Source organism: Schistocerca gregaria, chromosome 1 (genome assembly GCF_023897955.1).
Source record: "Schistocerca gregaria isolate iqSchGreg1 chromosome 1, iqSchGreg1.2, whole genome shotgun sequence".
NCBI lineage: Eukaryota > Metazoa > Arthropoda > Insecta > Orthoptera > Acrididae > Schistocerca > Schistocerca gregaria.
Genome location: NC_064920.1, coordinates 441,979,850 through 442,041,270, shown reverse-complemented (window position 1 = coordinate 442,041,270; position 61,421 = coordinate 441,979,850). Strand labels below are relative to the sequence as shown.

The 61,421-nt window shown below is 40.0% G+C and overlaps 1 protein-coding gene across 2 annotated transcripts; it reads left to right on the top strand.

Annotated features, from left to right (window-relative positions):
- Nucleotides 1-1,942: 1,942 nt before the first annotated feature.
- On the top strand, nt 1,943-46,133 carry LOC126351588 (uncharacterized). Of its 2 annotated transcripts, none has more exons than XM_050002618.1 (4): nt 1,943-2,047; nt 18,456-18,583; nt 22,895-23,159; nt 45,879-46,133. In XM_050002618.1, exons 2-4 carry the CDS (start codon nt 18,457-18,459, stop codon nt 45,964-45,966), a joined length of 480 nt encoding a protein of 159 aa, XP_049858575.1. In that variant the 5' UTR covers nt 1,943-2,047; nt 18,456; the 3' UTR covers nt 45,967-46,133. The 2 variants fall into 2 exon arrangements, with proteins under 2 accessions (XP_049858575.1, XP_049858574.1); XM_050002617.1 differs by having other exon boundaries at nt 22,874-23,159.
- The last annotated feature ends 15,288 nt before the right edge of the window (nt 46,134-61,421 follow it).

The following is a 61,421-nucleotide window of genomic DNA, read 5'->3' as shown; positions in this document are numbered from 1 at the left end:
GTCCCTTTCCTAATCCATCGCATAGGGAAATATTTCTATACGTCTTTCTTGTTTTCACAACGGCAGATTTGCACATAGCTGCCAAAATTGGAACTATTTTTTTCAGCGTGAATCGGCTCCGTAGTAACACATTAGAACATCTACTTACTGTCGCTGCCATACGATAATTACAGCCCACACTCGACATCTTGAGTAGCTGCACTTTAATTATAACCACCCGAATAAGAAATTAGACAGAACTGAAATCAACACTGTATGTTGCATTGTCCCGTTGAGAATATGTTTACAAGTCACTGAGCGTCGGGATAAAGCCAGACAGCCTTTACTTAAATGATGTCGGATACTAGAGAGAGGTATATTAAACGAACAAATCGGTAACACTTGAGTCTATTTATTTTTGTAGTTACTAAGTAGAGTTGTGTAGTGTGTTGACTCGCACTGAGTAGTGCGCTACAACTGTAATTTCATCATGCCTAGACCGATATCATCAAAAATTGGTCTCTTCCGGCAGTGGATTGGGGAAGATTCCAATTTCACAACTGATTTTTTACCGAGCCTGTCAAAAACAAATAAGTTAATAAGTTTTTTATTATTAATTTTATCTACAGGTTTCCTTTCCCCTGTCAGGGTTGCCCTACATATACTATGGCCACGAGAAGGCAGGGATGTAAAATTTTTCATGTTGACGACAGACTATACTGCCTGTGTGTTAAAAGCGGGATCAATACTGAAAGAATTCTATCCCAATATGATCCATTGTACATGTCTTGTCCGTGGCCTACAGCGTCTTACAGAGGATGTCAAGAATAATTTTAGTGGGGTTAACAGCATCATTTCATCTCTTAAGAAAGTATTACTCGGAGCTGCAGCCCGCGTTCAGTCCATTTATGAAATAGCTCCAAACATTCCCTTCCCACCTGAGCCCAAACCTATACGTTCGTGCATCTAGGTCTGGGCAGCTATGGATTATGCCGAACACTACCAGAAGTCAGGAAATGTAGACAATGGAATTATGCTCTAACAAAAACTCGGAATGGAGGCTACAGTATGAGAATGAACGTTAACGTTCTAAACTAGTCATCACCAAGATACTGCACGTAGCTATGACAGAAATTCGAATAAATAATACGGTAAAATAGTTTGTGCATACCTAAAAAGGGCCGAAATCCGTCAAAAAACTCAATATCCTAGCCTTAGTCATGACTTACACTTTCCTGGGAGTGAAGTGGGTGAAGATCAAGCTCGACGAGAATAGTGATAATGAAAGCAAGTGTCAGACTCCGATTTCTTTGTCGACTACTTGCAGATATTTTGAATACAGCTCCTTGGATCGTTTGAAATATCTCTTCATTTGTAAGATACTTTACTTATTAAATTTTCTCTTACGATGCCAGCATCCGAAGCGACATTATAAGATGAGGAAATACAATAAAGCGACCTAAATGACCTTATTCACAAAACATCCACAAGGGCTGCAGAATTATTCAGAAAGTCTGTATCCTTTATTAATAAGAGCACTTGGAGACAGCAGTTCACCTGAGACAGAGGAGGCTTAGGAGACCTGTGGGTTACGTACTGTGACAACGCTCAAATGTGTGAGATCGTTGTAAGATCGGAGTTATCGAGTTAGAATATTTTGCGGGAAAAGTCTACAATATTTCTTCAATAGTTTCCCTTGGATACCTGTCGGCCCCGAGACAGCTTTCAATGCGTTCACATTTCTGTACTTTATGTTCTTGCACAGAACATCTCACAAGCTCTTAAATTCCGAGGGTAGGACAATTGAGAAGAGGTCTGAGTGTAGAAACAGACACTGTCATCATGAATAGTTTCCCGCGGTTTGCTTGGAATCACCACTTCAAAAATGTAAGAGGAAGAGCACGGGAAGCGAGAAGAGGGTAGGCAGTAGTCGCATCCAGCAGCCCATTGGCTGGACCTTTAAGGGGCGGCGCGCGGGGGTGTCGCTTTAAAAGCACAGGGGATTCGGCGCATCCTGTACGTCTCTGGGGAGCTTTGCTGCTGGCGCCGTGTCCTGCTGAACCAAAAGGTATGCAGTCTTCTTGACGGGTAATTTTGTCGTGGATTTCCATCGCTCATGTAGATTCTCTGGACATCGTACTGTATTTTCTAACCTTCACCGCTTTTTTTTCTCCCTTCACTCTCAGCTGGCCAATAGTGAACCAACTCATAGTCACTCATAATTTGTTCTTTCAGTTACCATTCTGTTACCTTTCTTCTCGTCATTTTGTCACCTTTCTGTTTTCCTTATTCCAAGGCGAATATTTTTTTCCATTCCATAAAAACTCTGGAAGTGCTTAATTTTAGTTCTGAGTTTCTTCTGGTTTTTAGCTCCGTTGGTTATTTTCTTGTCTTGCTTTCGCTATCGAAATACCAGAGAATTTGTTTCATTTACCTGTGTTCTCTCATTCTTTTGAGGCGGCGGGCCGGAGTGGCCGTGCGGTTCTAGGCGCTACAGTCTGGAACCGAGCGACCGCTACGGTCGCAGGTTCGAATCCTTCCTCTGGCATGGATGTGTGTGATGTCCTTAGGTTAGTTAGGTTTAATTATTTCTAAGTTCTAGGCGACTGATGACCACAGAAGTTAAGTCGCATAGTGCTCAGAGCCATTTTCTTTTTAGGCGTTCAACTGAGCACACCCTTAGCACTGCTCGACATCCGAAGTTTATAGGTTTGTTACCACATACCACGATACCGTGTACCAAGTTCATTGGTGACTTTCTGGTGACGGGCCTAACTCTAAGCGCGCCAATCAAGTTTTTATAATAAATGGATTCTTCTTATTTAGCGACTTAAAGCGTTGTTAAGGATGTGCTCAGCATCGTAAAATGCTCGCAGACCACCACGCCCTTGCATCGCAAACTAAACTATCGAAGTGAGAAGAGAACATAGCACACCTCTCCTGGATTGAGTCTGAGATTTTCAAGACACACTTACAGAGCTCCATGTTGTTTATTAGTATGTAACTGCCTTTTCTCTATGTTCCTGTACAAATTTTCCGAAGAATATTTTTTTTTCTCCATTAGATTTTAATTCTTTTTTATTATTTGTTTTAGTACAAATTTCTAAGTAAAGCTTACCTTAGGTCAAAGAAGCATTTATAAGATGCTCAGCAAGCTCTTGAGGTGTAACAGGTTTATTTACGAGTAGCTTTAAAATACTTTCAATGTGTGTAGGTTTCTCTGTTTTTTTAAAAATTTTTTCAGGTTGGCATAAGTGAATCGTGATAACACAACGCCTAGCATTTTAAGCAGAAATTTTATTACTTTGCTATTTAGTGTAAGGTGTTATATTATGGTAGGACAAAGTAATAATAGGAATCTCCTTTACGTGACAACAAAACTGCTCAAAGGCGATATGTTATTAGCGAAATCGGCATCTGGTAGTTAATCTACATTTATGCTCCGCTAATCACTGAAAAGTGCATACCAAAGGTTATATTTAATTGTGACATTGTAACGTATCTGTATTACAATTTGTTCCCATTCAATCCGAGCATGAAGATTGTGAATAATAACTGTCAATGTACCTTAGTGAGTGCCATAATTGATCTAATGTATTTTGTAATTTTTCTGAGGCAACAATACGTAGGAAGCTTAAGATTGTTCACGGTTCCCGCTGTGAAAACGATTTGTTGGAATTTTCAAAGCAAATATACGTGGGATATTTCAATATATATCTTCAAGTACCTAACACTTAAGTTCGTTCAGTGTTTCTGTTCACTCTCTCGCGCGCATGTCTTACATAGCGAAACCAAAGCTACTCAACATCCTTCCAACAGGTTTTAGACGGAACTGAGTCTACGTGAATGCTCCACTTTTATACATGAACACACTGTTAATTACAGGTATCTGTATGAAATTACTGCCTCCGTTATGACTAGTTAATAACGTAGTCGCCGGTCGCTGTGACCGAGCGATTCAAGGCGCTTCAGTCCGGAACCGCGCTGCTGCTACGGTCGCAGATTCGAATCCTGCCTCAGGCATGGATGTGTGCAATAACATTATGTTAGTTAGGTTTAAGTAGTTCTAAGTTCTAGGGGACTGATGACCTCAGAAGTTAAGTCCCATAGTGCTCAGAGCCATTTGAACCATTTTTTGATCCAATAACAATTAACTTGATCTCGGCTGATTAAGATGCCTATGGCCGATATTGCTGTCGAAACGTTTTGAGAACAGGGTCTGTTGTAGGCCCAATCTACAAAAGCCGCCGCCTGGGGCGCCATGCTGGAGAAGGGTGGCAGAGGGGGCACACCTGTAAGATTTCTATACAGGACGTACCCCAGCCAGCAGCGGCCACTTGCGGGGCCCCTGGTGGCAAACGAAAGATCTGTATACCGTGCATTCCGCAATTAATAACGTAAATCGACGCGAGTGATAATGTACGCAGGAAAAGGGGCACAGGCGCGTTGGAAAGGGGGAGGGGGGCGAACGCCAAATGATAAGTCGCTTCTGTGGAAAAACGTTCTCGAACCGGCCCTCATTGAGAATGTAATTACGTTTTATCATCTTCAGTCAGACATTCACAGCCGACAGTACCCTCTTTTAACTGAGGGCCTAATTGATCAAGCTTGGAGATCACAAACAACAAAAAAAGAAACCTCCTACGCCTGTAAAATAAACATGTAACCACATACACGCTGTCCTTTCTAACTTAGACGCTACAAGTCTCGTGATAGGTCGATCTGACATTGTTCTCATACACAAGTATTTTGTAAGCAACCACTTTTGTCAGCTTACAGCAGTTTCCTAACGTACTGAGAGTGAATCGGTTTCCTACTGTTGGGTCTATGGAACCGTTCTAGTTCCTGTCTACACATATTGCTATTTCCAGCTATTTGTAAGAGTTAACTGCTTCATATTGCGTTAATCGAGAGATAACCGACTCAAGCTGCGTTAATCGTGTAGTTGAAGACTACCACATTTTTACGTTTTGTGAAGTTCACAACTCATATTTCCGTACATCAACTGCTAGTTACTGCCTCGAACTAATATCTTGACAATATTGGACTCGATATTACAATTATTACCTGCTTGGGAGACTATGTCGGTTTATAATAAAGTCACTGACAAGCTCGGCATTGCCATGGTCTTCATTTTGTAATTTTCTATTAGAAACGCACACAAAAACTGAACTGTGTTTGTGTTGGAATATCGAGAAAAAACTTCATTTCCATGTATTCGTGATAAGGCCTTTGAAATTATGAAACAGTCGTACAAAGAAATATGCATAATATACAAATGTATAAGTACGGTATCCAAAGTAAGAAACATGATGCCGGACAGCTTCTGTACGCTGGGCTGCTTCGCGTTTCTACAAAGCGATTTTGTAACCGCCTCAATGGCAACGCTTTTTCATACCTCTAAAGACGGCTATAGTTTTCGCCTACAGCCGTTTGCGCTGCACAGTTGAAAGCTGTCAAAAGCGCTGCCAGGTGCCGGAATTCCCGTAAGGTGACTGGATTGCAGGGATATCTTACCATAAAAAAAAAGTATTAAAACGTCTTTCATGATGCGGCACTTTTTCACGATCTCAGTGTGTATGATGTTATATCTCTTGAAATTAGTTTGTACAATGGCATAGTTATTAGATACATTCAGCGCATTTTTGTCAGCGAAATATGTTGCGAATTGTGTTAGAAGCAAACAAGTAATAAATCCGAGCGCAATGCATGATGCAGCCGTTTTTTACGCTTGTCAGTTTTTATGGCGTCATATCTCCTGATCCATGTGTCATACATTGATCTGATTTTGTAAGTATTTTCAGGGGCATATACGGATACTGTTTACAAAATGTGTTGCATATAGAGTAAGTAGAAAAGAAGTAATAAATTTAAATGTAATGCACAACGCGGCAGTATTTCACGCTTCACATTGTTTATGACGTCACATCTTCTGAGCTATGTGTCATACCATGATGTACTTTTGTAGGTTCATTTAGCAGCAAATGCGGGTTCTGCCTGCGAAATTTATTGCGAATACAGGTAGTTGCACATAAGTAATACATTTAAACGTCATGCATGATGCGGCAATTTTTCACGCATGTCACTGCTCTTGACCTCATATCTCCAGACCTACGATAGGTAGGCAGTTTTTACCCCCACAGCGATTATTGCCTGACAGTAAGTATGGAATATGTATACCAAAGTTGGTTAAAATCGGTCCGGTGGTTTAGGAGGAGACGTGGGAGACACACACACACACACACACACACACACGCACACACACACACACACACACACACACACCATACACACATTTTTATAATATGTATGGATTTATTATCGTAACACTGGCCTCTCTATGCGTTGTGTGTTGAGCTATGACCGAAATTGCCTTTTCTTGCGACGCGACGCTGTGTGTATACACGTTCAGAAGAATATTTTTGAAGGAGAGGATATTATGGAATTCTAAATATTTACAAATGAAACCGGGTAGGATTTAACGTATTGTTGAAACTGAGGTAAATACAGTACTGTCTTCAACAAGAAAGGAATTATCCTAGCATTCCTCTTAAGCGGATGATGGGTAGCCTGTGTCAGTACGACTGGACAGGGTTTTGAATCTCGTTCCTCTCCAAAATAAGCCCAGTGTCATAACCAATGCGTCATGTATAGTTAGGTAACAGTGCCTTCATGGCAGAGAATTCCATATTTCAGGTTATTTAGTATCCAGATTAAAAATGGGCAGAAATGATATTTCAAGGGAATCGAGAACTCCTTCCTCGAAAACCAAAAGAAATCGAACAAATATCCAAGAACTCAAAACTTTGATACGTACAACAGCAATTTCTTAAAGCAATTCATTCTTCTATTTGCGCTCATTTACGTAGTTAAAGGAAGAATGTATTCGTTAGAGATGCAGTATTTGCACTGCGCATTGCGATTACACAGTCAACATTTTTAAGTGCGCTGTCAGTTATGTGTGGTAAACCGCAGCTAATTTTTGCTATCACTCTTAATCGACGAACTGAAGATATTACCTGAGGTAGTCCTACTCAAGTTGAAGATAATATCCGAGGAATTTGGATGGAAATTGTTACCACTTGTTTCTTGAACAAGAAAGCAATAATCCCAGCATTTCTCTTAAAGTGGATCGGGTAAATCATGGGTAGCCTGTATCAGTATGACTGGACAGGTTTTAGAATCTCGTTCCTCTCCAAATTAAGCACAGTGTCCTAACACACTGTGTTTGTACGTGTACTGGGAAGATGATGTTTCAGGACATAACGGAGGAAAATGTCTTCGATTTCATTTCTTAATAGAACTTTCTAGAGTTCTGTTCGTTTATACATATTTTCATAATGTTCTATTCGACTAAACTAAGACATGTTATCAATCGGCCTAGAGACCATGAAGATTGAGGATTTGATACTAATATCGTTAGTTTTCGCTACATGTAAACGCTTTCATACTGCCCCCCCTTCCCCTAAATAGGTGTTCTACGACAATGTTATCCTCATAGTACTTTTGTTCAGTTAGTAAATAAGCAGTCAGTTTAATATTGGTCCAGACGCACGTAGAAATATACATCCAAACATTCAATTTTATCATCTCATCACTACTGAATTACGCATCACATGCTCTTATTTGTGTTAAGGGAGAACGATAGGGTGACGCACGAAAACATTGCTCAAATTCAAGATATTTTTCTCCATGCTGGAATGTAGTAGACAGTGGTGTCTACTGCAATGAATAAAGCCTACATTGAAGCTTTTATTGGTATTTTTCATTGAAAAATATTAATAAGTTCCCTGTGTAACTGGGATTTTCCGGAGGCATCTCTGAACATATCATCTTACAGATATAACTTAAGTACATAGGTAGCATTTAAAAAAATAATAAAAAAAGGCGAAATTACAGGTATTTGAAAAAATGGCCATTTTCAGAAACCTCTTTTTTGCCCGGAAAAATTGGTAAATATCAACATAAAAAACATCGGCTGGGATGCACTGACGAGAATTTAGTTGGCTTCAAGGGAAACTCAATAATCATTTAAATCGGATGAAAATTGTATCGTGGGCGATGACAACCATGCCGAAAAACATTGACAAACATTTATTATATAAAAAAGGGACAAAGCTTGAAACTTATGGGATATAATCGGTACCCGATCGATAGTAACTATCGCCCCTACTAGTGGATGGCCGCTTTCTGCTACTTTGACCTGATAAGCCCTCACTTCCGTCCTCAGAGCCCTTCTCGTCGTTGAACGCATCGGCGCTGGCACCTCAATCTTCGGAGAATTGGCGCATTTCATCGCCGGTTTTGATTTGAAGGGCATTTACCACATGCATTAAATGTAAAAAAAAAAAAAAAAAAAAAAAAAAACAATAAAAACACTCGTCTTTGAATGACGCCGACTGACGCTAACTCAACCATGGAACAGGGGGGCGCTACATGAAAAAAGTGAACGTCTATTATGTGTTCGAGACATTGGTAAACATTTGCACCATTAGAGTCAGCCATAACCATCTCATGGACGCTCAACGAAGGGAGCGTGAACGCTGAACCTGTTCTCTAATGCCAAGGCGTGCCGTGGATGCTCGGCTTCAAACGCTCACATAATCGTTCTTATTGGAGTTCGCGCGTAATATTTTGGGGAATAATTCTTCAATGTATATAAATTCGTATCATGTAATAAAAAGTTTTCGATTTTTTTCGACCGTGATCCTGTTGTTCCCCCCTTACAGCGTAAGGGGTGGAACCCAGAGAGCATTTGCAGACATTTTGCCATTGTTCACTGTTCACTACCATCGCTTGTACCTGTGAACAAGCGTGTACACTAGAGGGGACAGTAGACAACACAAGGTACCGAGCAAGACGTGCCAACCCTACGTCAACATTCTGGAAACCATTGTGAAGTGCATGGCAGAGGGTAGGTACCATTTTACCAGTTATTAGGTGTTTTTTCCTGATCCGTTCACGTATGTAGCGCGGGAAGAATGATTTTCCGCTTGTGTAGTAGAAAAATGGAGGGGGGCGGGGGCGCCCAATGATATGTTGCTTGTGTGTAAAAATGTTCTCGAACCGGCCCTGTGAATAAAAAAAGGTTTCAACAAACTTGCCTGGGGCATCCCTAATTCTACATCTGTCGATGACTCTGTGTCCAAGACAACTTGTTGCGTGGGTCCCTGCCAAAAAAAATCCTCAGTCCAGTCACGAATTTCGCTTCATAACGCATTCGATTGCATTTTTCATAATAAGGGTAGATGTGGTATGGTACTGAGTCAAATGCTTGTAGAAAAACGACGAACAATGCATCTACCGGACTTTCCTGAACAGTGGGTTTCTGAACGCTGTGTTGATTTTTGACGCTAATAATTAATCAACACGTAGGCTTCATTAGCCAAGAAGCAAAACTGTCGTCTTCAGGAAGGAGCAGTTTTCAGAGAAGGGCGTTGATTTTGCAGAAGCAAGGAAAATGTCGTACGAAAAGAAGAATGTAAAGCATAGATGTCTGAATTTGTACACCAATGTGACGCGCCGCGCTTGGAAGGGGGGGGGGGGATAATGCACAGTAAAATAACACTGAATTGCAGCTGAAGTCAGCCTTAGCATTATTTCAAAACTTTTCTTATATCCTGGTTGACGATTTTTGGCTTGTTCCGCATTACTACTGAGGAGGAAATTTAAAAACACGACGCGAATAACTCAAGAGCAACAGAAGTTAAAGAAAGGCTAACGTTTACACTCTAGTTATTAACAACTGGAGACATTTACGTGAAAGTTGCTTCACATTTGAATAGTTGTTGTATCTCAATTACTTTCTTGTGGCTCGAGTGACATTTGCTAAGCACTTTTAGGATTTTATTAAAGTGCATATAAGGTAGTTAATTTCAGTAAAGTACAATAATGAAATGTGGATATACATACAACAAGTCATATAAATTACTTGTGAAAATCTGCTATAAACTTTGTTACAAGGCAGACAACATAACCGTGGGGAAAGGTTTTTATTTGTTAGGTTATTACCAATACATCAAAAGTTTCTAAATTAACAGTGATACATCAGCCATGTGACTATAGTCACAATAAACAAGTTAAAAGAGCATGATCAGTTCTTCGTATATTTTTAATTTTAATCACCATGTCGATTCAATTAAAATAATAGATACATAATTACATATTCGTACTTCTTTACTTTCAAGGGATTTAATTGTGCTGTTATTTTCAATAAAAATAAACACAAAACTTGCGCTTATTCACTCTGTTCCTCCATGGTTAAAGCATCTATTTAATTTATCGTTTTTCTCACGTCCCCACTTGAACCTTTGAAGTTTCAGAGCTTCGGCAATTTTCTACCGATCATATTTCTTTTTGTTCGGCATTTGCGCTATGGATGTCTTGGATCTCACAGACACCTATGACTTCTGTATTCTGCTATAAGAAATTCTATATTCTTTTCGTACCGTCCCCCCGATCACGCAACTCATGCAATAACGAAGGTTCACTCGCAAAACAGCACACGAATACTCTTCGTACTGATAGCGTTGTAGCGCAGCAGACGCGAGCTTTCTCTGACGACTCGCCGAAAGAGAACCAATTGAACACGAGCGGGCATCCGTGAATGGAAATCGAACACGACAAAACGGTGTACTCTGTCGTTCGGTTAGGTACCGTTTACGCTAGAGAGAATATTCCCGTCTGCTTATAGTCACTCCTGTGTAAACCAGGCTTTAGAAGTGATTTCTCACGTACTAAAGCCATAAAAAATTGAAATCTGGCAACTGATCCATAAAATGATGTGTTCAGCAATCTCATTGTGTTCGATTATTGAGGTCCGACCTGTCACAAAATGGAAACCACATTGAAACTCAAATGAAACATTGCACAGCTGTGCTGGACAGTGTTTAGTATGCCCGTCGATCGCATTACGTCGTTCCTTTCGGTTCTGAACGTACAGTGAGCATGTTTGATTACCACCATATAGCCTGGACTTGTCTCACTGTAAGTTCCGTCTCTGATCACATGAACCACTGGCTATGAAAACTACATTTTGGTACAGACGAGCTGCAGCCCAGCGTAGGGAATTGTCGGAAAGCACAGGCGGTTCCCTTGTAATATGAGGGTACTGGAAAGTTGGTACAAAGTTGCGACGTATGTCCAAGTTGGAGCAGCGACTATGTAGCAATAGCTGGAAGGTGAAGCTAACTGTTGATAATAAAACATTTTTGTTCTTCACTGAGGTTTCGATTTCGCGACCGACTGGACCCCAAAAAACGAACAGCGCTCTCAAATAGGCCTACCCTTATGAGACTGGAAACGCGATCCCCGCTGCAGTCATTAACGCTACCTGTAGACGACAGGTGCCTGGCCAGGGGTCGACTTACAACACCTGGACACATAACTATCCTAATTCTGTGTCGCTTCCCAGTAGGCTTTTATTCGGAGTTTGTTGCCGCTTCCCATAAACAAATACCTTCATTATTTTCGGTAACATTTGTTTGAGAAATATATTACCCATTTCTATTTGCCTAACCTCTTTTGAAAGTTTATGGAAAGTATCGTTACATAGTTCTATGTATTTATCGTTGCAGATATATTAGTTGTTTTAATATGTTTTTCAATTCAACCTTGTAACTTGTTTAGCAAACGAAATCAATGACGTTGCTCAAATTCCGGCAGTAAAAAGCAACAGGCATAAACTGAAAACGCATACAGATCTGAAAACCGAAAACTATGATCACTTATTCGTCAATGGAAAAGAATGCACAGCCGAAACTGAAAAGCAAGAAGTAACAAGTGAGAACTAAGAAATGAGAACTGAAAACCGAGAACTTGGAAGTGGCAAGTAAGAAATGACATCTGAGAAACGACATAGAAGTGAGAACTGAGACCCAAACATGGAGAACTAAAAACTGAGAACCAAGGTCAGTTCTTGAGATGAAGCAGAATTCTTTGGAAGCAAGAACTTTGCAATTCTCACTTCTCAATTTTGCGGTCACTAATCCAGACTGATAACAAGTAAGACAAGTCAAAAACTCAGTTCAGCTTATTTTGAGCTCTACAGTCTCCTGTATCTTGTGCACTGTTTTAAGTGCTACAACTTCCACTCATTGCTGTTTTCAACACACCAAAAGTAAACTGTAATCCAACTTCATTGGTAATTTGCATCATTCCATTAGCAATTTTTTAAATGCCTGTGGTGTCCTTTGTGTCTGTGTCCTTGTTTTCTTTTTTCATGCAGTGATTCAAGTTACACTACTTTTATGTCACACATTATTCAGATTGTTTTATATAGTAACAACATGGTGATGGTATCTGTTTTGTTGTTGATAAGCTGTAGTGTTTTACTTGTTAATGAACAAGTGTTATCTTGATGTCTTCTTAAAATTTCAGTCACAGTTTTATACGTGTTATACCCTGTTAAGTGCTATCGGGCTTGGCAGCGTCTGCCGAGCAATGTTGGCTAGTGGGATGCACTGAGCTCCTGTGAGACAAGTTGACAAGCTACTTGAATGAGAAGTAGTGACACTGGTCTTGTAAACTGACAGTTGTCAGGAGAGTAGTGTGCTGACCACATGCCTTCCATATCTACATCCAGTGATGTGTATAGTTGAGGATGACACAGTGGTCGGCCAGTACCATTGGACCTTCTGGGGCCTCTTTGGGTGGAGTTTTTAGTTTTTTACTAAAATAGGCAATAAAAAATATATTAAGACTTTGACCCTGACATTTTTTCACTCAAATTTTAATGCTGCTTCTTCATGGTGTTAGTGATTGACTAACAAAAGTTTATTCAGGTGAAATTGATCCATACTCAAAAATAGAGAAAGGTCAAGGTCAGTAGACAGGGTGCAAAGTTTAGACTAGATTAGAACAGAGCAGGATATTTGCCTAAAGTGGTTTAGGAAATCCACAAAATTCTAAATCTGCATTTTCAGAAATTCAAATCATCCTCATTCATTCCAATCAAATACATTGGCATCTCACTGTATCAACCAACATATGGGAAAATAATTTTGAAATTGGTTTTCTTTCTTTTACTGAGCTTATTGTCATGTTCTGTTCTGCAGCATTATGTCTCCTGATGTACATATAAAATTCATAGTAAAACTAGTATCGAATTTTGTGGTTTTAGAGATATTCATGTGGTTACATAAAGTTTGAACATGCAATAGGAGATAAACAGTAAATTAATATTGTAATTGGAGGAGTCTGTTCATTTTAAGGCAGTGACTTTTCAGTGTGTTTGTTCACCGTAGTATTATTGATAGTTGTGCAATGTAAAGAAGCAAATTGTGTCTTCTTATAAGTACTATATTGCTTGACTCATACAGTGCAACTGAAAATTCTTAGTCAAGCTGGACTCTATAGAATACTGTATGCATATTCCTTTAAAATAAGTGTTAGAATTAAGTGTCCTTGGCGAATAATAGTCAAGGAGGAAGCCACATTTTTATGGACGGTCAGCATGAATGGACTCTGATTACCACCGAAAAGTACATCAGGAAAGCTGGAGATGGATTTGAACCTCACTTATACGGGATGCATCCAGTATCCAGTGTCCTGACCATTAAACTTAAGAGTAGACAATACACTCATCTGCTAGCAAGAAATGCTGATTCACATCTTTGATCCTGATGCAGACATCCGCTAATTTTGACTCAAATGATGGTATACTTCTTCCTCAACATCCAAGTCTACATCCATACTCTGAAAACCTCTATGAGGAACACAACTAAGGGTACTTTCTATTATAACACAGATCATGGTTTCTTTCCACTGCAGTCAAATCTTGTCCTAATGACCACTATGGATGCAATACAAGAGATTACACAGAATAGTTGACACCTATCTTCATGCATCTGCTAGTTTACTTTTTTCAGAACTTTTGTGAATCTCTCCCATGAGAAAAACAAGTCTTTGTCTTTTTGGGCTTCCCTTTCCATATTCATTTGCCTCTGACATTGAAAATCAAGGCAACCTAAGATAAAAAGAGTTTTAAGTAGGCTGAAGTACCTTAACTTTTAATATTTTTCATGAAGAAGAGCAAAAAAATGACCAATTTTTCTTGGTAGTTCTGTAGTCCCAGTGCATCAACTACATGAAATATGATATTATGTGAGCAGAAGTGCCTACTGCCTTCCTTTATGGAATCAGGAGCTGACACTGCTGGTGACACTAGATTTTTTACTTGTTGTTGTTGTTGTGGTCTTCAGGCTGAAGATTGGTTTCATGTACTCTACACACTAATCTATACAGTGCAAGCCACTTCATCTCCAAATGACTGCTACAACCTACATCCAATCCAATCTGGTTACAGTGATCATCTCTTGGTCTCCATCTCGTGCAATTTTTACTGCCGAAATTTTCATCCCGTACCAAGGTGACAGCTCCTTGACACCTCAGAATGTGTTCTATCAATAAAGCCCTGCTTTTAGTCAAGTTGTGCCATAAATTTCCTCTCTCCCCAATTCAATTCAGTACCTCTTCATTAGTTACATAGTCTACCCAATCTATCTTCGCCATTCTTCTACAGTGCCACATTTCAAAACTCACTGCTCTTTTCTTGTCTGAACTGCTTATTGTCCATGTTTCACTTCCCGCAAGGCTATATTTCAGACAGATACCTTCTCCAAAGGCTTCTTAATACCTACATTCATGGTCAGTGTTAAGAAATCCTCTTTTTCAGAAATTCCTCCCTTGCTAAAACCAGTCTGCATTTTATATCCTCTTTACTTTGGCCATCATCAGTTATTATACTGCCCAAATAGCAAAACTCATCTACTACTTTCAGTGTTTCATTTCCTGATGTAATTCTCTGAGAATTACCTAATTTAATTCTATTACAGTGCATTACCTGATGTACCACTCCCATTTAACTGCTTTCCAAGTCCTTTGATGTCTCTGACAGAATTAAAATGTTACTGGCAAATCTGAAATTTTTTATTTATTTTCCCTGAACTTTAATTCATTGCCAAGTTTTCTTTAGTTTCCTTTACTACTTGTTCAAAGTACAGATTGAATAACATCAGGGACAAGCTACAACCCAGTCTCACTTTCTTCCTCAACTACTGGATCCCCTTCATGTCCTCTGCTTCTTATTACTGCAATTTGGTCACTGTGCAAGCTGTACGTAGAATTTCACTCCCTATATTTTATGCCTGCTATCTTCAGATTTTGAAAGTTCGTATTTCAGTCAACATTGTCAAAAGCGTTCTCAAAGTCTGTCAATGCAATAAACATAGATTTGCTTTCCTTCTAAGATAGGTTTTACAGTCAACATTGTCCCACATGTTAATCTATTTCTCTGGAACCCAAACTGATCTTCCCCATGGATGTCTTCTACCAATTTTTCCATCTTTTGAACATAATTTTATGTCAGTATTTAGCAACCATGACTTATTAATATTTACACTGGTTAGTACCAAGTTTCTTTGAAAGTGGAGGTATTACATTCTTCTTGAAGTCTGCGGGTATTTCATCTGTCTCATATAACTTGAACACCAGGTGGAAGAGTTTAATCATCACTACCTCTCCCAAGGATCTCAATAAGCTGAGGGAATTTTCAGTTATGTGAAGTTGAATACTGAATTAATCTCCCTGAGTTGTACGAATTTGGCTCTGAAAAATAAAACAGCATCACAGAATCGCATTAGAAGTTTATGGCAACTATCCAGTCACTCATTCATCAGGCTGCATAGATCCTAACTTAAATGACAGCTTGGAAGTATGTGGAACAAGTTAAGGTATAAAACAGAAGGAGTTGTTATAAACTGCATTAATAATTAACCAAATTATATGAGCCTATGTTAATTTTGACACAGAAAATTTAACAGTAAATCTGCTCTTTTGAGAAAAGCTGCTACTTTCTCAGTGATATTAAATAGCTGCTTTGTGTTTCCTACTACTCAATATCTATCAGTTAATAGCCAAATTAAATCAGGTGATGCTGAGGGAATTAGATTCGGAAATGAGACACTTAAAGTAGTAGATGAGTTTTGCTATTTGGGGAGCAACATAACTGATAATGGTCAAAGTAGAGAGGGTGTAAAATTGTTTTGAAGAAGAGAAAATTTTTAAAAATGAGTGTAGATTTCACTGTCAGGAAGTCTTTTCTGAAAGTATTTGTATGGAGTGTAGGCAGCGAAACATGGATGATAAATAGTTTGGATAAGAAGAGAATAGAAGCTTTTGAAATGTGGTGCTACAGAAGAATGCTGCAGATTAGATGGGTAGATCATGTAATTAATGAGGAGGTACTGAATAGACTTGGGGAGAAGATGAATTTGTGGCACAACTTGACTAGAAGAATGGACCTGTTGGTAGGACATGTTCTGAGGCATAAAGGGATCGCCAATTTAGTATTGGAAGGAAGCATGGAGTGTAAAAATCGTAGAGGGAGACCAAGAGATGAATACACTAAGCAGATTCAGAAGAATGTAGGTTGCAGTAGTTACTTGGAGATGAAGAGGATTCATTGACAAGAGTTCTTTGTACTGGGTAAAGGTTTTAAACATGCTCCCAACAAATTATCACAAATGCAAAAGGAAATTAAAAAAAAAACATACCTTATTAGCCTCTCTTACAATTTATCTGAGTATCTAAATTTATGAATGGAAGATTCAGGTTAGCTTCACAAGTCATGTGGGTAGCTGTTGTTGTATGATTAACATTAATCTTGTCATTTAGATATTGTTGGCGTTGTGGTCTTCAGTCCTGAGACTGGTTTGCTGCAGCTCTCCTTGCTACTCTATCCTGTGCAAGCTTCTTCATCTCCCAGTAACTAGTGCAACCTACATCCTTCTGAATCTGCTTAGTGTATTCATCTCTTGGTCTCCCTCTACGATTTTTACCCTCCATGCTGCCCTCCAATACTAAATTGGTGATCCCTTGATGCCTCAGAACATGTCCTACCAACCGATACCTTCTTCTAGTCAAGTTGTGCCACAAACTTCTCTACTCTCCAATGCTATTCAATACTTACTCATTAGTTATGTGATCGACCCATCTAATCTTCAGCATTCTTCTGTAACACCACATTTCGAAAGCTTCTATTCTCTTCTTGTCCAAACTATTTATCGTCCACGTTTCACTTCCATACATGGCTACACTCCATACAAATACTTTCACAAATGACTTCTTGACACTTAAATCTATACTCGATGTTAACAAATTTCTCTTCTTCAGAAACGCTTTCCTTGCCATTGCCAGTCTACATTTTATATCCTCTCTACTTCAACCATCATCAGTTATTTTGCTCCCCAAATGGCAAAACTCCTTTACTACTTTAAGTGTCTCATTTCCTAATCTAATTCCCTCAGCATCACCCGACTTAATCCGACTATATTCCATTATCCTCGTTTTCCTTTTGTTGATGTTCATCTGATATCCTCCTTTCAAGACACTGTCCATTCCGTTCAACTGCTCTTCCAAGTCCTTTGCTGTCTCTGCCAGAATTACAATGTCATCGGCGAACCTCAAAGTTTTTATTTCTTCTCCATGGATTTTAATACCTACTCTGAATTTTTCTTTTGTTTCCCTTACTGCTTGCTCAATATAGAGATTGGTATATATGAACAAAAATAATCAATTTTTGAAAACGAAATGTAACTGAATAGATAAAAAAACTATTCACCAGAGGCATCAGGAGAACAAACATATGAAGGTATTGAAATTTGCAAGCTTTCAGAGCAAGTTCCTTCTTCCAGCAAAAAGGTTGAAGGAGAAGGAAGAGGGGTGAATCAAAAGGACTGGTGAGGTGTAGGAAATGGTGAGAGCTTGGAAAAGTCACTCAGAAGCCTGGGTCAGGGAAGACTTGCTGGATTTCTCGTGCCATCTGGTAAGTCACCCATAACCTGGGGTTCTGGGTGACTTTTCCCTCGTCATTGCTTATACTTCACCAGTCCTTTTCCTTCACCTCTCTTCCTTCCCGTCAACCCTCTCGTCAGAAGAAGGAGGCACTGGTTCAAATAACTTGCAAATTTGAAGACATTTACCTATGTATTCTCCTGCTGCCACTTGGTGAGTAGACTTTTCTTATCTGACCAATTATATGACATGACTATTTGTGCTTTGTAAACATATCAGTACCCCTTTTGTGTTAATTTTCTCATGCAGTATTTAAGGTATTTTAGTATTTGTTCTACTGTATTCTTGATAGTTTACAGAATTTTTTAGTAGAGTCATTTAATAAAAGTTTTCCACTTGCAGAGACACAATATGTTGTAAAATATTCTCCATTAAATGGTTAATGTTTCAGTCGTGGTAGTAGTGGCCTTCCTCTTCATCTACTGATAGACATTTAATGACAGTTATTGTACATGTCGCAATTCTATCCTCTAAAAACTTTTATGTCAACTAGATTTCTTTGCACTAGACAAAATGTTTCAGCTTCCATAGATGTATTTGTCTTCCCAGTAATTTTACTGACGTTACTGTTTATTTATTTACTAGAAAGTTTTAATGTCCAATTTTTTCTTTTTTTGTTACAGAATGGCTTTCCACATCTTTTACATCATTCTTCTGCTGTGCATGAGTGCTTCTTCATATGCAGATGACACAGCAGCAGATGATTCAGAACCACTTGACAGACACTCTCTTCCTGTGATGAATCTTCCTGGTATGTTATTGCGTTGAATTTGCAAGTGTCCTTTTAATGTTTTTTGTCTTAGTCATATTGGCTCAAAATTTATTTCTGCACTTTTGATTTTGCATAATACACAAGATTCATACACCTTACATTATCTGAAAATCAGATGTTTTCATTTAACAATATACAGATGTAGCTGAGTGCAATTTTCTGTTCTTATTGTACATACATCATGGTTAGTAATTTTTATTTGGACTGGGAAGGAGGGAGGTTGGAGTGCAGGGCCCTCATATTTAAACAGCAGTTGTGAACTGTTAAGGTAATGTATGTGACATAATTAGAACAGTGTGGATTTAAAACTGTAAAAAAATATTACCAGTGTGTTAATAACAATGAAACACACTTTGAAATCAACACTGACAATCAAGCAACAGGCATATATCGGTTACGTCACAAAAATGTATTATTCCTTATCATTAAGAGATAGCACATTTGAAGTGTTGCATTGAAATGTTATAGTAGTCATGGACAGTAAAATTTTTTATGTATACAGTAAAACATTACTTGGTAATTATGCAAATACCCAGTCTGTGACATCAGAAAACTGTTTCAGGTTTGTACTCACACTGCTATTATTTCTGGCTGCCTTGAATTGTTGGCAGGATTGAAAAAAATATCTAGTCCATGCAAATAATACTATAGAGATAGGTGGTAGTTATTTGGGGGAATAAAGTTTATCATTGGCTTGAAACTGCAGGATAATACAGTAATTGATGTTAAATGGGATGCCTTATCGTTTGAATCATTCTGTCTCACACTGTCAGGATTTAGGAGATGTTTTAGCAACATTACATGTTATATTCTTATCAATAAATATGACAGACTCTCAGCAGAAAAGATAACAATGTCATTAGTTCTCTATGGAAAAAGGACAGTTAGGATTTAATTTGCCTTCAGCATTATGGTCATTAGAAATAAAGCATTAGCTCAGACAGTGTAATGTTGGGGAAGGAAATTGGCTATGCCCTTTTTGAAAGAACTCTCCAGACATTGACCTTAATTGACCCAGAGAAACCACAATACATCTAAAACATGACTGTTAGATGGGGATCTGAATCCTGCTCATAGTGAGTCAACTGTGGCAACCATTGTCCACCTCGCTTGGTACGTTAGGTATACAAAGTTCCCACAATGGCAGATACTTGTTGGTTGTATGCTCACAGGTACAGTCATTTTCATGAAATTCTGCAAATATAGTGGCCTTCATATATGTCATGTATAGCAAGAGTTAACATACAATTGTAAGATTTAACATACAAAAATTTAACATACTCTTTTCAAATACAGCACAGTATGATGAGCCTGTTGGAGGACAGGATCTCACATTCCTGAAATTTTTAGTCACAACTGTCACACACTCCTTATTATGTTCTGGACCAGTTGCCTCATGTCCTGATACTTAAATATTCTAATTGCTGTATGAAATTTCCCCTGCACAGTGCATTACTGGGACTATATTTGACTCAGTGGTGGAATATATTACAACCTATCTCACTGGATCAACAAATTCTTATCTCCCAATGACTCTGGATAATATTTTAACACAAAAATCAGGGTTAACTATGAAAATGTTCTGGCGCTACCATCTTGAAGTTAGCTAGCCTTAAGGAACGTCAGAGTGTTTTTACTGAGCCTCAAAATTTAGCCTGGATAACTCTCAAATATGTTATATGAAAGGAGATTACTAGTTTGTAATTATTACAAATAATTTAGTCCTTAGGCATAAAATTGTGGCAGAAGTTCACTCTTAGCCTTTGAGTAATCAGTGAACATATATATGCTTTTTGATTAGATATCACTTGACCATAATTCATGTGAGAGTTTCAAACCACCTGCCATAATGTTGTAGATCTGGAATAGTGTCGTAATCTTGTAAATCTGGAGTAAGACTTGCTACACTGCAAAAATTCTCTTCTGCTCCATCCAGCTGAAGCTGGTGAACTCTTTGGCCACCTAGAACTGAACTTGTCTCTTCAAAGTAGCATGACAAACATAACAGAAATTGCTTTAGTGCAATATGATTTGCTCTCCAGAATAATGATCACCAGTTCCAATTGAGAGTACTGTACATGAATTTGGACAAAACAAAACACAATTGCACTTAAAGAGAATTCCTAAGCTGACAGAATCGGATTGGGTGCAGGCATGTACCAGCGATCACTTTTCTTGGTGTCTAGATGTCTATATGTGCTAAGCAACCAACTCTTAAATGTCTACCCTTTGAACAATATTTCTCTTTATTTGACCAACTAGTACTGTTTTGTAGCATTCATACATATGAGAGTTTCTGACTTTTTTTTGGAGGAGGGGGAGGATGGGGCTAGATCTGGGGGTATGGAGTATTTTTAATGTTTGGAAGATGAATGGCAACTTGTAATTAGCCAAAAAAAGTTCCATTTATGAACCTGTCTGCATAATGCAGACTTGCAAATCATTTTCTTGAAATAAAAACATTTGACTACACTATATTTTTGCTTTCCTGAGAGCTAGGGTATGGGTATGCGTGTCCTGGATTCATAGCAATTCTCTACATTAAATAATGCTGTAGAGTTGAACTACACATTCAGCTGCAAAGAAAATCGGTCATGGGACCCAATTAACCAAGAAAATTGTCTGAATGAGGTAAGCATAAATCACAGCTTTTCTCTTCCTCTCCAAAAAACCTACCAGTTCAAATTAAAGTTAACTCTTCTTTTCTACACACAGAGTCAAGGAAACACTCAGTGTGCCTTGAGTCTAGGTATGACTCGCAGTTGCTATGAACTTGCTATTAAATAAACTGCTTCTATCACTGTTGATGTATACTTGGCACAACATCATTTTACAAATGTATTTATGTATGTATTTATTTACACGTCAAGTTCCGTAGGACCAAATTGTGGAGCAAATCTCCATGGTCATGGAACATGTCAATACATGAAATTGCAGCATGAAAGTAATAAGAGATAAAAATAAAATGTTTATGAACCCAAAAAAAGTAAAGTCATAAGTTTACGTAAATGAAATCAACAGTACAACAAGAATCAGCTTAATTTTTCGAGGAACTTCTCGACAGAATAGAAGGAGTGACCCATTAGGAAACTCTTTAGTTTCGTTTTGATAGTGGATGGATTATGTAGCCTCTGTGAAGATATATTGTGTTTTCTTTTAGATTTTACAATACAAACTTAAGCAAAAACATGGAATGGTTTTATTTAAGAATCAAATCATAAATATTCACAATGGTATGATAAAGGAGAACCACTTTCTATAAGGAAGTATTAAGGAGTGCACAGGAGCATAAAATAGACACAGAGTAGTATATCTGACCTGATGTTATTTCAGTTAAAAATTGTGGGCTGAGAGGCTATGTTGATGTATAAAACAGCTTTCTGATGTTTCATCTCCAACTGCAGGAGACATCTTTCAAGGTTTAATGGCTACTGCCACTATGGCTTCAGGGGATATCACTTTTATAGAGTGCATAGAGGGAATCACCATACAGCATGTGATGGTGACTGTGATTATCTCTGGAAGGCACCATCATTCTCAGTCAAAAATAATTGATTGTAATTCTGTTGGCACAAAGTCAATGTTCGTATTTTATCTGACTTCAAACCTTCTTCTTTTATATTAAACTTATCACAGTGTTAATGGTTCTCTATTATTTCTCTATACATGTCTGATGACAATGCAATGTCATTGATAAAATACTCGTCTCACTGAATTTTGTGTTGTGGTTTCCATCTCACATTATCATGCATTCATATATAAATAACAGGTAGAGATTCATGAACACCATAACAATATTAATAGAAAAGAAGAAGTTTTGAAGTTGGATAAAATATGGATGTCGACGATGCGCCAACAGAATGACAATCGTTTATTTTTAATCAAGAATGATGATGCCATCCAGAGATAGTCACACAGTCTGCATTATGTGATGTATGATTGTGTTCCCTTTGCACTCTGTAAGTATGAGAGCCCCTCAAGCATTAATGGCAGTAGTCATTTTACCTCAGAAGGTGTCTCCCACAGTTGGAGATGAAATGTCAGGAAAGAGTCTTGTACATTGACACTGGCCTCTGAGCCTGGAAGTAAGTCTGAGAACTAAGCTGCCTTGTTCAACTCTTTTGTTTAAGTGTCTGGCAACGACTCAACATCTTCTCTGTACAGTAAGTGGTTTTCTTTTCTCATATACTCAGCTAGACTGTTATCATATAAACATTAAATGTAGTTAGAAATAGCCAGAGTCTAGTGTAACGGTGTGCATGTCATCAGTGGGCCTGAGGACTGTTACAGAAGACCTGCCAGCCAATGTGATGTACTTCCTGGCTTCTGCTGGTGCTATCATTCTGGCAGTACTGGTGGTAGCTGCTATACTCTCCCTCATCTTACCACTCTTTGGCATCAAGCTGTGCTACCTGTTGGGCACCTGTGAACATGTCACCTACTTCAGTCAGCCTCTTGGTGCTGTGGGAACTCAATATGATGCTTATGCCAATGGTGCCACTTTTAACAATCCAGTTCCTTCAACTGCTTATTCATCATCAGCATACCAAAAGCGGTAAGATATAACAAGCATATTTATCTAACTGAGCTAAAAAATCTAATGTTGTAATAATTACATTTTAAAATCTTAAAGTCTGGTTGATTCCTGCTCTGATGTTACAAATAATGCCAGGACAGGAGCTTCTGGTCTGTTGATCATGACACATAGAATTCTGAATCAAGCACAGTTACCAAGAACACTTCACACTGAAAGCACATTTATTTAGCACAGATGGTGATGAACTGTCTGCCCAGTAGAAGTGCATCTACTTATAAGTAAATATAATGTTGTAATAAATTCCAATATTTGTTACCTGGATATTTAAGCAATGTCAGCTTGCTCTAAATGCAGAAAAATATAAGATAATACAATTGAGGAAGAAAAACAATCTTGTAAAATTTGAATATAGTATCAGCAGTGTGCTGCTTAACAGTCACATTGATTAAATAGTCAGGCTTAATCTTGCAAAGTGATATGAAATGGAACAAGCTCATGTGGATGATAGTAGGGAAGGTGAATGATTGACTTTACTTTATTGGAAGTTTTAACAAACTGTAGCTCTTCTATAAGGGAGACTATATATAGAGAACTTGTATGACATATTCGTGAGAGGTGTTTCAATGTTTGGGATCCTCATCAGGTCAGACTAAAGCAAGACATCAAATCAATGGAGAGGCATGCTGCTAGACTTGTTATTAGTAGGTTTAATCCACATGTGTCAAGCAGATGCTTCTGAACTTAAATGAGAATTCCTGGAGGAAAGATGATGTTCTTTTAGTGAAATATTGCTGAGAAAATTTAGAGAACAGGCATTTGCAGCCGATTGCAGAACAATTCTATTGTCTCCAATGTATATAGGCATATAGACAGTTGTTTTTCTGTTATTCCATGTGACAAACTGGTTTCAGGAGCTCTCTGTGGCTGATAGACATCCTGAACAAGATGCAGTCACTTGTCCTATTTCAGAGGATGCCTCCCAGCCTGTAAGATCCAGACATTTATAGAGAGTCAGATTATTGGTAGTTGGGAGCACCAATGTTAGGTACATAACGGGGCCATTTAGGGATACGGCTGCCAAGGAGGGGAACAAGTCCAGCGTGCACTCTGTGTGCATATCACAGGGGAGTTATCCCAGATGTAATACACGTTGTTTCAGATGCAATGAAGAAAACAGGGTACAGCCAACTGCAGCTGGTGTCTCACAGTGATACTAATGATGTGTGTCAGTTTTGATTGGAAGATATTCCCTCTGGTTTCTGGCAACTATCTGAATTGGTAAAGGCTATCAGTGTTGCTTGCTATATGAAGGCAGAGCTCCTGTATCCTTGGTAAAGAGCCAAATGGAAGATCCGAATCAGAGGCTCATTGGTTCTTCAACCAAGTAGGCTGTAAATTCCTTGACTTGCATCATAGGGTGGTGTGCTATTGGGTTCTGCTTAATAATCTGGGTTTCATTCCAAACAGGTAGCAGCTACAGTGGTAACAGGGACTGTGCGGAGTGGACTGGATGGTGTTTAAGGTTAGAGAGTCTCAGGAAAGAACATAAATGGCTTCAGTTTCAAGGAGTGTAGCTCAAACACAAGATGAGGCTTGACCAAGGAACTTTAGTGAACTGTTATAGCTGTATTGGGAAAGAACCAGAGCTGCATAGCCCCAAGCACAATATAAAGTACTGAAGCTTAAATCATTATAGGTACTGAATGCTGGCTAAGGCCAGAGATAAGTTCATTTGAATTACTTACAAACAACCTAACGGCATTCAGAAAGGATGGACTAGAAACAGTTGGTGACAGTGCATTTGTTGCTGTTATAATTAGTTTATCTTATGGTGAAATTTTAGATAGTTCTTTTGAGTTCTTATTTATAAGTCCCTGTAGAGCCTTGGCCTCTTTTGCCACCTGCCACTATTCTTCCCTGTCCTTGGGTTACCTTCTCAAATTTCTGATTTATACTGCTTTGAGGTCCTCATCCATACCTTCAAACCACCTTTTCATGGGTCTTCCTCATTTCCTTCTCCCTGCAGCTTTCCTATAAACATTTTCTTAACACTTTGAGTTTATGGCCTTCTCTGTACATGTTCTTCCCATTGTATTCTTCCTTGCTTGATTTTCATGACAATATTCATCTGTCACAAAAGTGTCAGTAGTTCTTTGTTCATCCTTATCCTCCAGTTTCCTTCCTCTCTCTCTGCCTCAAACATCTTTCTCACAACCTTCCTTTCCCATTTCAGTAACCAGCCTTCCTCCTTCATGGGCAGCCTTCTGATCCATAAATTACTATAGGTCTTAAAATAATCAAAAATGTATTTGGATTTTTGGACTCTTTCTAACACTTCTTGATCTGAATGTATTCTGCAAAGAATAATAACATCAGTTCCTAATTGCTATCATTTCATGATTTTCTCCTGTTGTCCTGTTACCTTCTGTTGTTATTGAGTCTAGGTATTTAAAACTTTACCACTCTTTGGTACTATTCCCCATTTATTATTATTGAAATTTTTATCTTCACCATGATATCCCATTATCAGACACTTTGTATTACCTACATTCATTGCCAGTTCTAACATCTGCACTGCTCCTTTCAATGCAGCATAATCATTCTTTAAAGCTCTGATATTCCTTGCAGTTAATGTTACATCATCAATGTATGCTACTAACTGGACCTGATCATAAAATTTTGCTCCGCCTGAGTTGGTTGACATTTGCCATATTACCTTATCTACTGATAATTTTAGGAGTGGACCAGAGCTCACAGTCCACTATGCACATGGAACTCTTCTGACAACTCTTCCTCTACTCTGACCTTGAAAACTGTTGCTTTTTCACCATTCTCATTAATTGTAGTGGGATTCTTAAGCCTTTCATACCAAGGAGAATCTTATTCTTGTCTAGGCTGTGTCATATGCTTATTTACAATCAATCTACAGCTCTTCGCATTGCTTGTCATATTCATCAACTTTCTCTAGCACTTCTCTCTCTCTTAAGTGTCCTCAGGTTCCAGGTGGTTATCATGATATCCATTTTCCTTCTTGTTAACTTTATTCCTTGCTGTGTCAGCTTCCTGTAATCCATATCCTTCTAGGCTGATGTGCAGTATCTGCAACAACTCCATTTAATGAGCTGAGGTTGTTAGCTGAATGCCCAGCCCCCAACTTTGAGGACCAGGGTGGCTTTCCTTCACCTAAGAGTGCCCCCTGCTCTATGTGAGACATGATTCATCCTGTGTTAAAGCCTGTCTGGCTTGGGTGATCCTGCCAGCAGCTATGCTACTGCCAGCATTGCACTTGACTTCACTACAACATGCAAACCCTCTCACCCAGCACTGAAGGCGCCTTCAATAATGCTGTCTCATGGGAGTGTGACTCATAGTATGGGTAGAGCTTACACTTGACAATTGGAATAAATTAATAATTTGTTACTTTTACTGACCCCCTGACTCTGATGATACAGTTGCTGAAATATCAAAGATTACTTGCATATATACTCAAATAGATACTCCACTCATGGAGCTATAATTGGTGATGGCTTCAGTCTCCCCTCGATGTGTTGGCAAAAATACATGTTCAAAGTTGGTGGTAGGCATAAAGCTCCATCCAAAATTTTACTAAGTGCTTCCTCTGAAAATTATTTTGACTTATAGTTTAGGAGACCAATCAAAATGTAAATGGTTCCAAAAATATACTTGTCCTCCTAGCAACAAATAATCATGAGCAAATAAGGAGCATCGTGATGGGTACAGCGGCTATTAACCACAAGGTAGTTATAGTGACACTGATTATCATAAAATCCAAACCTGCCAGAAATAAAATCTAAAGTATATCAATTTAAAAGAGTAGATCAAAATTCGCTTGACACCTTCCCAAGAGAAGGTCTCTATTCCTTCTGAAATAATGACGTAAGCATAGAACAGATTGTGCTTGAATTCAAGAAAGTAGTATCAACAGCAATTGAAAGATTTATACGAAATAAATCAATAAGGGATGGAACTGATTTCCCACAGTACACAAAACACATTAGAACACAGTTGCATAAGGAATGGAAATAGCATGCTAAATTTAAAACAACACAAAACTGCCAAGATTGGCAAAGTTTTGCAGAAGCTCAAAATTTAGCAAGGACTCCCCAATGAAACTGTCTCGAAATTTGGCATATGTAAAGTACACCAGTAACAAGACACGATCAATACTTTTATATACACATCTAAATCTATAGTCTAAAAACCACCATTAGGTTCATGGCAGGGGGAACATCCCGTTGTACCAATTATTAGGGCTTCTTCCCATTCCATTCATGTACAAAGCATGGAAAGAATGATAGTCTGAATGCCTCTGCACATGAAGTAATTATTCAAATCTTATCCTCATGATCCCTGTGTGAGTGATAACACTGGGGATTGTAGTATATTCCTAGAGTCATCATTTACAGCTGGTTCTTGAAACTTTATTAATAGACTTTCTCAGGCTAGTCCTCCAGTTCAGATCTTTCAGTATCTCTGTGACACTTTCCCATGGATCAAACAAACTTATGATCATTCATGCTACCCTTCTCTATATATGTTCAATACCATCTGCTAGTTGAATTTGTTATGGCTCCCATTCGTTTTGGCAATATTTTGGAACAGATCACATGAGTGATCTGTAAGCAATCTCCTTTGTAGACTGATTGCACTTCCCCAGCATTCTGCCAATAAACCAAACTCTAACATCCACTTTACCCACAACTGAGCCTATAAGATCATTCCATTTCATGTTCCTACAAACTGTTACACCCACGTACTTGTATGAGTTGGCCGATTCTAACAGTGACTCATTGAAACTATAATCGTAGGATACTACGTTTTTTTCATTTTGTGAAGAGAACAGTTTTACATTTCTGAGCATTTAAAGCAAGTTTCTAATCTTTGCACCTCTTTGAAATCTTATTAAGATCTGACCGAATATTTATGCAGCTTCTTTCAGATAGCACTTCATTATACATAACTGCACCATCTGCAAAAAGTCTGAGGTTGCTATTAATATTGACTGCAAGGTTGTTAATACACAGCATGAACAGCAAGGATCCCAACACACTTCCCTGGGACACACCTGAAGTTACTTCTACATCTGACAATGACTCTCCATCCAACAGAACATGCTGTGTCCTCCCTCCCAAAAAAGTTCACAATCCAGTCACAAATTTCACTAGATACCCCATATGATTGTAATTTTGACAATAAGCGTAGGTGTGTACTGAGTCAAATGCTTCTCAGAAATCAAGAAATACTGCATCTGTCTAACTGCCTTGATCCAAATCTTTCAGTATGTTATGTTTCACATGATTGTATTGCCAATAGTGTTGGTAATGTTTCTGATGTCTACTACAAGAGTAGTGTTAATACAGTTTTCCAAAATTCTTCCACAAAAAAATATGAAGTAAATATTCCAGAACTTGAATCAAAAACAGCTGACAGCTGCCTACTTATCTTAGAAGTAGACATCCTCAGTGTAGTGAAGCAACTCAAATCACTCTATAAACGCAAGCACTTTATTCTCATGAAGTTTTGAGTGCTATTGACAGGGGATCTTACATTGATTCCATATTTCTAGATTTCCTGATTTCCTTTTGACACCATTCCTTGAAATTGGCTTCAAATCAGATTGCATGCCTATTGATTATCATCTCAGTTGTGCAACTGGATTTGTTTTTTCTGTCAGAAAGGCTGCAGTTAGTAGAAATTGACACTAAGTCATCATGTGAAACAAGTAATTTATGATTTCACCCAAGAAAGTGTTATAGGCCTTCCGCTGTTCGTAATCTACATTTGATTTAAGAAACAATCTGAGCAGCCCTCTTAGATTATTAGCTGATGATCCTGTCATTTGTGGTGCAAAAAGTGGCAATTGGCCCTAAATAATGAAAAATGGAGGTCATACACCTGAGTACTAAAAGAAATCCATTAAATTTCTGTTACATAATGAAGAACACAAATCTAAAGGCTGCCAGTATGACTAAATACCAAACAGTTATTACAATTACAAACATGAACAACTTAAACTGGAATGATCACACAGATAATGTTGTGAATAACGTGAACCAAAGACTGTGATTTCTTGGAAGAACACTCAGATGATACAATGACTCCATGACCTACACCACATTGTCTGTCCTCTGCTAGAGTATTGCTGTGCCGTGTGAAATCCATACTAGATGGGACTGATAAAGTTCAAAGAAGGACAGCAGGTTTTGTACTACTGTGAAATAGGGAGGGAGTAACACGGATGCAATATAAAAGCTGTGGGGCAATCATTAAAACAAAGGCATTTTTCACTGCTGTGAGATATTTTCACGAAATTTGAATCACCAACTTTCTCCTCCAAAGGCAAAACTATTCTGCTGAGGTATACCTTCATAGGAAGAAATGATCATAGTAATAAAAGATGAGGAATCAGAATCCACATGGAAAGATGTTCTCTTTCTGTGTGCTCTTCAGGAGTGGAACAGTAGAGAAATCTGTGGAAGTGCTTTGATGAGCCCTCTGCCAAGCACATGAGTGTGAACTGCAGAGTAGTCGTGCAAGTGTAAATGTAGATGGCTGGATGATTCTCTGTCATTGACAGACATGGGCTACACAAGCAAAGACTAGGATTAAGATTATACCCAAGAATGAAATTTCTGTCACCGGAACCCTGTGCCGTTTTTCACTGCAATTTTATTGGAGATGTTGGAACATCTGTTCTACACTAATATGACAATTCTGTGTGACTATAAGCTCATCGAGAGAACTGAGTATGGCGGTGACTATGATATTATTCAGGCATGTCATATTCCTGGCTGGCAGATTTCTAAAGTATTATCAGGTAAATACAGTTAAGGATAGATTAGGTTCTGCAGCACAGCCACTATTACATCATACTTCATTCTGTTCGGTAATATCCCACTGTTATGTAGTTCTAAGTATATTGTTCCCTTGAACATCTGTGCTTGCAGCAAGTGGTGATAAATACAACCGAATCATACAAGGAGTATATATGCCCATGAGGGCTTGCCTTCTGAAAACATGATAGTGTTGTGAGATTGTCATATGAACATTCTCCCGCACCTCTCCCCCTTAAAAACATTCTATCTTGCACATCTCTGTGACAGTTTGGGCCACCATGGAAGAACAAACCATAATATGTTCCCTCTAGAATTGCTGCAGTTCATCTGCTGTCACCAATGTATGCCTCTTCTTATCTGGTGTAACCAAGACAATCACCTTTGTCCTAACACATGAAAATTTCACTCATCTTACGGGATACAGGTAAATTGCATATCACTCATACTTTGTGTTGGTACCCACTACTGACAAGCGTACTAGCTCATGGGAATGAGCATAACTGGCACTGACCTCCGTTGTTGCAAGATGGTAATGCAGTGACTAGCACTTTCCTTTGGAGGTACAATAAGGTCCAACATAGTCCAACAGCTTAGTCCGTGCCTGGCATAGATCTGCCCGAAGTTGATCCGGTGGTAGCAGGATATAAATTAACTGTTCACACACTGTATAGGGTGTGGGTTACCATAAGACTGCTATTTCTACGGGAGTGTGCATGAGCTTTTGCCATTCTAACCATGCATCCAACAGGTCTAGTCAGGCATGCAATATACTTAAATCTTGATTCATTGTATTGCTCATCAGTTTTATGTATCTAGTCAGTTCCACTGTTAACTCCGACAACTTATTAAAGCTGTTTAACACCCCATGTCCATGTTTGTCAATTGGGCAGCATGTCTCTTTGCCAGAACTTTAATGCCTTCCCCTTCTGCTTGCACATGAATCAAGATATCATTAACCTGCCTTATACAGTTGTCACCTGTTCTAAACACAGTTTTTAACAACCTATCTCATGTATCTATCCATCCCCACTGATGCCTCCTCCGAGTGCATGGAACCAAATCCATGGCCTGCTGTTATTGGTCACAAAGATGAGCATAGGAGACTCGCAGCACCTGGCATTCCTCCTCTCCAGTTTTCTGGTGATGCTCCTTGAAAATTTCATCCAGCTTCTCAACCTCACTCTTCAAATCCCAAGCACTGTATGTCAGTCTGAATGTCCATCAATGATCCATCATGATGACATATTTTTGCCAGGTGAAAAGTACCCCACCCTTTATTAGTTTTACCTGCACAATGCTGATCCCTCTGCAGCTTGAAAAGAGCAGCAGCATCAATAACATGATGCCCTTCATGGCTATCTCCGCTGGTGGCAGTCCCTGAAGCATCAACCACTCTCAAGTCTCCTTTATATCTATCACAGTATGTTTTAATGTATAAGACAATGTGCACATAGATTGTGCAAAGGTGGTCTTCTCCACTTGCTGCTACCCTCATATTTGGTTCTGCTGCTGGTAGCATATGCAAAATGTGGGCAACTGTTGAATGCCCACTGTCCTACGCAGTATTCAGAAAACTTAGCAGTCTGTTGCTGCACCTGTTCCTGATATTCCAGGGATTTTATATTTACTTTTTGTACTTGATTAATTTCTCGGGAAATTTTGTATCAGTTTCCCATTTTTCCCATCTTTGGTGATGGCATTTTCCAGCCACATATTACCTCATACAGTGACAGACCCATACTCTATGAACTTTAGAATTCTATACTGCCACAATGTAGGATAATAGGTATCTCAGTCATTATCATGACTGTTGATATAATGGCTTAACATTTTCCCTATTGCAGATGAATTCACCCTGTTCTCCCATTTGCTTCTGGGTATAAAGAACTTTTTTCTACTTTATAAATATCTAACAAATGAGGAAACTGTTTCATTAACACTAACATACTATTAATGCTCTAGTAAATATCCACATTTTTGGATTACCTAACTTCATGAATGAATTGTTCACCATGATCTGAGCCACCACGTCGGATTGCTGATATAGGATAGCCACCATTCCCATAGCATGTAAAGTGATCTGTTTTTGTTAGCACATAGTGATTCCCTGCCAGCATTTGCCCAGAAGAACCTAACATATTCAAACCAATCACTTAAAATGGTTTACTGGCTTCTGGTAAACTTTGGAGAGGAATGTGCAGATGGCTCAATTCAGCTCACTATACACATGGTATGCAGGTTTTGACATACTGCTCCATGGCCTGCTTATGTGTTCACCACCAATACTATTCAGCTGCATGTCATTCTGTGGTTCTTCAAACCCATGGCCTGCTAACACATGATCTTGTGCCTATCTCAGTACTTCTTTGCACCACAACACAAAGTCTGCGTTTTGTTTGCTTACATAACACTCTGTCATGCACAATGAATTGTGGCTGCATTAGAAATAGCTTATGGTGTTTGCCCTGAGCTCAAAATTTTTTGCCATTCTCCAACAGTGTGACCCACTCCTTGTAAGATACAAATCTTCCACCTGAAGCCAAATGCACTCCCATGTGTTTTTCCTAGTTGTTGGATTACCTCAAAATCAAGCTCTCTGAGTTTCAGTGCATAATATATTAAACTGCTTGATGGATTTTTCAAATCTAATAGCATTTTTAAAGCTTCATCATCAGTTTCCATTTTAAATTTCCTAACATGCAAATAACATCAAAAGTATGTAATACCATGTATGAGACTCAGCATTTGTTTCACTGTTTTATAGTAATTTCTGTCCAGTTTATTCAACTGATATGAGGCAAAGACAGCTGGATATTTTGCTCCATGGAAGCATGATTATTTGTTTCACATGACAATATACATTCCTACTCTTAATTTGTAAAAACTAACAACGGACCAGTTGTCAGCATTTATTTCCATTTACTGAATGCATCTTGACATTCTGATGACCAATGAAACTTCACTCCTTTTTTCAGTAGGTGAGTATGAGGTCATCTTATCTACAAAAATTTTGGCACAAACTGCCTGTAATATTTTGGTAGGCACAAACAAGATTTTAGTTCTTTCTAATCCTGCACTGGTTTTACTTACGTATTGTCTCTCATGACTAATCAGATGTCCTAAGTATTGTAATTCCTGTAGTGTTCAATGACTTTTCTCTACATTGAGTGTCAGATGTGCTGCATACAATCACTTAAATACTTGAAATTTCCCTTGCAACAACAATTATGTCATCCAAAAATACTGTACGTGGCCTTGGTTTTAACGCTCAAAAAACCCCACCTGACAACACTGAAGCGTGACTGGCACATTCTTTCATTCAAACAGCATCCAACGATGTTGGTAGTGTCTGTAAGGAACCATAAATGCTGTTTTCAGTTGTTTCTCTGATACTGCTTCCAGACGATGATAGCCATTCAACAGATACATGGTGGAGAAATACTTGCACTGCCCAGATTATCCAAAGTTCCAATATATTTGGGATTGGATAAGTGTCTGTAATCATGCAACTATTTAGATATCTGTAATCACAACAAAACTGCTGTGGCTTTTGTGCCATCTGTACTATTTTTTGGAATGGTCATCAGTGGTGCCCCCAAAGACTATTACTTTTTGCTGTAATATTGTCCTGACCTTCCAGCTGTGATTTGATGCTGTGTCTCTAGGGTCACTAGCAAAACGTAATGAGGATAAAACAGATCTTCAAACTCTAATAACAAATGTGTCAGTGCTAACTTTACTAATCCTTTCAAGTGTTTTATATTTTTCTGTAATGTAGTTAAACAGGAAAAGGGTCTGAATTCATTCTGTCCAGATCATCTTCCTCCAAAATCTCCAAATTGGCAAGGACCAATACTTACGACAAGTCCATGTCATTGGTTCCACAGTAATGTATTCTGACAGACAGCACATCCTCACCATTTAGACGTACCACTCTCGTGCATATGCAATGCCATGCCTTATCTAATTCCGCATTCTCTTTTAGTGCCTCAACCACACACAATATGTTTACTGTATGAAACTTTCACTCTGCAGCAGAGTTTGCACTGATTTGAAACTTCCTGGTAGATTAAAACTGTGTGCTGGACCAAGACTCGAACTCGGGACCTTTGCCTTTCACAGGCAAGTAGTCTACCATCTGAGTTACCCAAGCATCACTCACAACCCATACCCACAGCTTCAACTCTGCCAGTACCTCATCTCCTACATTCCAAACTTCACAGAAGCTCTTCTGCAAACCTCGTATAACTAGCACTACTGGAATAAAGGATACTGCAGAGAGATGGCTTAGCCACAGCATGGGGGATGTTTCCAGAATGAAATTTTCACTCTGCAGTAGAGCGTGCATTGATATGAAACTTCCTGGCAGATTAAAACTGTGTGCTGGACCAAGACTTGCCTTTCACGGGCAAGTGCTCTAGCATCTGAGCTACCCAAGCACGACTCACGAACCGTCCCCACAACTTCAGTTCTGCCAGTACCTCATCTCTTACCTTTCAAACTTCACAGAAGCTCTTCTGTGAACCTTGCAGAACTAGCATTCCTGGAAGAAAGCATGGTTTTAATCTGCCAGGAAGTTTCATATCAGTGCACACTCCGCTGCAGAGTGAAAATATCATTCTGGAAACACCCCCCAGGCTGTGGCTAAGCCATGTCTCCGCAGTATCCTTTCTTCCAGGAGTGGTAGTTATGCAAGGTTTGCAGAAGACCTTCTGTGAAGTTTGGAATGTAGGAGATGAGGTACTGGCAGAGTCGAAGCTGTGGGAACAGGTTGTGAGCCAGGCTTGGGTAGCTCAGATGGTAGAGCACTTGCCCATGAAAGACAAAGGTCCCGAGTTCGAGTCTTGGTCCGGCACACAGTTTTAATCTGCCAGGGAGTTTAATATGTTTACTGACAAATCAGCTCCCACACTCACTCATAGCAATAATCTAGTACCTCACAGTGCTTTACTGCACAAACTAATCCTTAGTGGCCTTGCATGCAGTTTAATAGGTTTCCGTTTCATGAGAGATGAGCCTTCTGGCACTATGGCACTGACAGTATATTTCTTCAGTTGGAATTACATGTCATTGATTCCTACTATGTTGTTTGTTGTTGTGGTCTTCAGTCCTGAGACTGGTTTGATACAGCTCTCCATGCTACTCTATCCTGTGCCAGCCTCTTCATCTCCCAGTACCCACTGCAACCTACATCCTTCTGAATCTGCATAGTGTAGTCATCTATTGGTCTCCCTCTACGATTTTTACCCTCCACGCTGCCCTCCAATAATAAATTGGTGATCCCTTGATGCCTCAGAACATGTCCTACCAACCGATCCCTTCTTCTGGTCAAGTTGTGCCACAAACTTCTCTTCTCCCCAATCCTATTCAATACTTCCTCATTAGTTATGTGATCGACCCATCTAATCTTCAGCATTCTTCTGTAGCACCACATTTCGAAAGCTTCTATTCTCTTCTTGTCCAAACTATTTATTGTCCATGTTTCACTTCCATACATGGCTACACTCCATACAAATACTGTCAGAAACGACTTCCTGACACTCAAATCTATACTCGATGTTAACAAATTTCTCTTCTTCAGAAACGCTTTCCTTGCCATTGCCAGTCTACATTTTATATCCTCTCTACATCAACCATCATCAGTTATTTTGCTCCCCAAATACCAAAACTCATTTACTACTTTAAGTGTCTCATTTCCTAATCTAATTCCCTCAGCATCACCTGACTTAATTCGACTACATTCCATTATCCTCGTTTTGCTTTTGTTGATTTTCATATTATGTCCTCCTTTCAAGACACTATCCATTCCGTTCAACTGCTCTTCCAGGTCCTTTACTGTTTCTGACAGAATTACAATGTCATCGGTGAACCTCAAAGTTTTTATTTCTTCTCCATGGATTTTAATACCTACTCTGAATATTTCTTTTGTTTCCTTCACTGCTTGCTCAATATACAGATTGAATAACATTGGAGACAGGCTACAACCCTGTCTCACTCCCTTCCCAACCACTGCTTCCCTTTCATGTCCCTCGACTCTTATAACTGCCATCTGGTTTCTGTACAAATTGTAAATAGCCTTTCACTCCTTGTATTTTACCCCTGCCACCTTCAGAATTTGAAAGAGAGTATTCCAATCAACATTGTCAAAAGCTTTCTCTAAGTCTACAAATGCTAGAAACGTAGGTTTGCCCTTCCTTAATCTAGCTTCTAAGATAAGTCGTAGGGTCAGTATTGCCTCAGGTGTTCCAACATTTCTACGGAATCCAAACTGATCTTCTCCGAGGTCGGATTCTACTAGTTTTTCCATTCGTCTGTAAAGAATTCGCGTTAGTATTTTGCAGCTGTGACTTATTAAACTGATAGTTCAGTAATTTTCACATCTGTCAACACCTGCTTTCTTTGGGATTGGAATTATTATATTCTTCTTGAAGTCTGAGGGTATCTCGCCTGTCCCATATATCTTGCTCACCAGATTGTAGAGTTTTGTCAGGAGTGGCTCTCCCAAGGCCGTCAGTAGTTCCAATGGAATGTTGTCTACTCCGGGGGCCTTGTTTCAACTCAGGTCTTTCAGTGCTCTGTCAAACTCTTCACGCAGTATCGTATCTCCCATTTCATCATCATCTACATCCTCTTCCGTTTCCATAATATTGTCCTCAAGTACATCGCCCTTGTATAGACCCTCTATATACTCCTTCCACCTTTCTGCTTTCCCTTCTTTGCTTAGAACTGGGTTTCCATCTGAGCTCTTGATGTTCATACAGGTGGTTCTCTTATCTCCAAAGTTCTCTTTAATTTTCCTGTAGGCAGTATCTATCTTACCCCTAGTGAGATAAGCCTCTACATCCTTACATTTGTCCTCTAGTCATCATTGCTTAGCCATTTGCACTTCCTGTCGATCTCATTTTTGAGACGTCTGTATTCCTTTTTGACTGCTTCATTTACTGCATTTTTATATTTTCTCCTTTCATCAATTAAATTCAATATTACTTCTGTTACCCAAGGATTTCTACTAGCCCTTGTCTTTTTACCTACTTGATCCTCTGCTGCCTTCACTACTTCATTCCTCAAAGCTACCCATTCTTCTTCTACTCTATTTCTTTCCCCCATTCCTGTCAATTGCTCCCTTATGCTCTCCCTGAAACTCTGTACAACCTCTGGTTCTTTCAGTTTATCCAGGTCCATCTCTTTAAATTTCCACCTTTTTGCAGTTTCTTCAGTTTTAATCTACAGGTCATAACCAATAGATTGTGGTCAGAGTCCACGACTGCCCCTGGAAATGTCTTACAATTTAAAACCTGGTTTCTAAATCTCTGTCTTACCATTATATAATCTATCTGAAACCTGTCAGTATCTCCAGGCTTCATCCATGTATACAGCCTTCTTCTATGATTCTTGAACCAAGAGTTACCTATGATTAAGTTGTGCTCTGTGCAAAATTCTACCAGGCGGCTTCCTCTTTCATTTCTTTGCCCCAGTCCATATTCACCTACTATGTTTCCTTCTCTCCCTTTTCCTACTACCGAATTCCATTCACCCATGACTATTAAATTTTCGTCTCCCTTCACTATCTGAATAATTTCTTTGATTTGATCATGCATTTCATCAATTTCTTCGTCATCTGCAGAGCTAGTTGGCATATAAACTTGTACTATTATAGTAGGTGGGGGCTTTGTATCTATCTTGGCCACAATAATGCGTTCACTATGCTGTTTGTGGTAGCTTACCTGCATTCCTATTTTCCTATTCATTATTAAAGCTACTCCTGCATTACCCCTATTTGATTTTCTGTTTATAACACTGTAGTCACCTGACCAGAAGTCTTATTCCTCCTGCCACGGAACTTCACTAATTCCTACTGTATCTAACGTTAACCTATCCATTTCACTTTTTAAATTTTCTAACCTACCTGCCCGATTAAGGGATCTGACATTTCACGCTCCGATCCGTAGAATGCCAGTTTTCTTTCTCTTGATAACGACATCCTCTTGAGTAGTCCCCGCCCGGAGATCCGAATGGTTGACTATTTTACCTCCGGAATATTTTACCCAAGAGGACGCCATCATCATTTAATCATACAGTAAAGCTGCATGCCCTCGGGAAAAATTACGGCTGTAGTTTCCCCTTGCTTTCAGTCGTTCGCAGTACCAGCACAGCAAGGCCGTTTTGGTTATTGTTACAAGGCCAGATCAGTCAATCATCCAGACTGTTGCCCCTGCAACATTCCTACTATATGCTGTCCAAGATTAACTTTAGTGTGATGTTCGTGTAAGAAATCTAACACTAAGATCATGCAGCAACCATTGCCTGCATGAAGAAAAACTTCCATACATGCCTGGAAACTTTTCTCCCCATCCGAAAAACCAAAATTGGTGATCTGAATACATACAACCTCTACCCAGTCTGCGTAACGTAAAGTAAAGGATCCAAGCTCCTTTTACCAAAGAAGTGCAAATTTGTCAAAGACACCTGCAAACCTGTGTCAAATAAAAACTTCTCTTCTCTTCTATCCCTTAATCCCATTCAATAAATACCACCAGCACACATATTTTAGTTGTTCCAGAATTTAGCAAGCACACCATTTGGTGGATTTGGCAACCCCCATTAACATTTAATGTTAGGTTACTTTTTCCATATTGTGTCCCTCTATGAAGCTCCTTATTGTGCTTCTGTCTACAATCTCGATCCAAGTGTCCCACTCACCTACATTTTCTACAATGTGGCTGACAGCAAATCTGCGTTTATCCTGGACTAAGGTAACTGGGTTCTGTGTCTCCCAGTGTTCTCGCACTTTTTATGCCTCCAACTAAATCTTTAGGGAATTGTATCCACACCTCTCTAGAAACATTGAACCACAGCTCCTGCAAAAATGCATCCAGTACTATTTGTTCTGCCTCTTGCAGTAGAACCTGTTAGCATCATCACTTTCCATCAACTCATACATATTGACATTAAGCTTTCTCCTCCTATTTCTGAAATTCTCAATGGACTACCCTGTTCTTGGGATTCATTGTTCAGTTATCCCTTATAATATCTACAACTATGCTTCCTTCTATCCCACTGTAACAAGCTTCTCCTGAGAATTTCAAGTGTCTGAGCACTTCTCAACTCACCATAATACAACACACAAATGACTCTGAGCACTATGGGACTTAACATCTGAGGTCATCAGTCCCCTAGAGCTCAGAACTACTTAAACCTAACTAACCTAAGTACAACACACACATCCATGTCCAAGGCAGGATTCGAACCTGCGACCGTAACAGTCCAGACTGAAGCACCTAGAACTGCTCAGCCACACATGCCAGCCATACAACACACATATTTTGGCATTTCCCACCAGAAGTAACTTGTCCATATCCAACAAATGTTCATCTGAGCAACGATCCTAGCTTTGTGGCTGTCAATAAGTTGTCTATAAATGCTAACATACCCCCTCTGCTTTAGCTCTGAAAGGAGAAACTAGGGTGTCATGTGGTGCTACAGAAGAATACTGAGGATTAGATGGGTAGATCACATAACTAACGAGGAGGTATTGAATAGAATTGGGGAGAAGAGGAGTTTGTGGCACAGCTTGACTAGAAGAAGGGATCGGTTGGTAGGACATGTTCTGAGGCATCAAGGGATCAGCAATTTAGTATTGGAGGGCAGCGTGGAGGGTAAAAATCGTAGAGGGAGATCAAGAGATGAATACACTAAGCAGATTCAGAAAGATGTAGGCTGCAGTCAGTACTGGGAGATGAAGAAGCTTGCACAGGATAGAGTAGCATGGAGAGCTGCATCAAAACAGTCTCAGGACTGAAGACCACAACAACAACAACAAAAACAACAACAAGGTGTCATTGCTAGCACCTAAGGCAGGTTCTGACATGGTAGATGATGATATATCCTCCCTCCCTCAATGCATCTAACTGCTTATGCAGGCATGTGTTGTCTGCCAGCATTTGTGCCAGCTGATTCAGCAAGGTCTGAACTGCCTCAATATGTGTAAACATTTCTACTCCTGGCTTGTTCATTCCATAACCTGAGTCCACAACAAAAGGAAAAATACAATAGGAAAGGTCTTAATACCAATTTCACCATTACACTTCTTTCTACAGGCACTTCTAATCCTTACATATGAATGCCAGCCATGAGCTGCCTCTACATTCTCTGGCATAATGTCCAGGCCTCATACATTTAAAACAAATCACTGGAAGGACTGGGCGTATGGAGCTCTGTGCCCTGACAAGTTACACTTCCTGTACCTAGCTGGACACAAACCACCATCTATTCTCTAGTGTGCTAACCAAAGTCACTTAAATCACCGACTGAGTCCACTTTATAGTTATCCATCATAAAGGTGTTATGAAAAATAATCAGAAAAATATGTAACATGCAACTCTGGTGAATTGTCTCATTCTTGCAAAATAAAAATAGCCCATTGACTGGAAGTTATGTAAAATGTCAACATCTACTTGCCTTTTCTATGGCTTCAGTAGTCCAGGGGCAGAAACTCATTTTTTCAAAACTTTTCAGTATAGAGGTCAGGGGTTTGCTTCATAAGTGGCTAAACACTAATTATTTGCTGCTGCTAATGTATTTAATCATTAACTCGACTGAAAACACATTCCATGTCACACATTCTGTCACATAATATTTCTTTGATTCACATAGTTCTGTAAAGTGAATTTATGTCTTTTTCAGTCACAACAGACAATGTACACCTGCCATAACTTCACACAACAGATCTAAAACAAGACTTAGCCAAGCAGAGCCATAACCACAACAACAATAGAAAACAAACTGCCTCTCATGGTATCAACTTATGGGCAAGCCCATAATACACCAAAATTAAATTTCAAAGAAGTTATATTGATCTATACTATAACATTAATTTGTATTTTCTTTGTAGTGGATAATGAAGCAATGAATTTATTAAAAGATGGTGTCATTTTCCACTTTTGCTGTATTATTACAGAAAGTGGAAAATAATAGTAATAAAATGGCAAAATTGGAAAGGACACTGTCTTTTAATTAATTTTGTAAATTATAAAAGTAGAGATTCATGCATTATTGTAAAATATAGTTTGTATTGACATTAATAATTAATTTTATGTGATTCTTCTTAAATTAAATGTAAAAAAATCTGGATGACTAGCTTTTTAGAGTGCAAAATTTTTTATATACATACTAAAAAATACCAAGGATTTTCATAACTATCATGACAGGTTACTTCCCGGGACTGGATCAGACTCTGAATGTGGCTTTCCAGCAGGGATACGACTTCCTAAAATCCTGCCCCGAATTGAGATCCATCCTTCATGAAATCCTCCCCACTCCACCAAGAGTGTCTTTCCGCCGTCCACCTAACCTTCGTAACCTCTTGGTTCATCCCTATGAAATCCCCAAACCACCTTCCCTACCCTCTGGCTCCTACCCTTGCAACCGCCCCAGGTGTAAAACCTGCCCTATGCACCCTTCCACCACCACCTACTCCAGTCCTGTAACCCAGAAGGTGTACACGATCAAAGGCAGAGCCACGTGTGAAAGCACCCACATGATTTACCAACTGACCAGCCTACACTGTGACACTTTCTATGTGGGAATGACCAGCAACAAACTGTCCATTCACATGAATGGACACAGGCAGACAGTGTTTGTTGGTAATGAGGATCACCCTGTGGCTAAACATGCCTTGGTGTACGGCCAGCACATCTTGGCACAGTGTTACACCGTCCGAGTTATCTGGATACTTCCTACCAACACCAACCTATCTGAACTCCGGAGATGGGAACTTGCCCTTCAGTATATCCTCTCTTCTCGATATCCACCAGGCCTCAATCTCCGCTAATTTCAAGTTGCCGCCACTCATACCTCACCTGTCTTTCAACAACATCTTTGCCTCCACACTTCCGCCTCGACTTACATCTCTGCCCTTACTCTTTGCCTTTAGATATGTCTGCTTGTGTCTGTGTATGTATGGATGGATATGTGTGTGTGTGTGCGCGCGAGTATATACCTATCCTTTTTTCCCCCTAAGGTAAGTCTTTCCGCTCCCGGGATTGGAATGACTCCTTACCCTCTCCCTTAAAACCCACATCCTTTCATCTTTCCTTTTCCTTCCCTCTTTCCTGATGAAGCAGCTGCCGGTTGCGAAAGCTGGAAATTCTGTGAGTGTGTTTGTGTGTTTTATTCATTGTGCCTATCTACCGGCGCTTTCCCGCTTGGTAAGTCTTGGAATCTTTGTTTTTAATATATTTTTCCCATGTGGAAGTTTCTTTCTATTTTATTTACATTAGGATACAGAAGTAGAAATAATGGATAAATATAATTAAAAAACCAGCTTCTCTACAAAAGCTGACAATAATGCAAATGTTGATCAAAAGTGTATCAGATGATTCATAAACCGAGAGACTGTCATCAGTAGAGGCAATTTGGAAAAGAGAAAATCACCCTTGGGTTGCTACAACTTTCACCAGTTGAACCTTCCATTCAATCCTCCAATCCACGCACTTCGACACGTCAATGCAGTCACACGAAAAAACTCAAAAAATATCTTGTTTCCATTCACCATGTTGAAATGATGCTGCTGTTCCTCGATGTCATTATGTTACTGGCTTTATTCTAACACCAAATATGCAATGTGGCTACAACTATCAGCCAGGATAGTAATTTCTGTCTGACAGAGGTGTGTGCACGAATTGTGGGTTGCATTCTACTATACTACGGTGGGTGCAGAATCACGAGAGCTCGTTCAGTATTAACATACTTTATTCAGCAAGACTTCTGTTCAGGGACTGTTGTCAACATCTCAGTGGTGTGTGTGTGGTCATCCAGGTAGTGGACTGCTACCTCAGCATAACTCTCAATGATGTGCTTCATACCATGGCAGTGCACGTGTGTGTTAAACAGTGGAGTGCTGCCGCAGCAGAAGAGCTACGGCCAGCAAGGCCATAGTGCTGATGCAAGGGATACATTCCTAGCAGCCACTGAACTAACACACTGGTGGCTGTGCACTTCAGACACCCTGCACCAAACTGGGGACCCTCAGAGTCATCTGAAGTGCCAGTCAAAGAAATCCTAGAGCAGGTCTTCACTTTGTGGCACTGGCTCAAGATACAGAACCTTCTTCAGATCTATCAGTGGCTTGTAGACCAGTGGCTTTATGATGATGATGCTAGGTGAAGCTGAAGTTTCTTGGCCTGCTTGGGTCTGACAGCTGACGTGAAGCCTGTCAAGGTGTCGGCTGCAGCTGGTAGTCCTGGAATCGGGCATAGTACAAATTCATGTTCTGCCAAGAGCTGGGTGGCAAGTGTTTATAGTTCCTTTGGCCTCCTATGATGTGACAGGAGCCCATCTTTGATCACACAGGTTTGACTATAGAAGCACAGTGCTGTGCCACAGCATGTGGAAGTATAGCCCACCACTGCAGGAGACTGTGGTGTTGCAGCATGCTGTGCCAGCAGTGTTCTAGTGCCTGGTAGCAGGATTTTGTAGGCTGCTCACCTGCATGCCCGTTGACAGATTGCAAAGTCTGGTCTGCAGTTGTTGCCACAAACGTCCAAACAGTATTAAGACTAAGATTAAAATACGAATATTTATTGGTACTGATTATAACATGCCTGAGACTCACCAGAAGCCAAGACTGCTGTTCTCAGATACCTCCTAGGAGAGAATTATTTGGCACCTACTGCTGTGTGTCATCCCCATTGGTGCATACAAGTTTGTAAAGTTAGCTAATTATATGACAGTTTAAAACTGGTGAAAATATGCATGGGTTTACAGGTGAGGTCTTAGGGAGAATGGGAAGCAGAATTTTCTATGGAGGTATTTATGTGAAGGCTTAGGGACAACATGAAGCACAACTTTCTACGAAGGTAGGCTCTGACAGCAATGAAAAGAAGAAGACTAAGAAGTAGTGAAATTGGTGAAAATAAATACAGATGTTAAACTCTATTATTCCTTTATTTTTTTCTAAACTATGCAAGTGGGAACTGACTCTCCAACTCATCCTTTTTTCTTGCAATCCTTCTGAAATCAAGTATCTGTCTTCCATCAGCTTCTCTTTGTGTTCCCACTTAAAAGGTACCAGAGGAGGGGCGGAGTTGAGACTGTGTGGAATTAAAAAATAAAAATCAGTGGAGGCAACCAGCCACCATACAGTGGAGTCATTTGTCAACTGGTGGATATCTACTTCTGTATTCATACTCTGCTAACCACTGTGAAATGCATCGTAGAAGGTAGTTCAGCATTTAGAAGCATTTTGCCTCGTTCCATTTGTGAATGGAGCATGGGAAGAACGATTGATAAATGCTTCTGTGTTTTTGCAATCCCTTGGGGTGCAATATATAAGATTGGTTGGTTGGTTTGGGGAAGGAGACCAGACAGCATGGTCATCGGTCTCATCGGATTAGGGAAGGATGGGGAAGGAAGTCGGCCGTACCCTTTCAGAGGAACCATCCCGGCATTTTCCTGGAGTGATTTAGGGAAATCATGGAAAACCTAAATCAGGATGGCCGGACATGGGATTGAACCGTCGTCCTCCCGAATGCGAGTCCAGTGTCTAACCACTGCACCACCTCGCTCGGTGCAATATATAAGAGACTGTAGTGTTTCATTAAGTTCATCCCTCAATATTTGCTCTTTACTCTGTAAGTAGGATTTCACAGGTTAGCTGGAATCTATCTTCAAGAGCCTGTAATTCAGGTTTTTTGGAATTTCTGTGATTCTTTCCCATGCTGACCTTTGCATACATTGAATATCCCCTGTTGCTTTTTTCTTCAGAACACGCTGATGCACAAGTACATACATAGCTACACTCATGAATTTGATATGCACGTTATGTGATAGTCTGTATGCTGCTCCAAGCTGCTAGAGATGGTGGTCATGTGCTTGCTTGTGTGTATGAATGAGTGTGTCTTTCTCTTTCTTTTCCTGATGTAGGCTGTGGCCAAAAGTTGATGTATAAGTGTCTTTTAATTGCGTTTGTCTGCATCTTAACATGTCATCTTTATAGCAAGTAGCAATTTATCTTTTCCTTACATTGCTGCTGTTCCAACCTGTTGTTTTTATTGTTTGATTTTGTATGCACAGAGAGACACTCAAGTATCTAAACTTTTACCACAATTTTAAGTTAGTTTTCTTATACCAATCCATTGTTACATGACTTCTCTGTATTTTTGGTAGTTATCTTCTCATTCCATTGCTTATATTCCACCAAGTCTTATATGTTGAACCTATAGAGTGAAAGTTAATCACCATGTAACTGAGTTATTTGAATTGTAATTGATAATGTAAAATTTTTGAATTTGTTTGCTATTACTTTAGTAATCTAGCACAGTTCCTTTCTACAGGGTTGGCATATTAAAATAGGCAACCCAACTTACATTATTCACCTCAGGTCTGGGTGATGTAAGCTGGGTTGCCTGTTTTAAAGTGCATGAAATATTTCCTGTGCCAGTTTAATTTTGGCCAGCTTGCAGTATTAGATGCGTTTCTGACACTTCACTATAAATCTGAAATAAATTTCCATGCCCTGTATATACAATGTAAGTCCATACATTTCAAGTCTGATATTTCAAATTAATTTTCATTTAAAAATAATACTGAAATTCAAAGTTACCCTTTGATAGAACTATATTTTTACATCTTCAAGAGCAATGTTAATAACTGTTTTGATTGCTATGAATTGTTTTCTCACTTTGGAATATGCCCGTTGAGAATACAGGTATTTTTGCTGCTGATGGTGATTACTTAACTCACCACTCTGTTTTTCTAATTTTATTATTTTTCCCTGTGATAAAAAGAATTATTAATTTTTATGTAAGATTTTTAATCAGAAAAATTCATTTACTCTCACAGAACAGAGGTACTCATCAATATGTGATATCTTTCATTCTAGGTCACTGGAATATGTTGGCCCCATACTGAAGGCCTTGTCTGCAGCTTATGAGAAGTATGCTGTGCCTCTTGTGAAGAAAAAAGAATGATTCTGTACTAGCAACACAAAAATTTTAATTTAATTTGTTAATAGTGTATCTAGGGCAAAATGTCTATATTTATCTAATGTTATATTATTTTAAGAAATGTAAGTCAGATGATACCAAGTAAACAGTGAGTAATAAAAAAAAATAAAGTTGAAATGTTCTCTTTGAAAGTATTCTCTAGAGGCACTGATCCTTAACTGTGAGCAGGAATCTTGCTGAGATGGCAGAATTGCACACTCTGTGAAAGACAGAAGGGATACTGCTCTCAATTATCATACATTATCAGTAAGTACTAACTTCATTTGTAAAGTGACAAGTGCAGCTACACTTCTGTATCTATAAAACCCAAATAAGAGAAAATGGAAATATTATGAAAACGACAGTTGCCACTCAACATACAACAAAGATGCTGAGTTGCTAGGTGCATTGGAAGGTTGGACAGAAAGGGGCGGGGGGGGGGGGGGGGACAACAGAAAAGGGGAGAAGTAAAAATACTGTGGGTACATTGACAGAGCAGAGGGCTGTGTAGTGCTGGAATGGGAACAGGGAAGGGGAAAGGTGGATAAAGGACAATGACTAATGAGGACTGAGGCCAAGAGGGTTACCGGAACATAGGATATATTGCAGGGAGAGTTCTCACCTATGCAATTCAGATAAACTGTTGTTGGTGGGGAGGATCTAGATGGCACAGCCTGTGAAGCAGTCATTTAACTGAAGAACATCATATTGGACAGTGTGCTGAGCATCTGAGTGGTCCAGCTGTTCCTTGGTCACAGTTCATAGGTGGCCATTAATGTGGACAGACCTCCACCTCACACTGGCCTATGTTCGATGGGCCATGACCCGCCATAAACTCATGGCCCACCGAACATAGGCCGGTGTGAGGTGGTTACACCATCAAGTTAAGTAACAGTTTAGACTTTGTACGTTTGTACTGTTTGTGTTCCCCTTCTCTTGTTTCTAAATGTATAGCTATGGTGTTCCTTTAATAATTGACAAAAGTCTTTTTAGGCACTTGTGGGTTTTATTGTTCTGAAGAAGGTGTAGTTATCTAAGCCGAAACCTAGCTAAACACTAGGTGCTTTTTTCGCAGTTGAGGCGGGTTTCTAGTTTTTTAATATATTAACCAACGACTGCTGACGCACTGCAATGTTGAAGGTTCTTAGTTTCATTATAAAACTTACAACTACTTCCTTCTATTGATAACTAGGTCCATCCAATGCTACAATCGAAAACGTTAGAGAAACATCAGCTCGTTACTTCATACGTTCCCTAGTCATATTGTCCTCACTGAAGGAGACTAGCCACCCACCAGTATACTGGGGTATTTACAGTTTCATAAGTGAAGATCGTGATAAGACAATCTGTGATACAATCCTAAATAATTTTTCTGAAAACTAGTAGAAACATATGGTTCGGAAGTCCTCTAATGACAAAAATGTGTTAGATCTACTGGCAACAAAATATCTTTGAGGGTATCTACACTCACACTGGTAAGAATGGCCCTCAGACATTTGTTGTAATAATGATTACCAAAGTACAAAGGACAAATAAAACAAACATATACACACTGACAAAAAAATCCCAACAACAAAAAATGATTAATGTAGAGTAATGAATTTTTATGAATACAGTGATCTAGGTAAAATATTTAAGCGATTAACATTGCAATCCGACAGGTTAATGTAAGCGCAAGTTAAGCCATTGCAAATGTGAAATGCAGGTACATTAATAACCGGTGTAATTGCCAGAATGTTGGATGCAAGCATGCAAATGTACATCCATTATGTTGCATAGGTGCCGGATTTCAGTTTGTGGGATGTTCCTTGCTGTTGCACTTGGTCGGTCAATACAGGGACGGTTATTCTGTTTGAGGCTGGAGTTGTCATCCCATGATTTCCCATACGTGCTCGACTGGAAACAGATCTGGTGATCAAGCAGACCAAGGCAACATGTCTACACTCTGTAGAGCATGTTGGGTCACAACAGCGGTATGTGGGCGAGAGTTATCCTGTTGGAAAACACCCCCTGAAGTGTTGTTCATGAATCATCAGACTGATGTACAGTTTTACAGTCAGGGTGCGTAGGATAACCACTAGAGTGCTCCTGCTGTCGTACGAAATCTGATCCCAAGACACAGGTCCAGAGCGCCGAGCACTCAGACAGGTTGGTTAAAGGTCCTCAACTGGCCTCCTCCTAACCAGCACACGGGCATCAGAAAACACGGCAGACTTCATCCTCTCCTCTAATGAGCTCTTGCTTGACGCCACTGAAGTCGCAAATGACGGTAGCTTGGGATCAGTAGAATGCACGCTGTAGGGTGTCTGGCGTGGAGCTGTCCTTGAATTAACCGATTTGTAACCCTTCGGTGTGTCACTGTGGTGCTAACTCCCGCTCAAATTGCTGCAGATGCAGTACGATACGCCAGAGCCATACGCTGAACTCGATGGTCTTCCCCCTCGGTAGTGCCCCTTGGCCGTCTGGAGCTGGTCTTCTTGAGACCGCATACTTCCGTGACCACCGCTTCCAACAATTATGTAGAATGTCTACTTTCCTGCCAAGTATTTCTCAAGTATCGCAGAACGAATATTCAGCTTCTCGTGGCCCTATTATACGACCTCGTCCAAGCTCAGCGAGTGGCTGATATGGCGTCTTTGTCTCCTTAAAAGCACTATTGACTAACCTCAACTAACCACCTCCAAAGATATCTAATGCTCACTACGATTGCAATGTATGTTTAAAGCAATCCTGATTTGCACTCTTATGCAACAGATGCTGAATTTGAAAAGACGTCATCAACTTTCACATGTAGAAACACGCTTATCAACTTTCGTTTATGTCTCACAACTCCTTCCTGGTTATCAACTTTCGTTTATGTCGCACAACTCCTTCCTGGTGCTGCTATTTTTCCCACCAGTGTATTGACATATTTACTGAACAATAAAGAGGCAGGACTGTCATACCTTGCGGAGGAACATGAAACATGTAGCTCTGGCTAGGAACAATAGAAGTAATGTTCAAGATTACACGAATAATTGGTTAAGTACTGGATAGACATGTAGCTAGTAGAACAGGTCATGATGGGACGAACGCACCATGGAGTACAATACTTGAAAAAATAAAAAAAAAATATATTCTAAAGAAACAACGACTATTGCACAACAGCTGTCAAACTAAGTATAGGGCTACAGATAGCGAAATGCAACATGAAGTAGTTTGGCTGTTAAAAGATCAACGCGTGGCCTTCAACAGCTGCGGTAACAGAAAGGCCTCTCGTAAAAAACAAATTGTGATGTTTGGTTAATCCTGCCAATGGAACCAATAATAGTGTCCAGACACTCATGGATGAGAAACGAAGTGAAATTGAGGACAACAAATAATAAGCAGAAATGCTGAACTGTTTTCTAATGTTCCTTCACGAAGATATGTAGGGAGTAACGTTACAGTTTAATTGTCGCACCACAGCAAAAGGTGAGTTATATAGATGTTAGTGTCATTGGCGCAGAAAAACAATAGAAATTGTTGAAACTAAACAAGGGCCTAGAGATGCTGGAATTCGTCTCAGATTATACATGAAGTTAGTAGCTTAGTTAGCCAGTCTTTTAACTATAATACACTACAGATCCCTCGAACAAAAAACTATGCATAATATGTAGAAGGAAGAGCAAGTCACACCCTCATACAAGTAAGGTAGAGGAAGGGATTTAGTACACTACCGTCCATTATCATTGACATCGAATTACTACATAATAAACATATTCTGAACTCAAACGCAACGGCGGTATGACCGCCTCCGTTCTAATTAGATTGGATTCTGAAAAAAAAAAAAAAAACAGTAATGCGGAACCCAATTCAGATAACATACTGATAATCATAGATCAGGAAAAGCAGGCATAAGCAGTATTTTTTGAGTTTTGAGAAGCATTTGACTCAGTATCACACTGACATTTAGTAACGGAAGTCCCATTGTAGGGCGTACCAAAGAAAGAAGAAAGTTATAAATGGATTGTGAATTTCTTGATATAGAGGACGCAGCATATTATATTGGATGTAAAGACATGAGAGACGTAGAAGGAAGTTCAAGAGTGTTCTATGGAAATGCGCTGAGCCCCTTGCTGTTCATTTTGCATATTTATGATCTTGCAGACAATATTAAAAGCAGCCTCAGCCTTTTTGCAGTTATCTACCACGGAGTGCGACGTGAAAAATCTTGATAATATTTCAAAGTTATGCAATGATTGACTTTTTGCTTTAAATTTTGAGAAATGTAAAACTGTGCACTTCACAAAACTTAAAAGTGTACAAGCTTTTTGAAAGGCTAATATATAACAGAATAAGTAGCGCTATCCTAGAGAACGTTCCAGTTGATCAGGCAGGCTTCAGACCAGGGCATAGCTGCTGCGACCAAGTATTGTCTCTCACATCCTCCTTAGAGTCAGGATACCAAATGAAGCAGAAAACATCTGCACCGTTTGTTGATCTAACTGCCGCCTTCGACACCGTGTGGGAGGAAGGTCTTATATACAAATTTCTCCGCATCATACCCTGCAGAATAATGGTTAGACTGGTTAACAGCATGGTAAGCGATCGGAAGTGCCAGGTAATCACTGGAAGCGACATAAGTAAGGAGAGGAAGCTAAACAACGGATTACCCCAAGGATCAGTTCTCTCACCATTACTGTTCAACCTATATCTATCTGACACTTTGCCCAGAAAATTCTGCTATGCCGATGATCTGGCCCTAGTTGTACAACACCAGGAAATTAAGAGAAGTGATTATAACCAGTGACCTGTCTGTATTGGACAATTACTTCAAAATCTGGAGACTCTAACCCAGTGTGAGAAAAACAGAACTGTGTTGCTCCCATTTAAATAATCATTAGGTGAATGTAAAACTGGAAGTAAATTTCAGAGACAGAATTCTTCGTCATAACTGGAACCCAAAATATCTTGATGTCACCCTGGACCGTACACTATGCTTCAAACAACACCTTCTTAACTTAGCTCAAAAGCTGAGGACTCGAAACAACATCCTCCATAAGCTATGCAGAACTACCCAGGGATCTTCAGCAACTACCCTGTGATCTTCAGCTCTGGGTTTGGTGTACTCAAGTGCTGAGTATTCTGCACCTGTTTGGATGAACAGTCATCATACAAGGCTTGTTGACAACCAGCTGAATACTACAATGCGCATAATATCTGGCGCAGTCAGATCTACTGCAGTTTATTGCCTTCCACTGTTATACGGTGTAATGTCTCCTGATCAACGTACATGTACTGCCCTTATGAGAAAATTCCACAAGATGTCTAGCATGGTTCAAATGGTTCAAATGGCTCTGAGCACTATGGGGACTTAACATCTATGGTCATCAGTCCCCTAGAACTTAGAACTACTTAAAGCTAGCAAACCTAAGGACATCACACAACACCCAGCCATCACGAGGCAGAGAAAATCCCTGACCGCGCCGGGAATCGAACCCAGGAACCCGGGCGTGGAAGCGAGAACGCTACCGCACGACCACGAGATGCGGGCAGATGTCTAGGAATTCTAACCTACCCGTGCATAGCGATCTGCCACTTTTAAATCGTAAGAGACTGAAATTACGCCATCCAACTCTGTGCGATGCTGCTGACATGGTTGCTAACGATTTCAAACTCCTTTAAGAACGGAAAAGTCGGTGGGAAGCAGTGACAGATGTGCGCCTGCGTAACATCTTCTCAGATGCTAAATTTCCAAGTAGATTCGACCTACGACGCAAGACCTGGACTACTCTCAACCGAGTACGTACCGGCAAAGGCCGATGCAGGGATGCTCTCTTTAAGTGGAAGAAGCTGTCTAATCCAGCCTGTGACTGCGGGGCTCCATACCAGACTGTTCACCACATTGTCAGTGAATGCAGGATTCGAACCTATCAACGTGCTGAAGAGGAGTTCCTGCTAACAACTCCAGATGCAGTGCACTGGATTCAACTTAAGTTTCTTGCGTGTAAATATGTACATATGTAATTTAATTGTATGATATGTCTGTATTAGCCATACACTAAATAAATTACATAATAGCATAATATCACTATGTCAATTAATCACAATTGGAATCAGTCATGCAAATACCTGGATGTAACAATTTATAGGGATGTGAAATGGAATAATCATATGGGCTCAGTTGTGGGACTTCGGTTCGGTGGTAGGATACTGCTAAAGTGTGTGTGACTCATATCAAATGGGAATAATAGAGGATATTAAACGTGTACAAAGAAACTCAGTAGGAATGATTATAGGTTTGTTTGACCCACAGGAGAGGGTCACGAAAACGCTGAACAACATGAAAGGCATGCGCTTAAATATAAATGGCAAGTATCCAGCGAAATTCTGTATACAATGTTTCCAGGACTAGTATTAAGTGGACAACCTAGAAATATTGCATCGTCGGTATCGCAACCCGTGGGGACCGCTAACAAGATCAGACAAATTTCTGCTCGCACAGAGGCATTTCGACATTATTCCAGGGTTCCGCAAGCAATTGGAACGGAACGAAAACCTAATACGTGCCGTAATGGGAAATACACTAAGCCATGCAGTTCACAATAGGTGGCAGAACATGACTGTAGATGTGGAAAGTGTATGCGTGAAACTGATGTGTGATCATGCAAGCACTCTTTGGTGAAATTTGCCCATTCCTGTTTGACAGCGCACAAAATGTGATTTGAAATTATTCCTTGGATACGCATTGCCAATGCTGTCGTAAATTTATGAAATTGATAAACATGTAAATATAACGAAGTTTATAAATATCGTATGTGACGGACCCAACGATATATGCTAAACGGAGTTACGTAACTCTTGGTTGAGCTTGATCACGCTGTAGCCGCACCACTCATGAGCTGCAAACTGCTACCGGCAGTACAGTTAACACGACTACGTAGCGATTTAAAAAGAATGGTCGAGCGGCTGCTCAAAAGCCACAGTTTTCTGTACGCTATGCGACTCTTGAAGTGGTGCAAAGAGCGAAACCGCTGGGCAGTGGACAACTGGAAACGAGTTTTTTTTTGGAGTGATGAACCACGTTACTTCGTGGCAACCTGGTGGCAGGGTTTGTGTTTGGCGAGTGCCAGGCTTTGGTCCCGTTTTGCGGTTAAGAAAACGCCAAATGCGGAAGGATGTGAACACATTGTATAGCACTGTGTAGTGCGCACAGCAGAGGAGCAGTTCGGAGACGGCGACTGTTTCTATCAGCACGATAATGCACCCTGTCATAAAGCAGAATCTGCGAGAAAGTGGTTTGTGGACAATAATATTCGTGACATGGACTAGCCTGTCCAAGGTTCCGACCTGAACTCAACGGAACACCACTGGGGTGAGTTAGAACGTCGACTCCACGCCAGACGCCAGCGTCTGACATGACCATCTTCTCTGGTTTCCGCTCTTGTGGAAGAATGGCTACCACTCCTCTACAGACCTGCAGACACTTCATTGAAAGTGTTCCCATCAGAGTTTGAGCGTCATAAAGACGACGGGTGACCACACCCCACAGTAATGTACGAACGCTTTTGATCAGATAGTGCACTATACACATTAGACAGTGAAGTAATATTGTTTACCTATAAACTGCAGTAAAATAAAAAGAAACGGAGATGTGTAAGAAGGGCTAGCGCTCTGAAGACTCTGTACAGATTTAATTGCATATAACAATAATAGCGCGTCTGAGTGGCCTGGTGTAAGTCTTTCTATTGGATGCCACATCTTCCACTTGCGTGTTCCTAAACTGTCGCAACTTTCCAATCGGGGAAAGGTGGTCAACAGCTTAACGTGAACCAGAACCATATGTTGTTTCTGTTGAGTCTTCACATGTGAAGGCTAGATTGAAATTAGGACTGCATAGTCCGCGGTCCGACCGAAATTCGATCCCGCGAACTTTCATTTTCCACGCACGCGCTTTGCCGTTTGATCACCACGCCCGTGTGTGTGTGTTCTATCGACATGTGTCCGTATCTTTCTGTTGGACTGACTTGGAAGATTAAATTATCTACATCGCCAAGGAACCGCAGACCTTACTATTTGACACAAATTTCAGCTTGGTACGTCTATCCATTTCTGAGAAAAAGCGGTCTTCAACAGATGGACAGACAAAGAGACGGACAACAAATGGCAAAAGTATATTTTTATGTGATATCGTTACAGATTAACAATTTTCTAATTTTTCCATTACTTTTAGTCTGAAAACTTGCTTCTTGTCACATTTTATGATTCTAGGTCGACGGGAAGCACTCTATGGGTTTTGACGCGTGAGTTTGCGAGTATCAAAATATGTGACACAAATGGTCGTATCTTCTGATTACTTTGACGTATCAGCTTAAATTTCATCCACTGTCAAGGGAAAATAGATCTTAATATGTGCTGCAAAGTTCAACTTTATACCTTTACCCGTTCCTCAAAAAAGCGTAGAGAGACAGACGGACTACAAAGTCATCCACAGGGTTCCCGTTTTTACCAACTAAAGTGTGGAAACCTAAAAATGGCAAAAATAGTAAACGCTATTTTATGAGAGGAACGTTTTAGCGCTCACTAGGCGTTCCAAAGCCCGCCAACGATTTTCTGAAAAGTTAAATTTTGTAATTGGAATGTCTTGTTAACTACTGTAACATGTCATTTTCGTAAAAGTATATTTTTTGGAAACAATAAAATTACGGCTACAAAATTGTACCATTTTAATGTTTAAAGGATTATATGTTAAGATTCGAATATTTTGAAATACAGTACTTTTGAATAGGAATAACTTTTGAAATGTCATGTTTTCGGACTAGGGAATTACCGTCCAAAGCGTAGGCCTCCCATTAAGGCCACGACACAAAGGGCTTCGTTTGGAGTGGTGTCGTGACTGGGAAGCACGGACTGCTGATTAACGCCGTCGCGTTGTGTTCACCAATCAAGCGCTGTTCTGCACAGTCCCAGATGGCCATCGTAAGGGAGGAGGACGGTGACATGGGGAGAGATCCCATTCTTTCAGTGTTTTGGAGAATCACAGCAGCGTTACTCCTTGTGTTATGTTATGGGAAGCCGTTGGGTGTGAAGGCCAGGGCTGGTAGTGACTGAAGGAAATCTGATGGCACAACATTACGTTAAACAAAATCACTAAAATAACGCCACACGCTCTCGTAAGGTCCATTTCTTTTCCTCCTCCCCTTCTAGATATTTCACTTTTTTTTATCAGGCAGTTTATAAATGAGCGGTACAGAACACCGTACCCGTTACCAAACTACCGTTTCCATGTCTAATTGCATCTGAGAGGATCTCTTTCATGCCGAAGTCTTTTCATAGCGCGACGTATCCGTCACGGGAGTTCTCCAGATAAGCACGTGGGGTGGCGCCAGGTGGGTGGACTAAGCTGTCCCCGGAGCGGCAGCCTTCTTAACTGGAGTCTCGCTAGTGACGTCGGCGCAGGCAGGCTCAGAGGATCCAACTTCCGCCGGTTATGGTGCGCACAATAATTCATCCCGCTGCCGGAGTTATAAACTCAATTACAAGACGGCGCCGCCACACCGGCTGATTAATTCACATCAGGCGGCGCGCGGGGCTACTTTAACCGCAGACAACCACCCGGGCAGTCTGCGTCTGCAATCGTCAAGTCTCTGATGGACAACCATCTTGGGAGGGGGGGGCGTGTCCGGGGATGAAGTGAAGCATCCCTTCCAACTTCCACAGCTTTTTAAGAGACACATGATCTTTGTTGAGTAATTATTCGTGATTATTAACAAATCAAAGGAACAGATTCAGTTACAGTTCATTCCACAGTTCAGTGACAAAAATGCTAGGAGATTCAGGAATTTAATTCTCATCTTCGAGAGAGGAAAACTTAAATACGAAGCAAAATATTAGAATACAAAGTCATTAGCATTGTTTACTGGTGCAGATCATGAAACAAGGCGAAAGGGGTACCCGATTTATCTTGACCATCCCAAATAACTTTCTGTCCAGAAGCAAAATAAAGAAAGTATCAAGCAAATGTTCTTTAAGAACGTGATTCTTAGAGTATATCCACCAAATAGCTGCTTACAATGAGTAATCTTTATTTACGACAGACTGGACATACTGTTTCGGCTTAATCGCCATTTTCAAGTTGGTTTAGATTGATGTGACGTCCATATTGCGTCGTTAGTGGACTGTTTTGTAGCTGTCACTGCCTTATTAAGATCGTAAATGGCGTCAAGATGTTGAAATTAAATGTTAGTTACGACGTGACAGCAGTTTGACAGCTCCACTCTTACTACGTTGTATGTTTACAAAGATGCTATATGTTTACATTTTTTAAACATTTAGCGTCGTAAGAGTGGAACTGTCAAACTGCTGTCACTTCAGAACTAACATTTAATTTCAAAATATTGACACCATTTACGATCTTAATAAAGCAGTGACAGTTACAAAACAGTCCACTGACGACACAATATAGTGATGACTGGGTGTTGTGTGATGTCCTTAGGTTAGTTAGGTTTAAGTAGTTCTAAGTTCTAGGGGACTGATGACCATAGATGTTAAGTCCCACAGTGCTCAGAGCCATTTGAACCATTTGACACAATATGGACGTCACATCAGTCTAGACACATTAGAAAATGGCGATTAAGCCGAAACAGTCTGTCCAGTCTGTCGTAAATAAAGATTACTCATTGTAAGCACCTACCTGGTGTATGCACTCTAACAATCATGCCGTTATCAGACATATATTACGCTGCTGCCCCTAAAGAAGAAAAAAATGTTCTTTAGATACCTGGTGGATATTAACCAGAATGAATTTGCAAAGAACCAGACTGCTTACGTGGTACCAACACTATGGATGTCTAACACTTAATGTGTAGCGTGCACGTCCTGTTCTGACCTGTCAGATTGACTGATCGTGGACAAAGAGTGTATTGATCTGTTCTGTCTTCTGGCTTAGTTCCTGTGAACTTTTTTCCTTTGAGGGTGCATAAAAGAATTTGTCTATCACGATATCCCAACAACTATAGATAACATGGAGGAACGTATCGTGCTTCCTTGAATGCACTTCTTCAGGGAACACTGGTAGCAGCGATGAATTCTTTCAACCAATGCGTGGATCATTGTATCACTGTGTATCGACACCAATCTGAGTAGAATTCAATATTCTCCCGCGTTTTGTTCAAATGGTTCTGAGCGCTATGGGACTCAAAATTTGAGGTCATCAGTTCCCTAGAACTACTTAAACCTAACTAACCTAAGGATATCACACACATCCATGCCCGAGGCAGGATTCGAACCTGCGACCTTCGCGGTCGCGCGGTTCCAGACTGAACCGCTAGGCCACATCAGGCGGCTACGCCGCGTTTTGTTCCCAAGACGTTGTCCAGTGCTACAGTATGATATGAAAGATCCTCATTTCTGCTTCTTACCGCGTTGAATGTTGTGTTTATGTGAATACGTGGAACTTTTTGAACACGTGTTGAAGAGAGGAGGTGGATTGGCGAATAAAGAAGAGGCACTGTTGTGCATATCTTTGTAACGAAGGCACAAGAAACGCATTCAGGATGGCCCTGGTATCTAAAGAACGTTTGCTTGATACATTTTGAGCCGTGTAAGCTCGATACTCAATCGATTTCCTCCTTCCATGGCCGTCCTTGCCTCTTATCTTTGGACCTCTCGAGTGGCGCCTTCGCTAGCGATAAAAGCGTGATGCGAGAAGGCTACGTGATCATTTTTTTTCAATTTTTTTTTTATTGGGAAGTGCGAGCGGCTTTTGATGGTGCGGGGCTCAACGAACAACTCTAATGACGATGGAATTTCTGATTCACAAGCGGTCACTGTCTGTCCCTGTGTGTGTTTTCTTTTAGAAGCCATCCTTGAGTGGCTTGGAGCTGACAGTTACTTTGACTTTTTTTTGACCGGTTCGACGTTAGAAGAGGCGTCCCAATGTCCCAATCTCTTGGAGTCTTAAGCAGCGGAAGAACAGCCTCGTCCTGTCCAAGCTAACTGAATTGCCGTTGTCTCTCGCCTCTCTTTCTCCTTTTTTACCTTCTGGTGGGTTTTGTGTTTCTTACAAGCATAATAAATCCCACAGCAATAGGGGTTTTTGCTATAACTGTTATCGTGGCCGTGCGGTTCTAGGCGCTACAGTCGCAGGTTCGAATCCTGCCTCGGGCATGGATGTGTGTGATGCCCTTAGGTTGGTTAGGTTTAATTAGTTCTATGTTCTAGGCGACTGATGACCTCAGAAGTTAAGCCGCATAGTGCTCAGAACCATTTTTTGTTGTCTTGCCTTCCCCTCTCGCCCTTTTGAAAATAGTTGTTTGTTGCATATTTAAAACCTGTACTTTGTTTCTTGATATGAAAGGTGTTTTATAATTAATGACAGCTGTGTATGAGATATTATCCTTAATTTATTTAGTGCAGTTAACTGTCTATTATTGTCCGGTTGGTGGTTATTGATCTTGTCTAGAAATTCCAGGTCTATCTGCTTAATAATGTTAGTTGTTAAAACTGTTTATTGAAGGTTGCTGTCGTACCTGCTCCCCCACCCCCTCCCCCCTCCTCCATGCTTTTCAAAATAGTTGTTTGCTGCTTACGAAAACCTGTACTTGGATTCAACATATGAAAAAATATTTTATAATTAACGGTATCTGTATATCAAGAATTTTGCTAAGATTTTTCAGTGCATGAAGTGGTTACTGTCCCCCCCTCCCCCCCCCCCCCTCCCCCAAGAAAATTTACTTGGTTGTTTAATAAGATTATTTGATAAAGCTGTTTATTGAAAGCGGCTCTATTGCCTGTCTCCCTTTAATTATCACTTTTGCTGCTTATAAAAGTCTGTACTTCTGTTTTCAATGAAATGACAGGTTTTTTTTTTATAATTAGTGGCAGCCGTATATTAAAAATATGGGTTTATCCATCTGAAGGCTTTAATTTTACATCAATATCTTATTAATAGGTGGAGGATCGTGGCCGGATGTCCACCTACCGTCACTTTCAATCTATCCTGAGTTTTATGTTGGATGATTAGTAGACAAGTTCGTCAGACAAGGTGGCGGTCGAGAATTTGTCTAAAATAATTTAGTAGACTGGTAGCATATGTGTGGTGGTTGAGAGAGAGAGACATCAAACTCAGAGGATGAGCCCGACACGTGATTTTTACTACGATTACTGTTTGATTTTTGATGGAATCAGTTTTTATGTGCTAGCGTTTGCATCAGTAAGCACAGTTGTTCAGGCAGAGGGTACTATCATCACATTGAAGAACGCGAGTCGTAACAGATTGTCTAGGCATTTTTTTTTTGGTCATCAGTCTACTGACTGGTTTGATGCGGCCCGCCACGAATTCCTTTCCTGTGCTAACCTCTTCATCTCAGAGTAGCACTTGCAACCTACGTCCTCAATTATTTGCTTGACGTATTCCAATCTCTGTCTTCCTGTACAGTTTTTGCCCTCTACAGCTCCCTCTAGTACCATGGAAGTCATTCCCTCATTTCTTAGCAGATGTCCTATCATCCTGTCCCTTCTCCTTATCAGTGCTTTCCACATATTCCTTTCCTCTCCGATTCTGCGTAGAACCTCCTCATTCCTTACCTTATCAGTCCACCTAATTTTCAACATTCGTCTATAGCACCACATCTCAAATGCTTCGATTCTCTTCTGTTCCGGTTTTCCCACAGTCCATGTTTCACTACCATACAATGCTATACTCCAGACGTACATCCTCAGAAATTTCTTCCTCAAATTAAGGCCGGTATTTGATATTAGTAGACTTCTCTTGGCCAGAAATGCCTTTTTTGCCATAGCGAGTCTGCTTTTGATGTCCTCCTTGCCGCGTAAGGCAGAGGGAAGAGTGGGTATAGAATCGATACCTAGAGCATTCCTGCAGGTTTGTCAAAAATAAAACATAACTGCTTGAAAGTACGAGGAATTATTTACAGCCGGCCAGTGTGGCCGAGCGGTTCTAGGTCCTTCAGTCTGGCACTGTGCGACCGCTACGATCGCAGGTTCGAATCCTGCCTCGGGCCTGGATGTGTTTGATGTCCTTAGGTTAGTTAGGTTTAAGTAGTTCTAAGTTCTAGGGGACTGATGACCTCCGATGTTAAGTCCCATTGTGCTCAGAGCCATTTGAACCAATTATTTACAAACTGGACCTGTGTACCGAACACAGTTAAAAGGTTCTTCGGTCTTTATGAGTGAAAATACAGTAGAGTGTGAAGGAATTCGGGTAAATTTTCTTTCAGAATCCACAAACAGTAAAGCTTTCACGTTGACAGTGCGTTCGTTGACAGGGAGTTTTCACTAGGTGTTACGTTGTGCTGTAGTAAGCGAGTTTAAAACAATTCGAAGCTGCGTGCCAAAAATGGTGGTTATAGGAAACAGCGGAGTACTGAAAAAATAGAAAGAGTAAAAGAATCCGATAAATGAATGAATAATTTCTTCGTCAGTGTCTCTCAACGCGATATCAATTCAGTGCCATTATCCACAATATAACCCAGTGATCATCATTCTGTTACAGCAACACTGTTCCGTACTCTCCCATGTGCTGGATAATATATACAGCACTTCTTCTGTTGAAGCCATCAATGTCATATAGTAGAGATATTTCTCGAGTGAGTATTGCTTATTGCGCTGTCCTCAACTTCAAACACGGATTTTCTCATGATTTCTGTAATGCTCGAAAATTCGAAATTTGTAGTAAGGTCTTATGGGACCTAACTGCTGAGGTCACAACTTAATCTAACTTAAACTAACTTATGCTAAGGACAACACACACACCCATGCCCGAGGGAGGACTGGAACCTCCGACGAGGGGAGCCGCTCGAACCTTGACAAGGCGCTTCAGGCCGCTCGGCTACCCCGCACGGTTTTCTGTAATGCTCTTTGATCACATTTTTAGCTAAGACTTAAACTCTACTATTACACTATTTTCCCTGTTTAAATACATTTTTGTTAGTGACAGCAGTGGAGAATTATTGTCACTGCTACGGACGCAACTGGAAATGCGTGTAAGGAGAAACAGCTACTTTTCATACATAAGTACCACCAAGTTCTAATTATAGTCATCACACTTGTAGGAGGCATTTTTATATTTAAAAATATCGATGTACAATGCAATAAAGAATTAATGTCGCAGGGCTAATTTATGTGACTGTAGGGCCTCTGTCAAACCACTGACATTGCTAGGGTGCGTTGATTACGTGTCGTTGTTGCAACACATCGAAGGGATATCTGTGATAAGATCAGATTAACATATGGTTCCCGAAAAGAGGCGGTAACCAATTCAGATGTCGCAACGGCTGCAGTCTGGATGATTGACTGATCTAGTTAATACACCATCAACCAACATGACACCATGGTACTGCGCTTCGGTGCAGGTGTAGGGGGAATGAGAGCTGTTATATTTCCCGAGGACATGCTGCTCTAACTTTAATGGTGATAGCGTCTACCTGGATAAAATATTCCGGAGGTGAAGCACTACCGCT

Bases quoted from the DNA above. Each gene is read 5' to 3' on its own strand.
- LOC126351588 (XM_050002617.1), top strand. From the start codon at position 18,457: ATGGCTTTCCACATCTTTTACATCATTCTTCTGCTGTGCATGAGTGCT. The intron at 18,584-22,873 runs GTATGTTATTGC...GCATGTCATCAG, and splicing joins TCCTGTGATGAATCTTCCTG to TGGGCCTGAGGACTGTTACA. The intron at 23,160-45,878 runs GTAAGATATAAC...CTTTCATTCTAG, and splicing joins TCATCAGCATACCAAAAGCG to GTCACTGGAATATGTTGGCC.